At 47.9% G+C, this 55,092-nt stretch overlaps 1 protein-coding gene across 1 annotated transcript; it reads right to left on the bottom strand.

Moving 5' to 3' along the window:
- Window positions 1–13,259: 13,259 nt before the first annotated feature.
- YWHAG (tyrosine 3-monooxygenase/tryptophan 5-monooxygenase activation protein gamma) lies at window positions 13,260–39,979 on the bottom strand. The gene is made up of 2 exons (XM_045786242.2): window positions 39,690–39,979; window positions 13,260–16,688 (listed from the first exon to the last, which is right to left on the bottom strand). The coding sequence occupies exons 1-2, from the start codon at window positions 39,774–39,776 to the stop codon at window positions 16,032–16,034; spliced, it is 744 nt and encodes a 247-aa protein (XP_045642198.1). The 5' UTR covers window positions 39,777–39,979; the 3' UTR covers window positions 13,260–16,031.
- Between the last annotated feature and the right edge of the window lie 15,113 nt (window positions 39,980–55,092).

Raw genomic sequence — 55,092 nt, 5'->3', positions numbered from 1 at the left:
TGCGGCCCTTGGTGGAAGAGAAGCAAAGGTTTTGGTGGAAGAGAAGCAAAGACCCTGACAGGGAAGAGTAGCCCGGGTAGGAAGAGTCACACCTACCTGGTCCTCTCCTTAGCCTTCATCCTACCCACCACCCTCTCACCTGGCCCAAGAAGGGTTTGGAGGGACCTGGGGGAGGGACAGAGAAGTTGGCGTTTTGGAGCCCAGTCTCAGGTCCCCAGGAACTTGAGAGATCCCACGCCATCTCCACCTACAAAGGTCACAAAGCCTGAAGCTGTGGCAAGACACTGTGACATTCTTTTCTAAACCCACAGCCCTACTTTCCAGGGTCTTTGAGAGGAGCAGCACCCTGCAGGGAAGGGCCAGGAGCACGCACACGCACGCACACACACACTACCCTCGCCACTGCCCGGCTTCTTAATTTCCACTCCCTGGTGCGGGCTCTCTTTTGGGATACCACAATCTGGAGCAGGCACGAAGCCAAAGCAGGTCCCAGGCCTCAGAGACCTCGCTGGGCCCGGAGGGAGGCCAGCCAGGGAAATAAACACGTGAACAGCTGGCAGCACGGGTCTGGGCCTGTTGGCCAGGGCACTGCCCGGTCTGCGCCGCCCCTACCACCATTCATTGCCTGAGCTCCAATCTCTTAAATCTGCCATCCTCCTCCCTGACAACAGACATGCCACATCTCAGGTGTCTCCTGGACACGTCCACATTCCTGTGGTCACAACTGAATCAGCCTGTCCAGGGCTCACCCTTGCTCTGCGCGCCAGCTCCCTTCTGGCTGGCAACAGGATGGCCCCGGCCTGCAGGGGTGTGACTGCCTCCTCCCGTCTTGTCAGTCTTGACAGAGCAAGAGCAAGGCTGCCAGCCACTCTGCCAGCACCCTGGAAGGGTGGGAAAGCTGGTGCCAAGCCTTTGACAAGGTAATCCTCACATCAACTCTGCGAAGAGGTGGGGTTAGTCCTGCCGAACCCCTGGGTACATAGAGCTGCAAAGAGGCGAACAGACTTGCCCAGGTCCATACAGCTAGTTCTGGAGGGGTGGAGGGACATCAGTGTGGCCCCAGGCAGGGGAGGGCGGGTTAGCTCACATAGGAAGGCTGGAGAGGAGGAAGGGGTGCTGAAGTGTTCCACAAGGCAAGCCTGAAGTGCTCCTGAAAGAGGCTTGGAGGGGCCACAGGAGGAGGACAGGGATGCAGCTGAGTCTGGGGTCCAGGGCCGCTCAAGGGGGCCAGGCTGCAAAAGACCTGGATGGAGCCGCCAGGGGTCTCAGACCCAGAGTCCAGGGCCACGGCCTGGGGCAGGTAGGAGTCAGGCTCAGGGGGTGACTGTCACAGGAGTGAGTCCAAGGACAACAGCTTTGAGGTCTTGGGGCCTCCGGCCATTATTTGGGACACAGCTGGGCACAGGGTAGGTGGGAGGGGACGAATTCCATCCCTGCAAAGGAAACAGACCCCAGTTTCCACGGGAAACTAAAGTAGGAGACAAGGAACTGTAGCCTGCCTGGGCCACCGTGGGGGCAGAGACAGGAGAGGAGCCCGAGGCCGGGTTGGCCCTATGCCCAGAGCTCCACTCAGATGTGGGATCCGGGGCAGCGCCTCTGGGCAGGGTGAACAGGGCTGGCTGGCTCAGGTCTGTGGGTATCCCCTGGGACAGGCTGGCACTGGGCACGGGGACACCTGGTGAGTCCCTGCACTACTGCTGTGGGGCAGGAACAGTTCCAAGCTTCTCCAGGCCTTTCCCCGATTTTCAGTGGGTCCCTGTCTAAAGGCCTCTGATGTCCTTCAAGTCTGCAGACTCAAGACATTGGCCTTGATTCAGTGAATGCTAGCATCTGGGTCCCTCTGCTCAGCTGCAGGGTGTCTGAGGGGCAATGCTCTGTGCTCCAGGGTGATGTCTAAGGCTCCTTCGAGGACCTCAAGTCTCTGTGGCTGCCTGTCACCCCTTACCAGCTGCTGCTTCCCTAAGGATCTGTGGAGTGCACAAGCCATTTTCAGTTCCAGGCCCATCCCTGGGTCTCTCCTTTTTTCTCTCCCTCCTAGTTGTGAAATCTGCCCTCCCTGTTGGCACTTCCTCTGGGCCCAGCACCCAGCCAGTCAGTCCAAGTCCCTGCTCAAGGGCCAAATGGAGGAAATAGCTCAATGACAAGCAGCTTATGCCATTAGCAAAGGGGCGGGACATCCTGTGCGGTCTTAGTGGAGTAGGAAAAAGGGATTTCCAGAAGCCACTCTTGGATAGGCAAGTGGCAGTCATATGGGCCAGGGCTGGCAGGCTGGCACCATCAGGCTGGAGGAAGGAAAGCAAGAGGACCAGTGAGGGAGGTGGGTGGGACCCGTGGGGGGAGGGCACTGAATGCCACACTAAGTGCAGGCTACTGGAGAGGTTTAAGCATCCCTGCTTTAGAAACAAGGATCCAGATCTTAGAGGAGAGTGGTTAGAAGGAACCAGTCAAGAAGCAGGGGACAGTGTGCTGCCAGGGGGAGGGGGAAAGGGGGCCAGGTGCCAGGATGTAGCAGCAGCAGGCTCTGTGGTGTGGGGTGACAGACTGGGATGTGGGGGTGCAGGGGAAGCAAGGGATCTCCTGAGGCCCTGAGCCCTGGACTCTCATGGCTCCCTGCCCAGGGCTTGCTGACCTCAGTCTCTGCAAGTGGGGCAGACCCCAGGCCTCTGCTGCTGGGGGAGTGAATTGTTTCCTGTAGCATTGTCTTCCCTGCTACAGAATTGGCCCAGGGTTTGCCAGGCACAGACTGCTCCTTGGAGAGGGTGGGGTGGGAAGCAAAAGCTGCCTGGCCAGTGGCTGCAGAGGACCCTAGTGCTGGGTCCAAAGGGCATGGTCGGAGAACCTTTGTGATGGAGGCAGGGGCAACCAAGCGAAGAAAGGAGAGGAGGGTCAGGCAGGACTGGAGCCCTGCTCAGAGACTGGCCATGGGGTCAACAGACACCCCAGACCCTCTGGTCTGTTGGCAGCTACCCAAGCACTATTCAACCCCGTCAGAGCCTAAGACTGGGCAGGAATCAGGCTGCTGAGGGTCCTATCTGCTCTTTTTACCCCGGATTCCCCTACACCTCTCTCTCCACCAACCGCACCCCCCCCTCCCGCAATGCACACAGTGGGACGTGAGAATTTGGGACAGCCCTTGAGCTCAGGGCTTGGCCTCTGGCCCAGACTTACACAGCAGCAATGAGCTGCCAGCTCAGGACCAAAGTAGGGAGGAAGCTGCACAGGTGAGGGCAAGCCTAAGCTGGTCTTAGCCAGGATCTGGCACTGGTCCTGGCAGCTCAGACCCAGTGAAATTGGGGGCTAAGCCCCACCCTCATGCTGCCCTCCCAGGAACAGGAAAGTGGCCCCAGGAAATATGGAAGAAGCCAAGCGTGTGCCCCCCACCCCAAAATATGTACTGTCTGTCCACCAAACAACACCCCTGTGTGCCAGCCCTGAGGAGCAAAGGGTTCCGTGGGGGAAGACTCACACACCAGTGGAAAATATCTCCATCCCCGCCACAATCCTCGTAGCTAAGGGCTCTGGGTCCTACCCACCTCTTCCACCTGTCCAGGTGACTTTGGATCTCACTGTTGTGCACCTCGCTCTGTATCCCAAGGATGAGCCATAGGGGCAGACTGAGGGCAAGGGGAAGTCAAGTGCCCAGCCAGGGCTCCCCATATCCAGAGAGAAAAGGTCATGTCTGGGGACCCTGGGGAAAAGCCACCAGCTCCCTCCACCCTTCGTTTCAGCCTTGCACATGTACCAGTCTGGTACACCACCCTGTCCAGACTATGGGGGCAGTGGTTGGATCAAAATGTGGCACCAGTGATCCAGGGGCTGCCTCAGAGGAAGAAAGTCTACCCCTATTCCCTCCCCTGGGCTGAACATGGCAGAACCTTCCAGAAATACTTGGATTAAAGAAAGGACTGAGGTGGCAGAAGCAGCCCTGTGTTCAGGAAAAGGCACTGGGCTGAGGCCAGCTCCGTCCCTGTTGGAGGTATGGCCTGGGGTCCACCCTGCTCTGAGCTCAGTTTCCATTTTGGGGTCTTGATGACCTCTGAGGCCCATCTCCTACATTGGCAGTTCATGTTGTCAGCCCTCTGCAGGATGGGAATCAAGGGAGAATCATGAAGACTGGCAGCTACCCAGGGTCTCCTAACAATGGTAGGAAAGCCCAAGTCCCAAGGGTGTCCAAGGATATAAGGACAGCTCTCTGCAGGGCCAACAAGGGCCTGGAATGGGGAAGGCCTTCAGTCTTGGCCCTGACCCCAGGGCAGGTCTGGGTAACCCTTTACTTCTCACATCATTTCCCCCAGCGCCCCTGCCCCAAGATGGATTGTAGTTTCTCTGAAAGTCCCTCCAGGGTGGCTGCTGAGTCCGTGGGCTCAGGCTTGGGGGACAATGGGACATGGTAATTGAGGCTTATTTAGGTGAATGAATGCCCAGAGAGGTCACTGAGTCTTCATCCCTAAGCCCCCTCCCTCTCTGAGTTCTCCCACCCTCTCTCAGCCCTCTCCAACACCCTTCTGATCTCCCACCACCCTGGTTGGTCTTCCTTGTTCCTCTCTGATTGCACCCCCTTACTCAGACCCACCCCTCACTGCATCCCTCCCCAACCCCAAGCCTCTTCAATGAACCCCTCCCCTTTCTCAGAGTTCTCTCTCTTTTATTTTTTTTTTTTTAAGATTTTATTTATTTGAGAGACTGGAGGGTGGGGCAAAGGGAGAGAAACCCAAGCAGACTCTGTGCTTAGTGCAGAGCCCAACACAGGGCTCAATCTCACCACCCACGAGATCATGACCTAAGCCAAAACCAAGAGTCGGACACTCAACCGACTGAGCCACCCAGGCACCCCAGAGTTCTCCCATTTTCACTGAACCCCCACGCCCCATCACTGTACTTTCTCACTTCATCAAGCCCGCCCTCCCCCTCTGGAATCCATCCCCACCTCTCTCTGAGCCCTGGTTGGTGAGTGAGCTATCCTTTTATAATCCCCTCAGTGAGCCTGCTACAGATCCTGAAGACCCCCTTCTCTAGGTCTGACCAGCCTGAAAGCCTTGAACCTTGGGAGTGTCCCCACAGGCCAATCCTTCAGCAGGGGTCCTGGCACTCCAAGGCCCTCCTTCAGAGAGCTTCTGGAGGAGGAGAAACCAATCCCCACAAAGCAGGCTGCAGGCCCTTCCAGCTCAGGCCTCGGGCAGTGCTGGTCAAATTGAGAAAGGAAGCCGACCCTAGGCCCCACCTGCAAGGGGGATGGAGCGATGCCAAGGCATGCCTGACTGCTCCCCGCAGGACCCCCTGGGGCTGGGTGTCCCCCATCTTCCCTCCCCTCCCCACCCAGGCCCAGATAGGACAGTAAATGACTGCCCCCTGGTGCTCTCCCAGAGACACTCAGATACCTAACACTGCCTACCCCACAACCTTCAGGAATCTCTGCCCAGGTTCTAGGTCCTGCCAGGCCCAGAGCAGAAATGGGGCAGGAAACCCAGTCTTGGAAAACACTGACACCCCCAGCCCCGCACCTTCCATACCTCTGGCCCTGTTCTCTGCTCCGGGGCTCACTCTCTTGAGAACCCTCAAGCCTACCAAAAGATCCCATCTGGAGGACCCAGCTCACTCCCTCCGCTGCCACCGCTGCCACCCCTGCCTCTGCCCTTGCAGGGTGTGGCAGCCAAGGCCTGGAGCCAGGGCCCCTGCTCTGCCCTGCTGCATAGGTGTTCCCCACTGTTCCTGTTACTTATCACAACTGGCATGTACTGGGCACCTGCTACTGCCAATCACTCCTTAGCTTATGCAATCTTCACAGCAACCCTCGGCCGCTGAGGGGCAGCAGAGGCTCGTGGTTATGCTTTCTGCCACAGGTCAGAACTGCCTGGGTTCAAATCCTCATGGAGCCACTTAATCACTGCGGGACCTCGGGCAAGTTACTAAGTCTTGGTTTCTTCCTCTGCAAAGTGAAGCTTATTATATGAATTCATACAAGTGACCTCTCTGAAACAGAGCCCGAACCACACACCAAACACCCAGTCAACGCTAGGCATTCTTATGACGTAGAGTGCATTACTCCCATTTGACAGATAGGGAAACTGTCCATCTGAAAGGCTAAGGAACTTGAGAGGTTACACCACACAGCTAAGACGTGGTAGGGTGGGAATTCAAATCCTGAGCTTTCTGCCACCTGCAGCCCTTTCGTTTGGAACACGACAGACATTGCTGAGGGACAGAAATTCACCTTTGTAAACAGGAGCTAGCCACGCTGAAGCTGACCTACCCATCCCCCCCCCCCCGGGGCCCTCAGGTTGTCCAAGCTCTGTGTGGGGAACTGTTTAGGGCAGAGATTGGGGTGCTACGCGCTCCCTAACATTTCTGCCGTCTGATGATTCTGGGGCTGGCCCTGCGCCGCCACCATCAGCGACAAGTTGGGAGTGTCTCTCCAGGCGTGTGGGGGAAGAGAGGGCCTTCAGGGGTGGAACCAGCACTCGTCCTCCAGGAGGTCGAAGCCCTGAATGACACAGAGCGGCAGGGGTGGCTTCAGGGCGTCCCGACGCCACGTTATGGCGCCAGCGTGTGACAGACCCACGCCGCCACCCGCCCTGAGCCCTTTTGACTGCTGTGAGGGTCGGCAGGCTGTCCCGAGCCCCGGCTTCCTCCTCTGCAGTATCGGGAAACGTAGCCCCCTGGGGCTGGTGCCAGGGTGACGGCTGCGCAGGAAGAGAGCACGGCAAACCTGCTCAGGGCGTTTGCGGTTGTGCCGGCTGTTCAGAAACTGAGGGGCAGGCACGGGGTCAGCAGGAAAGCTGGCGGCTGAGGCCCTGTCCCGTCCCCACCCTCTTTCCCCTGCCGCGGAGATGGCCAGCGACTAGATGTGACTAACGGCCTAGACGGCGTTATAATACCCCGCAGAGGCCAGACGGAGTTACCCCGTGGGCTCACTGCGCACGAGGACAGCGGAGGCGGGTCGGGAAAGGGCGGAAAGGGAGGACCAAGCCCCGAGGTGGGAGCGAATGGGACCCGGGCAGCTGCTCAGGCAGATCCTGGCGCAGGGCTAGCAACAGGCCGACCATTGGAAGAGCGGGACAGACTGGTCTGTGATTGGTTCTCGCCACTGCCCGAGATTGGAAGGCGGGCTGTTGTCCCGCCCAGCTCACATCCGGGTGTCTGCCCGGTCCTGGAACCTTCGCGATCCAGGCCTGTAGGAGCCCCCAGTTCTTCAGAGCGCGCGCTCGTGCGTAAGCCCGTGGCGGGAGCGTGGGGGCGAGCACCTGTGGGGCGTGCGCGCGTGTAGGGCCGTGCGGCTGACTCAGAGCGCTCTCGCCCGTGTGCCCGCGCGGAACTGAGGCCTGCAGGGCCCAGGTGTTTGGGCTAGGAGGCGATCCGAGAGAAGCCCGCGGACGGGGCGCCCACGTGGGTTGACGCTGAGGCGGCCCAGAGGCTGGCAGGAAACGGAGCCTGGCGGAAACCCGGGGGCCGGGGCCGGGCGGGGCTCCGTGGATGCGGGCCAGCCGCAGAGCAGAGCCGGGCGGCGCCCTGTGGGGGACAGTGCCTAGGCGCCGGGCCGGCTCCAGGTGGATGCGGGGAAACCCCTCCGCTCCCAACTCCAGGGCCCAGCAGACCATTTGGTACCCCTGGAAATGGTACAGGAGCGGCCTGACCAGTCGTCGCTGGTGCATTTTGGGGGAAGTCGTGAGGGGTGGACCAAGGCTGTTTTTAGGTCCGCCATCCAGGTTCATTTTGGCCCTGTCACCACTAAGCTAAAGAAACCTTTAATCCTCCCTAATGTACTGCGGGGAGCAATTACTACCCCTTTTGATCAGCAGTGGGATGTAGTAGCTATTTGATCTTCGGACAGAATTTAGGGAGATTACATGGAAAGGGACTCCCCCCAAAATGCTTGGAGTCAGCCATAAACTGCTCATCCTTTATACTGGTTACCTAGCCATTCTTCCTTAAGTCTATCTTGTCTCTATTTCTAATGCAGTCTCCTAATTTAGGGCAAGAGAATAGGTTTCACTCTTAGTCTGCCCACCACCCAATCCTCTGCAACCTAGAATTCATCACCAAGAGACCACAACACTACCCAAAGAAAGGTTTTTTAAAACAGCAGGTTCCTAATGGAGAAGGCAAAAACACCTGTAAACCATAATGACATTATACCTCCATCTGAGGAGGCAAGGACTTTCAGAAGGCTTTGATAACAAATCCAATGGAACCCAAAATGAATTTTCCACCAGGCTTTAAGGAACCCACCAGCCATCAAAACCCCATCCCTGGGGCGCCTGGGTGGCACAGCGGTTAAGCGTCTGCCTTCGGCTCAGGGCGTGATCCCCCACATCAGGCTCCTCCGCTATGAGCCTACTTCTTCCTCTCCCACTGCCCCTGCTTGTGTTCCCTCTCTCGCTGGCTGTCTCTATCTCTGTCGAATAAATAAAAAATAAAATCTTAAAAAAAAAAAAATCCCTAAAATCTAGCTTCAGGCTAAGTGAAAAAGAGGTAGAAGGGTTTGATTACCCTTTTAGTCCCTAAGAGTCAGTAAATAGGGGGAACTTGTCCATCGTTGTGGGAAGAGCCAGTTAAACACCAAGATTACAACTCGAGATTCTTTCTTCTGATGTAGATTCAATACGAAGGCAGCCTCTGACATGCCTGAGAACTCCTGGGAACATGGAGGGCTACACTGTTTCACCACCTTCCCCAGGCATAGGGGCAGAACTGCTGCAGACCACCAGGACTCACCATATGGGGTGCATGTATTATTGGCTTGCTAAGTCAAAGCAAGTGAAAACCGGGCACCTATCTAACACTTTCTCCAACGGGGGGGGGGGGGGGGACGGACACAGGAGAGGGTTGTTAAGGAGGCAAAACATCTTAGCTGAGAAGACTCAAAACATTTGGTTCCCATGCGTGGCAGGCACTCCCTCTAGCCTGTCCTTCAGCTTAGTCCTCAAGGGCTCACGTAACAGGCCCTGGGCTGACTACTGCTTAAGATCACCTGATTCCCGGGAAAGCACCAGCAGAATCCCATTCAATTCACATTCAATTCCACATAAACCACTGAAAAGACTGGATGGAGGGGCAAAGTGTAAGCCTTACCCAAGACAAAAATGTGTCCCAACAGGGATGGGAACAAATTGACACAGGAGGAAACAACTGGACAAACCCAGAACGTGGGACATTCTCTTCAGGCTGTCTCTTGAGGGGCACCTGGCTGGCTCAGTTGGTAAAATGCACGACTCTTAGAGTTGTAAATTCAAGCCCCACATTGGCTGTAGAGATTACTTACAAATAAAATCTTAAAAAAAAAAAAAGACCATTTCTTGCAGATGGCTGGTTTCTTGAAAAAGTCATTATAAAGAAAAAAGGTGGAAAGAATAGAGGCTAAAGAAACCTAATAATGAAATTATTAGAATGAATTAATTAGAGCTGAGTTGGTGATGGGGAGGGGTAGTTAGAACTATCAAAGGCATTCTGGGGGCAACGTGGGGGAAATCTGAATATGGGCTGACATTAGGGGACTGTCGATTTCCTTAGGTGTGATGATAATGAGGTAATGTGAGAGAATATCCTTATTTTTAAGAGAAATATGAATATCGAGTAAATGTCATTACTTTCAAGGTTCCACAAGATAGAGAAATATAAAGTAAATACGACAAAATGTTAACAGCCGTACCCATAATATTTGGTTATCACCGTACCATTCTTTTCAGCTTTTGTGTCTGAAATTTCTCAAATAAAAATGTCGGGGGTAAAATGCCCCCCCCCCCCCAGCTACCCTTTAAAGAGGGTTAAATCTAATTCAAGAGGTATTTCCTGGGATCACCAAATTTCAATTAATCGTCTTTAGGATCACAAAGCAAAACCTTTTATGGACCAAAGGTCACTTACTGCTCAAAAGAAGCAGAAATCCTTCCATCTCAAAGCCAGAGTCTACTCTCTCAAACTGAGCCAGATAAAGAACAGAGAACAGTGGTTACCTCTGGGAAGATGAAATGGGCGGCTGGAAAACAGGCATGGGAGAATGAGTTACTGATAAACCAGGGGTCGCCAAACTACTGGCCAGATGAAGTTTCATGGGCAACATACTGTCCCTTTGCACTTTTTTTCCTTTACAACCCTTTCGAGATGTGAAATACATTCTTAGCTCGAAGGCAGTACAAAAACCTTAGACTGCACTTCTGTGGTTTTAATGTGCCTGCACTACCTAATGAAATATAACCCCCCCAAAAACCCACATCATGTTCCCCAAATTCCTAACTTTCCTCTCCCACAAGGGGGATAACTGAGCACCATCTCAGAGTATTACTTAAATTGGGAAATCCTGATCCATTTGTCTTGCCAGGTGTGGCTAGAGCATGAACAGGAGATACCAACAAAAGTGACCTGGTACTAAAGACTCTCGCCCCACCCCCTACCGACCACAGGTAACTGGTTCATTAGCGGTCGAGTCTGTGGCCAATCAGATTCAACCATTTACCCTGGTCCGTACCAGAACTGGAAAATTCAAACCCGCAGGCTAATTAAGCGAGATGGCAGACCACATTTCAATGTTCTGATTAGGCTGGGTTACCACTTAAATGTCACTCCTAGAATCAGAGAAGTGCTACCCAGCTAGTTTTCAGCAGGTTTTTTTCTCCAGGCTTGCTCTGACAACTGTACACCCAGGAGGAGTAGCTGCCATACTTAGCCACTCAGATCAGCCCGTGTGAGTCAACACGCAGTTTCAGCTGACCAGCACAGGGGCCAATGCATGTGGTAATTACACATAAATAGAGTGGAGGGAAACTACTGGCACCGAACGGCAACTTAATGTGCTACACTGAAAAGTCCCCTGCCGCTGAATCTCACTGGACAGCCATTCCACCCCATCCTCAAAGTTCTTGAAATGGAGAATTCTGCTCTAGGGATGGCCCACGCAGAGTGGATCCAGTCCTTTATAATTGCTCTCCTCCCCCATCACCCACTCTTTAATTGCTTCCCACTACCAGTTAGCTTTACGCCCTGGAGTGCACTGAGGAGGACCTCCATCACTAGTGCCTAACATGGGGTATTGTGTGGTTTCTGAATTAGAACTTTCTTAACTCTTGGGGCGCCTGGGTGGCACAGCGGTTAAGCGTCTGCCTTCGGCTCAGGGCGTGATCCCAGCGTTCTGGGATCGAGCCCCGCATCAGGCTCCTCTGCTGGGAGCCTGCTTCTTCCTCTCCCACTCCCCCTGCTTGTGTTCCCTCTCTCGCTGGCTGACTGTCAAATAAATAAATAAAATCTTTAAAAAAAAAAAAAAACTTTCTTAACTCTTTAGGGCCATCCATCTCCGCCTACTTATCCTTGCGATGCCAGGTTTTTTTCTTTCCAAATACTTCAATCAAAAAACATCGTAACAGGGGCGCCTGGGTGGCGCAGTCATTAAGCATTTGCCTTCGGCTCAGGGCGTGATCCTGGCGTTCTGGGATCGAGCCCCGCATCAGGCTCTTCTGCTATGAGCCTGCTTCTTCCTCTCCCACTCCCCCTGCTTGTGTTCCCTTTCTCGCTGGCTGTCTCTGTCAAATAAATAAATAAAATCTTAAAAAAAAAAAAAAAAACCATCGTAACAGATTGAGTGCAATAGCAGGTACCGCAAGTCCAGCTGACCTCTATCAAGAGATCAGCAAAACCATAAAACAATGCCCCTCTTCCCTTTTTGGGGGGGGGGGGGACAGAGGAAGAGAATCCTAAGCAGACCCCATGCCCAGCATGGAGCCCCCATCGGGCTCACAACCTTGAGATCGTGACCTGAGCTGAAATCAAGAGCTGGGACGTTTAACATACAAAGCCACCCAGGTGCCCCAAAACGTACTTATCTCAACATGTAATGGTTTCTAGTATTTTTAAACAAATGAGTATTTTTAATTTCTGGCTTTTGATACACCCCCCCCATAAACAAAAGCTCTTAAGACTTGTGTAAAGGGGTCCTGTAAAGTTTGAGAACAACTGCATTAAGGGGAGCTCTTCCAAACTGGATAGAAATGCAGAAACACAGCATTTTATCTTAAGACAAATTTAAGTGTACATGGAAGTACTCTGGGCAAATTCCAGTCAAATTCCAGGCACTCATAAATAATGGGAAGTTAACAGGGAAGAAACAGGAGTGTTACCAGCGGCAACTTCCAGGAGCCACCCTTCTTTCTACCTAGCTTTTGGTGAGCCTGTTACGTGACTGCTCGGATGTTGCCCGCGTGTGTACTGTCCTGTTCGTAAGATGTGGTCTGATGGCTCTCTACCCTCAGTGACTCCCACACTGAAAGAGCTGTCACCACGTGCTGAACGGGGGCTGCCGCTGTTTCTTAGTCTCCTAGCTGAGCAGAGGCAGCCAGGTGTTTGCAGGCAAGGCTCAGGAGGGCCCAGGACTGGGGCTCCGACATCGTGGCAACTTAGGCACATCCGCCGCTTCTAAATCCACAGCTGCGCCCGTGGCGGCGCACTCAGAGTGGTTCTGAGTGACAAATGAGCCAACGTAGGTGAATTCATCCTGTGGCAAAACCTGGTTCCCACAGATCACTATTCCTAAAATGTGAATTCTGATCACTCAAAAAATTAAAAAGCCACCGTCTTTCAACACCCCGCACCCCCCACCCCTTTGCTGGAGCCCACCCAATCTGATGGAGGAAAGCCTTTGCCTTGGCATTCTTCCTGCCTATAGACAAATATCCCTCCCCACAGTGATCAAGGCAGAACACCCCCACACCCAGGGACGCTGACTCATGTGGTGGGCGCGTTCTGACAGCTGCCACCAGCAACAGCACACTACTGAGAGCTCAGGCCACACCAACTGAGGCTGCCAACCATTTCAGAGGGACTAAAGACATAAGACAATTTATTTATGAACATTTTTCAGCGCAAAGAACCACCTCAACTAAGATTTAATGAGATCTCCAACAATCCTGGTGCTTCATTGGGAGACCAAACCAGGCACGTGACCCAGTTTCCATTTAGACCTACAACCCAAAGCTCAGAAGTTTCAGAATTTGCCCGAGGACCAAAAGGAGCCGTAATTCAAACTCACGTCTGTGCTTCTCACAAATCTTACCCCCCAAAAGGCCTTTAGAGATCTACCTGAACATGCGCATTCGGGAGGAGAAACAATGGAGGCCCAAAAAAGTGCAATGATTTTTCAAGGTCTGTAAACCCAGGTCTGATTCCCAGCTATGGGCACTTCCCAAGACAGTATTGTCCCTTGCCCCCAGTCCAATCAACCCTTGGAAAGCAAAGGGAAATTAAAGTCATTTAAATAAAACTAAGTAGCACTGACATCAGATCTGTAAGTTTATTTGCTCAATGTACGACAGCTACATAATGACTCACATTCATGATATTCCATCACTGAGGAAAACTGCTAAGAATGGTCCGTGTGTGAAATAATTCCTTAGAGAAACACGGAGTTGGAAAAATAATCACTGATTAGACCTTAAAAATAGTTCACTGCATAACATGACAAAAAGCACAAAGGCTCATTCAGAGAACATAGTCGTTGTTCTCCTACACTGTAATAGTTATAATTTCACCATGACAAACACCAGACATTAAGATTAAGCTAACACTGGTGTTTCTTTTGCTCCCCCCCCTTTAAAAACAAAATATATAACTGCATGTCACTATAGCAACATCCAAAACAGATCAATTTGTTACGATCACTATTTGGTAGAGCAAACTGTACCCCCAAAAGGAAAAATTAAATTAAAAAAACTTTAAAAAATTTGAAGACTTAATTTTTTTTTGTCATAGGAATACATAACACCTACAGTATAAGTTAATAAATTTCAAGCTACTGTATAGAAATACAACACTAGCATGCACAATATTGTATCAATAGAGTAATGGAGGAGTAATCATTTCACTGGAGAGACAGTATCAGAGGCAAGTGCATTTCTTTAAAAATAAAGAAAAGAAAAGAAACCATTCAAGCTGCTTAAATATCAAGTCTCCCGTTCCCTCTTCATTTTTAGCCCTCAGGTATAATTGTATCTTGCATTATTCTAAAAAGCAGCCAGAGCCAAAGCTGAAATTTAAAAGAAAAAATCGGTTTTGTAATTCCAGTAAATCATTTCCAAAGGCTACAAGGAAGGACACAACACTGCTCACTGGACATGAAGATAAGTTAAGGAAAGCCCCACCTACCCCCCTCCCCCCCCAATCATTTCCCATCCATGGCATTGACTTTAGGCCCCGGTGATGGCACAAAAGCTGTACAGAGCTCTCTTCTAGTTCTGCTAGGGTTCAGTTAATTGGGACTTTTGCTCTAGCGTATGGAGGGAACCTTCTAAGGAAAGTCACGCTGGGTAAACTGTGCCATGCTACAGGGCGTCATCGCTCTATTCCTCACTGTCACCTGGATCCTGTCAAACATATTCATTTCCCAACTGTAAGTTCAACTTTGGTGAACAGCAAAAGCAACTGTCAGTGTTTCCTCAATTATTACTCATACCTCTCCTTGACTAAATAAACCAAAGGAACAGACAAAACAAGTCTGGTGTCATTACCTAGATCTCGGGAGTTCACACCGTTTCTGATCTTGTAAAAAACGCTGAACACACACTCAACAGGTCATGTTTTCAGACAGATTTTTCCAAAATGAGAATGAAGGACCTAAGGCTAACTGAGAACAGATTTGTGGAAACAGCAATGTAGTTTCCTTCGATTCCAGAGCGTGCGTCGACTACGCAAGAGAGAAAGAACTCTCCCGCTTCGAAGCTTTCATTAAAAAGAAAAAAAATATATATGTAGAAAAAGTCTTGGTCAAATAGGAGTGATTTATTATCTGATAATGACTCTAGTTCATCTTCCTACAACAACTGCTTGGGGAAGGAGTGTTTTCGGGGAGGAAAAACGGACATGCTTACGAGGCTCCCGAAATTGGACAGGATGCTTATGAATAGAAGAGCTCTTCCTTTTGGATTTTTCTACCAGTAAGCTTCTAGCACCTGAATTTCCACACACTGCACCACAAACTTCCTCAAGATGACTGCCCAGCTTCTCCAGCTCAACAGTGTCTCCACCCTCCCGAGAGCCACTAGCAGAAGGTCCAGTGGGGAACACTCAAGTGAAGAGTGATGGCAGCGTGATCCCTGAGGAAGGAGCTGTGGCAGCTTAAAAATCAGGAGTTCTCTGAAAATATCAACACAATAAATGACATACAGACCTGAATTTTCTCTATTTTTGTGGTGTTTAACATTTCTATTAAAGTGATTATTTTTGTGGTGGATTTGAGTTAAGAGGAAAGAAGGGCAAAAATCCCACAGCCACCTGCCAAGCACCTATTAACCAAAACCTAAAGTAGCTGTGATTCTCCTCAGGCAAGCCTTTTGGCCTAGGAGACAGCGAACAGCAAAACCAACCTGGATAAGGCTGACTAAGGATGTAAAGCCAAAATAACTAGCAAAGAAAAATACACAATCAATGGCTTGATGTTACATATGGCTGTAATGTAGAAATACTGTAAACTGCAATTTAGTGTTAATACTGTCAGCTAATCCGAGACTTCGGGAAACTGGCAAGGCCTAAACCATAAGGATAAATACACCTTATGTTCCAAGTCTGTCAGTTTGGGATTTAAACTAGTCCATGGCTGGTCGAGTACACCCTGAAAAAAAATGCACAGCTAAAACAGATGAGATAGAAAGTACCCAAAACGTAAGACAAGAGCGTATGTACATACAAATCCTTACTGGAACCACAGAACTTACTGAATGAGGGCCATCCCGTTTCAGTTTTCTTTTCGTCTTAAAACCCTATTCTCTAGCAATAAGTTAGATTAAAGACAGACAGCTCCACCTGCACTCATCTACAGAACAGTCCATACGCCAGTGTGAGGCTGCTATTCCAATACCAGCACAGCTAGCCTGACTTTCCACTAGTGGTATTTTGGCAAAAATGTCAAAGAGGCGATCAAAGACAGGACAGGTCGTGGGCTTCTCCCTAGGAAGGTCGTCCCTCCCTTTCCCTCCCCCACCCGACCCCCAGCTCATGGGAAAAAATAAAGACTGCAGTAGTAGCATCAGCGGGCGCTGCCAGTCCACCTGGGGGCCTTAATTGTTGCCTTCGCCGCCGTCGTCGTCTTGCTGATCGCTTGTCCAGAGCGTTAGGTTGTCGCGGAGGAGCTGCATGATGAGAGTGGAGTCCTTGTAGGAGTCCTCATTCAGAGTGTCGAGCTCGGCGATGGCGTCATCGAAGGCGGTCTTGGCCAAGTGGCAGGCTTGCTCCGGGGCATTCTGGATCTCGTAGTAGAAAACGGAGTAGTTAAGAGCCAGGCCTAATCTAATGGGGTGAGTAGGCTGCATATGCTCCTTGCTGATCTCATGGGCTTCGCTATAGGCCTTCTCAGAGGACTCCACGACAGTCGCCCGCTTCTCTCCAGTGGCGACTTCAGCCAGGTAGCGATAATAGTCCCCTTTCATCTTCAGGTAAAACACTTTGCTCTCGTACTGGGTCTCACTGCAATTCTTGATCAGGTAGTTATCCAGCAGGCTCAGCACATCCTGACATACCGCTTCCAGCTCCTTCTCAATTTTTTCACGGTAAGCACGAACCATCTCAATCTTCTTCTCGTTGCCATCTGCAGATGTCTTCTGCTCAATGCTACTAATGACCCTCCAGGAGGAACGGCGTGCCCCAACCACATTCTTGTAGGCCACAGACAGGAGGTTTCTCTCTTCATTGGACAGTGGCTCATTCAGCTCTGTCACCTATGAGGAGAGAAGGAATAGTAGTTATGGTCCGGATGATGTCGCTTGGGTTGATCACATCTTTATGCCACTACAACACTAACAGATTCACAGCTGACTAAAGCAAGGGACAGAAAGAGCGGCGAGACTGTGTAGGTGTGCGGAAGGGGGACAGAGGCGGAACGAACGACAAAGAAGGAAAACACTGCAGCGGGATAGGTGGTGCCTGAGCCCCTGCTTCCTCCCTAGAAGAGGACACATGCTTTCCATACAGCTGTTCCACTGAGGATCTATCAAGTTGAGTTCTTGGATGACAAACCAAATTCTGATCTAAATTGCAACAGGTCAATAGTTCTCTCCTGTAACCTTATGTACATACCAATCCTGGGGATTTTAGGCCCAGATGGCTGTTATATACCTCAACAGTATTTCTGGCAATCAGACTGACGCTTTCCTTCTAACCTTGTCCTGTCTACTCAGTTCCATCGCTCTTCAGTGAGAATGTTCTGAAGTCATAGTCAAGTTGCCTTCTGAGAAAGGAGGTGGCACTTCTGCTCTTGGGTTAAGACTATATGAATTCCAAACCTCAGGAAGGGAAATCAAAACGAGGGGCACAGAACTGAGTCTGAACGCTGAGATAAGTTATCAACTGTGAGAACGCATTTGTTGCGGGCTGAACACGATCCGCAATACAAAAGAATGGAAAGCCGAGCAAGGTACTTCTAAGCTGAAGTGGCCAACAGCAATTAATGCTTCTTACAATATGGGCATTTCTTTTCTTTTTTTTTTTTTTTTTTTTAAAGATTATTTATTTATTTATTTGACAGAGATAGAGACAGCCAGCGAGAGAGGGAACACAAGCAGGGGGAGTGGGAGAGGAAGAAGCAGGCTCACAGAGGAGGAGCCTGACGTGGGGCTCGAACCCGGAACGCCGGGATCACGCCCTGAGCCGAAGGCAGACGCTTTAACCGCTGTGCCACCCAGGCGCCCCAATATGGGCATTTCTAAGTTTCGTTCTTCATCATCCTAACGATTAATCACCCCGAGGAAACGAAAGCAATGTCACACCAATGATCTATATTTTTAGGACTACCAAACAACTGCTTATAACAAAAAAAAATTAAATTGAGTCAATAACACTACATTCACTTAATATTTCAGAGCCATATACCACTGTCTGACTACCACAGAAAACAGAAACTTTTACAAGGAGGATAGAGCTCGTATTTTTTATTCCTAATTGGAGAGCACATTTTTTGTCTGGCTACTGTATCTAAACTGGTGTACCCTAAGTCAGTGGCTAAGCCACAACATCAAAAACCCCACTATTTCAGAAGGACTACATACTTCTCTCGCCTTGCCCTCTCCTACCCGTGGCTCCAGTCATAACATGTTAAGTGCAACAAAAACTTCATACTTCATACTTCTGCCCTTTGTTCTTCTCTCCCTGTCTGGAACACTTACACAACTGTCAAGAACCAACTTAACAGGTAATATTCACGTCCTCTATGAAATCTTCCCCATCTCTCCTTCCACCCCATGAAAACCGGCCACTCTCTTGAATCCCCACTGATCCCTGTGTGGATCAACCATACCACCTATGTAACATCTGTATTACTTACAGATGTGAAGGGCGGACGGGGAGACATGATTCAAAGTGAAAAACCAAAACTATTTGGGGGGGTTGGGATACCAAGAGATTTTTTTCTACATGTGAATCATTCACATTTAGTATGTATCGCACTTTCATAAACCAGGAGGTGGGGAGGGTTATGCTTAGTGCAACTGGTTGTGTAAATTAAACGGTATCTCTCAGGAGATAATTAAATCAGAACGTAAACCAAATCATACTTATTAGTTCACTGCAAGCAATTCATTCTTTGGAAGAATTAATCATGCTTTGCTCACTAATTCCCACGGTATCTAACAAATGATATATACTCAAATATTTCTTTTTTTAAAAGATTTTATTTATTTGAGAGAGCAGAGAGAGAACAAAAGCATGGACAAGTGGGAGGAGGGGCAGAGGGAAAAGCAGAGGCCCCGCTGAGCAGGGAGCCTGGATGTGGGGTGGGGATCAATCCCAGGATCATGATGACCTGAGCCAAAGGCAGACGCTTAACCAACTGAGCCACCCAGGTGCCCTATACTCAAAATATTTTATACTGCTTAGCAGCTTTTCTTATGTTACCTTTTTACTATGCATTTTTGATTCTCCCATTACACTAAAGGACAAGACCTCTACCAGACATGGCCTTCTTGTGAAACAGACGGTAGAGCTGGGAAGACAAGGTTTCTTTAATACTGGACTTCAGGGCAGAAGGAAACCAGGACAGAGGTGCTTTCTGTTCTATGACCCCAGACCCCCATTCCTCTGTGGAAACACCACTTCTCCGGAATAAGGCAGCTCATATCATCTCACATCCAATTCTTTTTTTTCTCCTCACATTCAATTCTTTACATATTCTAGGCTTTGGAGACCCTCTGCTCAACCCACAGACCACGCCTGTCACTCCTGCTGATTTCTGATGTGTATTCAGCTAATCCAGAAGACCGGTTTTTGCAGTCCCACCATTTACTAAGAGACCTTGGGAGCAAACATTTCATCTCTCTGGACCTCGATTTTCTTCTTTGTTAAGCTTAGATTCCCTCCTCTTTCATAAAATTATTAAAGAGTGTATCAAAGATAAAAGTGCTCATGACCCAGTAAAGTGACAGAGAGACGTGAGCAATTAATTTTGAGAATACCTTGAATAATTTTCCATTTTATTCTCAGCCTAAGAAGCCTCTAAATTTCTTACATAACCATCTGCTAGCTTATATCCCTGTATCAAGTATCGCATCTCCATTTCATCCTGGTTTCTCTTCTAAGTTGAAATTTCCTTAGCTACCTTATGTCACTTCCTTTCCATAAACTTTAGCATCACATAGCCTGAAAAAACTCCCCAGACTGGCTTTCAAACAAGCTGAGGCCTTTATAAGCCTCAGGCACGCATACCATAGGGCTCCAGCCTATATTCACTGAATACCAAAGGCTGGCTGCAACCTGATCACTGTCTCCAACGCAAAGAGAAGCCAGAGTGCCTGAGGCCATTGAGATCGTGTTCTGGCCTTTCCCCTAAATCATGCTGTCCTTATTTCCAGAGCCAGCAACTATTTAAAGCTCAAATGACCTCACCAGTACCCTATACTGCTGGGTCTCCTCCTGCTGCTGCAAATCAAGTATGGCTGCAGAGCCCAAAGGTAGCATTGTGTGCTTATGTCAAGTCTGCATAGTTGCCTCAAACAGAAAACATGGAGATTATGAAGTGGCCTATCACCTTTAGATACAGTAAACTCGACCACATTTGGAACATGCCCAGATGTTCTCTGCCACTGAAAAACTAAGTTAGAGGGCAAAACCTTTAACTCTTGAGAAGTCTGCTCAAAGGAAAGTTTCTCCAAAAACCTTCAACCAGAATTTCAAAAACTCCTTAAGATCAAAAGGACTTGTGTGAGAATGAATCTGTGATTTTTACATTAAAACACAGATCCCAACCCCACTAGTTTTAAAAGTCAAAAGATGGGGCACCGGGGAGGCTCAGGTCATGATCTCCCCAGGTCCTGGGATGGAACCCCATATCAGACTCCCAGCTCAGTGGATTCTCCCTCCCCACCCTGCTTGTGCTGTCTCTCTCTCTCAAATGAATAAATAAAATTAAAAAAATATATATATGTAAAGTCAAGAGATAACTTTTTATAAGGAAAAAAATTATGCTCATAGTGTCCAAAAAAAGGTTTAACCAAGATAGAATGAGAATTCAATGTGGGAAGATGAGATATATGTATCATCTGGGAAGGGAGGTAATTATTTTTCCAAACAGTCACTGAATTGTTTCTAAGAATGCAACACTTGTAAATACGGTCCCCAAAATATACTGTCACGGCTGTTGTAAAGTGCAGAAAGTCTGTATCCTCTGGCACGTCACATGTTCTGCTTAAGAACAAAATTAAGGTTTCTCTCTTCTCAACGACTAGGATACTAGCCCAAGTTCAAATTTCTTTTAGTGAGTTAAAGATAAACAGATGAGTAAAAAGACCCCAAGAATCTGTTATTCTCAGATAGTTAAAAGACAGTTTAAGAACTGGAACTCCCCAAATCCCAGTCGCTAAGGAATCAGATTATTAATTAGCGTCAACTGTTCTCCCCTAAGAGTTGATGCAGAGATTTTCAATGGAAGATTAGCAACCCTGGAGAATCTTGGAAAGCTATTTAGACGACTTTCTGACCCCAACACTTAGAGCACCCAGTCTTTTACAATTTCCTCAACTTAACTATCAAGAACCTTAAATTGTAATGAATGCAACTTCATATAAGAAAAAACTCGCATCAGGCTTATTTTATTTAAAATCTATTTCTATCTTGCTGGGGCGCCTGGGTAGTGCAGTCGTTAAGCGTCTGCCTTCGGCTCAGGGCGTGATACCGGCGTTCCGGGATCGAGTCCCACATTGGGCTCCTCCGCTGGGGGCCTGCTTCTTCCTCTCCCACTCCCCTGCTGTGTTCCCTCTCTCGCTGGCTGTCTCTCTGTCACATAAATAAATAAAATCTTTAAAAAAAAAATCTATTTCTATCTTGCAAAAGCTTGTGTAGAAATTACAAAATAATGGGCGCCTGGGTGGCTCAGTTGGTTAAGTGTCTGCCTTTGGCTCAGCGCATGGTCTGGGGGTCCTGGGATCCAGCCCAGCTTCCCCCCTCCCCCGCCAACCTGTGCGGGCGCACACGCGCTTCTCTCTGCACGCTACTAAATAAAATCTTTTTTTAAAAAATTACGAAATAAGAGTTACAGTGTTGAACATAAGACACACCGATTTAAGGAAGCTGAAAGTCTCCACAAAGAACTGGGTTCACGTCCAAAAAATAAGAAGGGATGAACAGGCAATTTTGAAAGGATTTTTAGGGTGGTGAAACTATTCCATATGATACTCTTAATGATGCATATGTGTCATTACACACTTGTCAAAATCCACAGAATGTACACCACAAGTGAACCCTAATGTAAACCATGGACTTTGGCTGATAATGATGTGTCACTGTAGGTCTCAGGCCACTATTATAACAAACCACTGAGATGCTGATAGTGGGGGATGCTGTGCATGGGGGTGGTGGTGGCTGTGGGCAGGGGGTATACGGGAACTCTGGCTTTCCACTCAATTTCACTGTGAACCTAAAACTGCTCTAAAAAAATAGTATCTTAAAAGATGAAAAAAGGGGGCTAGTGGACACCAGGTAGAACATTTGGCCCCATCTTGCATTTTTTTGTGCGCCTAGGTTTGGAGTGCTAATCATCCGAAGTGCCAGGAGGACATGAAAAAGACAAATGCAGTGATTGCTATATGTGAACACCCTATACCAAAAACAGAAAAAGATGACAAGGTGCAGGATGGGCATCAGTGCCCACGTAATGGACACAGGCTCTATATACTGTACAGGCAGAGGAATAAACCACCAGAAATAAATGTGACGTTGTGCTTGAATATATAAATTACATATTCTAGAGATGACCGACCTATGAAACAACTACAAAAATTTTACAAAATAATCTGAAGCTATGTCTTGCCTATCTGAGTAAAATGGCTTAAACCTGAATTATGGTCTGTGCAGAAGAGTTAATACAACAGGCTTGAGGATACTAACTTTAGAAAAGTCTGCTTGCAAAGTTGACCCTTGGCTGGCCTCTGGAAACTTGAATTTTGGAAGGGTTCCCACCATTCCCAGATAAGAATGACTCCCTGCCCCTAAACTGTTTGTGCAAACAATGTGGTTACGGTAAACACCTGTTTTCCTTCCAGGAGTCTTAAATTTTGGTATGTGCCAAGCAGAAAGTACCAATGTGACCAGCCTCAGTAAAACCCTCAGGCACCAAATCTCTTACGAAACTCCCTGGCAGACACCATTTCACACACACAGCCTACGTGGGAGCCCCCAAGAGAGGATTCTTGAAAGCCTGCACCTGGTTTCCTCCCATCTTTGCCCAAGCACCTTTTTCCTTTGTTGATTTAGCTCTGTACCCCTTCACTGTAATCACAGCCCTGAGTACTATATGCTGAGTCCTAGCACATCATCGACCCTGGGGGTAGTCTTGAGGACCCCGCCCATACATTCATTCTAGAAAACTTGATATAACATGTCCCGTAAGGTCTGATGACAAGGAAAATATACTGAGAAGCACTCATCAGATAATTCACCAGCCATTTGCTGAGCATCTAGCATGTGTCATATACCACCTCTCTCTGAAAGTGAGACATCCTCAAGGTGCTGCTCCCTTAGGAGGAAGCACAAACTTATTCACTTTATTCTTAGGGTAGCACTCTGCAAAGTTTAGAGGAAATTTTAATGAGAAAATGACAACATTAGGGGCACCTGGTGGCTCAATCGGTTAAGCGTCTGCTTTCAGCTCAGGTCATGATCCTGGAGTCCTGGGATCAAGCCCGGCGTTGGGCTCCCTGCTCAGTGGGGAGTCTGCTTCTCCCTCTCCCTCTGCTTGTGCTCTCTCTGGCTGGCTATCTCTCTCTCAAATAAATAAATAAAATCTTAAAAAAAAAAAAACACATTAGCTGAGTTTTTTAAAAACCCAGCAGCAGGGGCACTTGCGTTGCTCAGTCGGTTAGGTGTCTGCCTTCAGCTCAGGTCATGATGCCAGAGTCCTACATGATCCCAGGGTCCTCCTGGGATGGAGCCCCACACGAGGCTCCCCGCTCAGCGGGAAGTCTGCTTCTGTCCCTCTCCCCACCTCCCTGCTTGTGCTCTTTGCTCTCTCTCGCGCTTGCTCTCTTCCTCTCAAATAAATACATAAAATATTAAAAAACAAAAAACCCAGCAGCAATCACCTTGGATAAAAACTGTGCAGAAGGGAACCTTTCAGGAAGAGGAGCATCCTAGGAGTCCTGTAACTTCCATATTCATCAGGGCCAAGTTCAAGGTCTCACAGGTGACAGAGGAGCTGGTCAAGTACCAGGGCTTTTCGAACACGCACAAAGTCCTGTGTTTGTTTCACAACTTCTCTACGAGGTGGACATCACACTTACTTACAAGTGTGATGCAGACAAATGAAAGGACTTTTCCCCCCAAATCACACCACGGACGACACACTGCAGAGATGGGACACAAACGTGGGCCCTCTGGCTTCAAAGCCTGTGTTCTTTGTCCCATCCTGAGTCTCTCACGATAGGAACATGACCAACACATCACAGATAAAGGGCTAACTTCTCTAATACACAGGCCTCCTAAAAAGAATTTCGGACCAACCGGTAACAGAAAAAGGAATAAAAGGAATGGACAGTTGAAAGAAAAGGGAAAAACACAGGTAGAGCACCCAATCTCATCCACTATGAATGTTCGTTCTTCTCCAATCTGACTGGCAATACCTAAAGTCTACGACTCGCTGTGAAGGTGATGGTGTGTGTCAACAGCGCTCTCATCCACAGTGGAAACTATAAACTGGTACAAACTTTGTGAAGGGCAAACTGGAAAGGACTAACAAAATTACAAATATTCAACAACCTTTTGACTCTGCAATGTCCACCCCTCCCCCTGTTTTTAAAAGTAAGCCCTAAACCCAACATGGGGCTTGAACTCACAACCCTAAGATCAAGAGTCACACGCTGCTCGGACTGAGCCAGTCCAGCGCCCCTCCGCGATTCCCTTTCTAGAAACTGATTCACTGCATTATTGCTAACACCTCAAGTCTGGAATCACCTAAATGGTTTTCAGTAAGAAACATGTTAGGGCACCTGGGTGGCTTAGTCAGTTAAGCGTCTGCCTTTGGCTCAGGCCATGATCCCAGGGTCCTGGGAGCAAACCCCACGGCAGGCTCCCTGCTCAGTCGGGAGCCTGCTTCTCCTTCTCCCGCTCCCTCTGCTTGTGCTCTCTCTCTATCAAATAAATAAATACATACAATCTTTTATTTAAAAAAAAAAGAAACTAATTAAGATTAGGACACATCCACACTGTGGAATAGATAGCCATTCAAAAAGTATCTGTGTCTTCTCAGTGTTATTTCTAGAAAAGTCTGAAAACAGAGTAACTGGGAAGCAGTCAAGATCGAGACGAATGAATTTTGACCTGTTACAGTACCAATTCAAACAAGCCCACTCCATAATTCACCCTGATAATTGTACCTACAATTAAAATTTAAAACCAATTCTGAGAACCAAGTTTTCAAAAAAAGAAAAAAAAAAGCCCAAAGGCAGTAATTTTATATAAACAAGTTTACTGATGTAAATAATTAACTCAAACCCACATCTGTTGCTTGTGCTCACTACCCCACCCCAAGAATGTCTCTTTTTCACTTATTTTAATTGTATAAAAATCTTTCACGGATCAGGGCCAGTGTACAGAATATATACTAAAGATTTCAGCCCTGTCCTATTAAACCAATTACTAATTCATATATTTTCCCAGTTGCTTCCCTACACACATACTCTTATGGTTCCCAAGCATCACCTTCTTTCCTGTGGTTATCGTCCCTATACCTGTAATCACATCTTAACGCACGCACATGGGCAATGTTACTAATGCTCATCACGAGCACCTTTATTTTGTTTTGAATTTAGGGGAGTACTTTCAGCATTTCCTTCTTAAATATGGACTCTTGGTTTAAAAGATTTCTCTAGGGGCACCTGGATGGCTCAGTCAGTTGAGTGTCTGTCTTGGGCTCGGGTCACGGTCCCAGGATCCTGGGACTGAGCCCTGATTTTGGCTCCCTGCACAGCGGGGAGACTGCTTCTCTCCCCCCCCCCACCCCCGGCCTGTGCTCTCTCTCAAATAAATAAATAAAATCTTTTAAAAAATAATGAAAGATTTCTCTTTCATGCTAAGAAAGAATCCATCTATTCCATATTTTTCTAAGTCACTTTTGTCATATCAGAAATGGGTCCTTTACCAAACTGTAATTCCTCTTTTAGCCCTCCATAACCCTTTATGATTTAGAATTGTTACTTCCATTTTAAAGTTAAGAAAATTAAGGCTCAGGGGCGCCTGGGTGGCTCAGTCGCTGGGCGTCTCCCTTCAGCTCAGGACATGATCCCAGGGTCCTGGGATTGAGCCCTGATTTTGGCTCCCTGCTCTGCTGGGAGCCTGCTTCTTCCTCTCCCACTCCTCCTGCTTGTGTTCCCTCTCTCGCTGTCAAATAAATAAATAAAATCTTAAAAAAAAAAAAAGAAAGGAAGGAAGGAAGGAAGGAAGGAAGGAAGGAAGGAAGGAAGGAAGGAAGGAAGGAAATTAAGGCTCAGAGTCTAGGAATAGAACCCAAATCTAATGGCTCAAAATCCTCTATGCCTTCCATGATAGGACTTGTTCTTAACCAAGGAGAGGAAGCTTTTTATAAAATATCCCCGTGGGCTGCCTGGGTGGCTCAGTCAGTTAAACATCCAATTCTTGACTTCGGCTCAGGTCGTGATCTTAGGGTCATGGGATCAAGCCCCAGGTCGGGCTCCACGCTCGGCATGGTGTCTGCTTGGGATTCTTTCTCCCTCTCCCTCTGCCCCTCCCCCAGCTTACACGCATGTGTGCACATGCGCTTTTTCTCCAAATACATAAATAAAATCTTTAAAAATAAATTAATTAAAATAAACTAAATATCCCCCTATGCAGCCCTACGCCTTGAAGATTCAGTCCTGTGTGGAATCCATACTTAACTATTTCTCCAAGTTAAGAAGGCAGCACAGGGGCACCTGGGTGGCTCAGTCGGTTAAGTGCCTGCCTTCAGCTCAGGTCATGATCTTAGGGTCCTGGGATGGAGCCCAGCATGGGGCTCCCTGCTCACTGGGGAACTTGCTTCTCCCTCTACCTCTGCCTCTCCTACCCACTGTTCTCTCTTTCTCTCAAATAAATAAAAATCTTAAAAAAAGAAAAGAAAAAAAGGCAGCACCATGTTCATCAAAATGGCGAGCTACCACATGACTCAGCAAATCCACCCTTAGGTGAGTATATACAAGAGAAATGAAAACACAACGTCCACACAAAAACTTGTCACAGATGTTCTTAGCAGCATTAGTCAAAACAGCCAAAAGCAAAAACAATCTAAATGTCAACTGGTGAACAGACTAAATTAAATGCAGTATGATCCAAACAATGGAGTATTACTCAAGCATAAAAAGGAATGGACTAGGGACACAGGCTCCAAAATGGATGGTAGTGAAGACGCCATGCCAAATGAAAGATGCCTGTCAGAAGTGACAGGAAATGTCCCGAACATCTACAGAAACACAAAACAGACTGGTGGTTGCTTAGGGCTGGCAGGTTTTGAGGGTAGGGGAGTAGGCAGTGACTCCCCATGGGTATAGGGTTTCTTTTTGGGGAATGACAATATTTATTCTAGGATTTACATACTGGTGTCAGCTAATGCAACCCTGAAATGCTCAAAACCACTGAACTGTACACTTTCCATGGGTGAACCGTATGGTATGTGGATCAATCAAGCTGTAAAAAGAAAACTGCTGCACTATACCATAGTCTACACAGCACTTTCACGCACACCAGCAATTAAACATTAACTCGTGTGTTCCAGGAGTTCCGAATTCCAAATACTTCACCCTTCATAATGCGTGGGCTTATACAAAGAAAAGTCACTGTCACAGAGCACAAACCTCTAATAATTAATTCTCCTCTTGTGATTTCAAATAAACTCCTATGTAGTCTGACGTATGTTAGTATTTCCCATCCCCCCCCAATATGAGAACTAGAGTATTGTGTAGGTTTATTGCTCAGGGATACTTGAAAAGGGTGAACTGACGTTCCCTACCACAGGTATTTTTCATTATAAAGCATTTAATCCTGCCACTATGGTGGGGGGGCGGCACACGGGACAACAAGGGGAAAAACACACTGAGATTACGTACGTAACTTCCCAAAGTACAGACAATCCACACAAATACCAAACCAGAGCTCCTTCCCCTCTTACAGGCCCTTAGTGAAGGTCTTCCACCATCACCTGCACACCTTCTTTGAGAACTCAGCCTGAATCCACCTTCAGAAATTAACTTCATGGTAAACCAAGTTTATCTCCCTCCAACTGCCATGTGCTAGCCTTAAGAATTTTCTCTCTCAGGGCCACAATCAATTCCTCAAAACAAGTGAAGACAGCCCTCCTAAGTCTTGGTCTTGTCTACTTACTGCTTCTATGATCTGAATACAACTGCCCTCACCATCCTGACTCTCTTCCCGCGAACAGGCTCCTCTGTCACTATTCTTTAGCCTGTTACTGAGAATACAAGACTTCAAAGTTCAGCCGGGCTACCTTCTGAATGCAAGCAAACAAATGAGCTAATATTTATAATTGCTGCTTTTATCATAGATCTGTTTTGGTGGGGAAGGGGGAACTCTCCCAGCAGAAAATTAAACAAGCTGGTGTGTATACAAGTGCTGTATGAACTATGGTGCCCTGCAGCAGTTTCTTAAAAACATCTCTGCAGAGATCATCTATTGAGCAGAGGCCAGGGATGCTCCCGAACCCCACAGTGCACAGGACAGCCCTCCTGCAAGAGGGAAGAAAACAGTCCAAACATCAATGGTACCGAGGTAAAAACACTGCGCCAAGTTATCAATACTCAGGTCAAGATACTCACACTCTTCCTCATACTGCACACTTCTGTGCTCTCATACTTTCCCAACCACCTAAACACACTTCCAGGACCTAAAGAAAAATTCTCTGTATATCCTTCAAGTCCTCAAATACTAATACACTTCCTTCCTGAAGCCTTCTGAAAAATTCTCAGGCAGCTGTAATCACTGCTCTGTGTATTAGTAACTTTTACCTTGCGTCTTTTCTACTGCTTACTTCTAATGCCTTGTACTGTTAAATGTATACCTCTCCTTTCCCCACAAAGACTGAAGTCCTTCGGGGCACGTACCACACTGCACTGACCAATGAATCACCACGGTACCCAACAGTCATTTCTGAATGTAGGTGACCTGAAGCTACTCATGATGTACCAAGCCCAGACTGTTTGCATAAGTGGCACTAACAATTCCTCCCAACGCTGTATAGATCGCCTTCCTTTGCAATGATTTTGTAGCTCCTCCCATGAAGAAATGGAATCCAGCTCTCCACCCCTCTAATCTGCACTCGGTCATGTGACTTCCTTTAGCCAGTGGAGCAGTAGCAAGTATGAGGCAAGCAGAGGCCTGAAAAGTGCTGGGGAATCAGGAAGGGCCTGCTGCTGGGAACTCCCATGGCCGCTATAGTTTCAACAAGCCACACTGAGGCTGGCCTAAACCAGAACTACTTGGCCAACCAAAAGAACTGTGAGAAGTAAGAAATCTTTGTTCTGAGTAATCTGACATAAACAAAAACTAACTTAACTTCTATGCTCCTTTTAAAACTATTATCCTGCAATGTTAAATTCTGCTTAACTTCTGAAATCAATCAGCCTCAATTCATTCTGATCTCAATTAACACCCTATGTCTCTTTCCCCCAAGTACTACGGTTAAGTGCCATCTGCACCAATGTAATCATGAAAAGCTGAATTTGGGGCCAAAGTACAAGACTTTAAGCAAAAATAAGGCTACTTCAACAGCCTAGATTCCACCCACAGCTCCAGTCTGATCCCACTTTCTTTTCTTTTTTTTTTTAAAAGATTTTATTTATTTATTTGACAGAGAGAGAGAGACAGCCAGCGAGAGAGGGAACACAAGCAAGGAGAGTGGGAGAGGAAGAAGCAGGCTCCCAGCGGAGGAGCCTGACGTGGGGCTCGATCCCAGAACGCTGGGATCACGCCCTGAGCCGAAGGCAGACGCTCAAATACTGCGCCACCCAGGCGCCCCTGATCCCACTTTCTAACAATTAGGACACTTGTCAAAACTTTGCTGCTTGCTGTTTAACCCCCCATACCAGGAAAACACCTGATCAAATGTCTTGAAAAAAATTCAGATATACTAATTCTAGCACTCCCATGGCTAGTAGTCACATAACTCTGTTCTAAAAAGCAATTAAATCAAAATTAGTTAAAAATTAAACAGCTTCTCAGGATGCCTGGGTGGCTCAGTTGGTTGAAGATCAGCCTTCAGCTCCGATCATGATCCCCAGGTCCTGGGATCAAGCCCCATGCCGGCCTCCCTGCTCACCTGCTTCTCTCTTCCCCCTGCTTGTGCTTACTCTTTCGTTCTGTCTCTCTCTCTCTCAAATAAATAAAATCTTTAAAAAAAAATTAAACTGCTTCTTATACAAACCCATACTGATTCCCCTTCATAATAATTTCCTTTTAGGCCTTTTCTTTGCTTCTACAACTTCCCCTGGAGTCGAAGTCCTGTTCACTTTCACTGGGATTGTTCACCTGTGTCCAAATTTGTGTCCGGATCTCTGGTTCCACTTCCATTATCCAAGGCTATTCCCCCAAATTAATTATAAACAAGAGTTCGGTTATCTCTCCAAATTTGACAACTTAACCTCCAAGCCACACCCCAGACCTCCTTGTTCAAAAGCACTCACCTTTAAAATCAAACTCTTACAACCTCCATCCAATAATACCAGTCCTCACTCCCGTCTACTAGCTTGTGCTCCTGAACCGCATCCTTTCCCTCTTCCGTTTAGACTTTATCCTTTCTTCTAAGATCCATCAATTATTTTTGTATGAATATAAATTTTCCTATTGAGGTGAGAGGAGACAGGGAGGGAGACAGACACCAACCTAAGACTAGTCCCTGCACATTAAGGTTTTCCTAACCTCAGCGGAGCCCTCTGTATTTAACTGTCTCTCCATCCCTGCTTCCTACAGCCTCTTCACAGAGGAGAGTGACCATGAGGGAAGCTGAGCCTTTTCCCATCGAACAAGTGGCACCATCGTTGCCTCCTCTGTGTGCCATCCCACTGTTTCCTCCCCCTCACTATATGCCCAGCAGTCATTCTCCCCCCTGGACCTTCCCTCCTCCTCTCTTGCTCTTTCCCATTAACCCATCACCCAAGTTCAGGACGAAAATGAGTGAGTGATGCCTTTGAATCCCATTTCTTATTTCCTGCAAAATCAAGCTCCTGCAAGTAAGTCTACACTTCTCAGCACTTCCTCACCTTTCCTTCACCCCTCACCCTACCACCCCTGCACCCACGTGAAAAAGCCATCAACTGTCCTCCCCATTTCCAGTCCCCAACCAAAGTTCCCTTATGTCTTCAACTTAAATCTCTGCTGACCACTCCCCCCTTCCTGACCTGCTCTTGCCTTCGTTAGCATTTTCTCCTGGTTTCCTGCCTTTATCACTACCAACTCATAGGCTCGGCTTCCTTATTCTGAGTCCAACTCTCCGCTTTCCCCAGGTGACCTTAACATGGTTTTAACCACCATGGACAGACAGTGACCCCCCACTAGAATGTCCATTCCATGAAGGCCATGAGGTGGGCCATGTATTCCCCACCTCTCGGACCAGAGCCCGGTCATTAACTGGTCCTACTAAAATATCTGCTTATTCAATGAACGAATAACATGTAACACAGCGCTTGCCCTGTGCAGGGCGCTGTTCTACGCGCTCCGCACGTGTTAACCTGCAGCTACCTCCACTTACATGGCTCCCCAAACTCGGCTCGACCACAGTGGAATTCATCTCATTCATCATTTTTCCTCCCTCCTCTTTCTTCTGTCTCCAGCTATCAAATTCCCTCTCAGACCTGCCCTCACTGTCCTTGTCCAGGTTCTCATCTCTTCAGACTCGACCCCTCTAACACTCTAATCTGTCTCCCTCCCTCTGCCTCACTGTCCGTTTTCTATTTCCAAATCTTTTCAGACCAAAAACTGGATTATGATCCTCTTCTGCCTACAATCCTTCCAGGACTCTCCAGAGCTTAAGGAAGAACTCAGACTTCACGAGGCCCTCTGTGAACCAGCCCTACTCACCACTGTGGACTCTTGCTAACAGTCCCTCAAACGCACACCACTGCAGCACATTCTGCTCCTGGACACTCTGGAACTTCAAAGGATAGTCCCTCTGTCATGACATCCCTTCCTCCATGCTCTCCCCCCTTCCCTTCTAGGCCCCCCAAGACCCTACTCCAGCATCACTTCTGTACCAAATATCCCCTGAAGTCCAGTGTGACTTCGATGTCCTGTTCCTCTATTACTGTTGTTATAGCTATTTGAAATTTACCGTATTATTTCCCTTCCTCAATAAATGGATCCCCTTCCAAAAATCTCAAGTTTTCCTGCAGGACCTTCAAATGGCAAAAAATAAATAAAATGGCAACATACCCACCTTAACTACTGCTAACATCATTAAATTGGTCAGCTCCATACCTGTGAGCATGGATTCAAAGCCAGGCTGTCTAGGCCCAGGCAGCTAGGATATATGCTTACTACCTACCCAACACCCACTCATTCATCCCTCCGAACACCCAGCAGTATACTGACCTTAAGGCAAAAATGGTCTTAAAACAAATGTTTGGCAATCAACAAAGCCAAACAAAAGCAAAGTTGTTTACTCACATCATCCCCAACAAACAATTGGGTTTTAGCTCTTCTATCAGATTAGGGATAAAAGCCAGAACTGACAGAAGAATCTACCCTTCCAAGAACAAAACAAAAACTAAGGCAGTAAAAGAGGAATCACAGTCCTGTAATGATCAAACTCTTATCATCATCCATCCTCTGCCCCCTCATGACCCATCCAGGCTGCCATCTCCCTCATGAGAAAGGCTGATGGCAGGCAGCACTTGTGTTTCAATGGAAGAGAAGCACCTCTCTTAAAATCAAGGAAAAAATGAAAACCATCTGCCATCTAGATTAAATGCTTTAAGCAAGAAACTACATTTGAGGTTGCCAAATTTGAATATAAAGAGATCTTGCTGGTAACTTCTGCATTTACGGCAAATAAGGGGTAATTTTAGGTCAGTAAGAAGCCATCTTCCAAGATGGTAAATCCCAAGGGGGCTGACCAGTAGGAAGGTACACAGATACAAGACTGACCGCTATGCTGACAAATGCCAAAGCTGGTTGTATGGAGACATATTCCACTATTCATCTCTGTAAGTGTTTGAAAATTTCCATATTAGTGTTTTTTTCATTTTTTTTTTTTTAAGTTTAACTAATCTCTACACCCAATGTGAGGCTTGAACTCACAACCCAGAGATCAAGAGTCACACACTCTTCTGATTGAGCCAGCCAGGCGCCCCAGTGTTTTCTTTTCAAAGGCAATCATTCCAACCACAAGAAAGCAACAAAAGGGAGATTTGCTGCTAGCAGTCAAGCTTTCCTCACTGGACTTCATTTTATTTTTCTCCATATACTAAAAGTGCAACAGGGTATCCTTGAATTTTCAACCAGTGTATGTAGTATCTATTCAATTACATTTTTCACGCTTTTAAGAAAACTCAGTACCTACTGATGATTTCAAGTACCTTAAAAGTTATGCTTAGCTAGTCTTTCAAGCAATTCCACTTTTGGGTCTCGGTCCTAATATATAAACTATATTGGAAGCTTTACCCACAAAGGTATTCATGGCAATATTACTTGTAAATTTGGAAAGAGTATGTTAAATATACAATTAAATTATGACACATCCATGGAATTATTCAGCCATTGAACATATTAATAACAGGGGAAAAAAGATCCTTGAAATAATGCCAAGGGAGAAGGCAAGGTACAAAAGCAACCCTACATAAAAAGACATGATGGAAATATCCCTGCATAGGGAATTATTATGGTGATACTGGTCATTTTTTCCCCAAATTTCCTAACATCCTTAAGGCCAGACATTTTTGTCATTAGTAATCAGTCCCACTGATGACTGCCTTCCAAAAACCAGACTCCCTTAGAAAATAACAGCATCCCAAAAATCCAAAATATTCTAGAAAATTCCTTCTCAAATCAAAAAATTAGGGGTGTCTGGCTGCTCAGTCAGTAGAGCACACAACTCTTGACCTTGGCCTTTTAAGTTCGAGCTCCACATTGGGTGCAGAGATGACTTAAAAATAAAATCTTTAAAAAAAATTTTTTTAAAAGAATACTCCTTCTCTACTACCCGCTTGTTCCCACTAGATTTTCCTTGCCTCGGGATGTTCTTTCCTGCTGTTCTTAGCCTATCTTTTTCTCTCCTTGCCCCTCTGGACTGAGTCATTTTCAACTTAATAGAAACAATTTAGTGCCTAAAGTCTATTTCTATACACACATGTAGTTTAGAAAGACTAGATACAGGTCATACGTGAAGTGTGGAATATCACTTGAAAACAGCATCTATCCACCCGTCTACCCAGGTCAGGCAGGCCCTCCTCTAAGACTGTGCTGGCAGGAGGCCGGGTGATCTGAACGGCTACTATATCCACGCCGGGCCACCAGGGCAGAGGCCTACTTGTCCACTTTTTCATATTAGACTGCTACAAAAAGAACACTGTACTGAACTGAATGGTACTGAATTGAAACAATTCAGAAAAAAAAAAAAAAGCTTAAGCTTTTTTCCACATCCTTGAAGTACTGGCACCAGAGACCACTCTGTTGCCTGGATCAAGGTTATTTAAATATCATAGGCTCAAGTGTCGCATTAATTTCTTTCCGAAAGCTCAAGAAATTTAAATTTAAATGATCTATCTCCTCAAAACAAACCTGCATCTTTAAAAGCCTTCCTCTTGTTACCTCTCACCCTTCCCTCTGCCGCCACAGCTGCTCTGCACCCTCGCCTGTGGGGGAGGGAGGCTAAGGGATTCCTCTTGAGCTCCTGTCATTATTTGTGCAGCTGCCCACTTCTGTCACTGTCCTATTCCCAGCTCTGACACCGCTGTTCTAGTAACAGAATTAAGAAGAGAAAGCTGATCCTACACCTGAGTCCTTCTCAATTTGGCTTTCGATCTCTCCAAAAATAAGATCTTGCTCCAAAGATTAAGAGGATGAGACCGATGAGTTTACTTGGAAATTTACTTTCTAAATCTCATTGTTAAAAAACCTACATACGTGACAACACTCTCATTCCCATTTACCTACTCACAACCCAACTAACACTACGCAGCACATGAATAAGATTCAACTCAGGTTAAAACAAAAACAAAACAAAAACAAACAAATAAAAACCCTCCCTCTGTGGGACACACCCTTACAGGTGAAAAGCTGATGATAACTTGGCTTAGATGTCAGTAGTTCTTCAGAAAGGAAGGGGGAAAAAAAAGACCCATGCAAAGTCCTTTAAGATTTATTTTTTATTGTTGCTGCAAAATCACGGGACCAAACCAATTCTTTAACTATTTATCTTAAAATTAAAGCTCTCTTTTGGCAACTTCCATTGATCACTTTTCGTGGAACTGTTTTTTTACTCAAATTAATAAACGAGTAAAATCAAAATTCAAGGATCTCTATAAGTGTCGATTTAAAGTTAAGATGATACGGTGGTAGTGAACTAAAATCATATTTGACACCTAAAACAGAATTTGGGGAAGACAACAGGAAAATGATTATGAAAGACTATAAGGCAGCTGATACTGGTAGCCTTTTCAACCTACAAAATCAAGCAGAGCTTCCCATGATTAGTCTTAAATATCAGCTCAAGCACTAAGAAACAGAACTTAGAAATTAAGACAAAAGAGGGGCGTCTGGCTGACTCAGTCAATAGGGCATACTGATCCTGGGGTCTTGAGTTCAAGCCCCATATTGTGCAGAGTTTACTTAAGCAAAAATGACAAAAGACAGAGGTTTATGTGTGATTCCCCCCCCTTTGATTATTAAACCTATAAAATGGTCTGTGCTTTTTTTCCACATCCCATGGAATCTGATAGCAACACAAATAATCAGATCCCTTGCCAGATAAAAGGGTTAAGGCTGGTGATAATGGGAGCGCGAGGCTCTTGGCAACCTCAGAAGCCCCCAAACGATGTATATAACATCATACGGAAGGGATTCCCATCAGTTTAGCATCCTGTGTTTGAATAGCTCACCTCCTCGCTGTACAGTGTTCATTAGGGGACCGCTGCCACACAGCAGGGAAAGCATTTATAACAAAGTCAGCATTGGGGTGGAAAATGAGTCATAGTAAGAACCCGGCAAAATTTCCATAATCTCCAAATAGTTAATAGTTTATTCTGATTTCAGATAAAGTGTTCTTATTAATTTGGGGGAACATCATATGGTTTTAAAGCTCTGTAAGCTCTGTATCTTCTTAAATGGAATATAAGCCTAGCTAAGATAAGTTGCTTTTTTCAATTTATGCTGAAAAGGTTCAGATGTCAGAAAACAAAGACAAAAGGATGCTGATTACCATTGGCTGTGAGCTGCTGTGGTTACTTCATTATTGACACATTCCTGAATCAGTAATGTTTTGAAATCCAGCCAGCTACAGCCAAACCGGCATCCCTTTTTAGAAATATCATTTTCTCATTTTTTCAACTAGAGATGATGGTTGCACAACATAGTGAACGTGCTAAATGTTACTGAATTGTACACTTGAAAACGGTTAGTTTAATTATTATGTGACTTTTAGCTCGATAAAAACAAAATCATTTTCTCTACTTTTTAATAATTTAGAATTTGGCTTAATAAATAAATAAGGCTTCCCACAGGTACCAGGGGATGAAATTGTCCCCACGGTCTGCTATTAACCCAAAGCTCTGTAACAAGGCTATACATTTAGCAACACCTTTTATCTTGATGTAATTCAAAAGATACACAGGAGGGCTTTTTTTAATAATTAGAAAAAGCACTTAATATGTCATTTCAGTTATTGAAAAGAATAGTACATAAAAAGCCAACTGTTATCTGTATTCTCTCCACCCCAAAGAAGAGAACAATTGAAACCACATGACTTAGAATAATGGCTGGCAGAACTCCACCTCTGAAGTCTGCAGAGGTGTCATTACTCCATTAGTGATAATGGCTATTGATCTAGCCTCCCGGAAGAGCTAGTAGGAAAAAGAGAATATTTAAGATAATAAGAATTTTAAACTACATTGATTCCAAGACTTTTTTATATATAATAAAGATAGCCTTTTGCAGCCAGTACCCCCCAATCCTCCAGTCACTTCAACAAGATGAGTAGCCCAAAACCTTTTCTCCCTCCTGAGGCAAGTACCAGTAGCCTACTTAGAGTATTAACTCCTCGAGAAGCTATGAGAATCCAAAGGACAAGACAGAATTGTCTAACAAGAAACATCTAGGTGTTCACTCCCCCCTTAAATGGAAGACCTCAGGTTTCTCTTAAAAAACTAGATTTCTGGGGTGCGTGACTGGCTCACCCGGAAGAGCATGTGACTTGATCTCCAGGGTCGTTACTTCAAGCCCCACACTGGGTGTAAAGATTACTAAGAAAAAAATTAACTTAAAAAAAAAAAAAACAACCACAACAACAACCCTAACTTCCCCCTTTCTTCAAAACACTGCATGCTATTCCCATCCTGGTCACCCACACACGACCACTCTGCACACATCCCAACAGTATTATTACTAGGATAATTTCATTAAATACAAATAAATATAATCCCCTTTATCATCAGGATGACTTCAGCCTTAGATGAGCGTTCATTTGAGTGACAGGACTGAGTATTTTCTTTGTATCTTTCTGTACTTTCCAAATTCTCCATGATGAGAGGACTTTTATAAACATGGGAAGAAACAAAGTTTTATAAACAGTTACTATTTTTGAACACCTACTACATTCCTTATTTAATCCTCACAAGTTTTTTAAGTAGATATTGACCTATTTTACAGATGAGGAAAATGAAGGTCAGAGGTAAGTATATTTCCTCAGCCACAGTAAACAGGTTTGAAAAAAGGTCTGCTTTATTTTACAAGCTGTTCTTTCCTCCATACTCTGACAAGAAGCAGAGGTACAAATATGGCAAAAGAGAACTTTTCCATATCTCAATGTAAAGTGTTTTGTAACGAATTCTCACTAACATTACTAAAAATGACCCAGGAAGTCGTAATTTCTTAAGTTTTTTATTAAAACCTGCCAAGATAATAATCTGCAATAAACCCAAGCATACAGCCCACCCCAGCACTATGATCAGAAGACATATTCTTGTTTAAAATTGCTATTTTTATTCCATTATTGTCCAGTTTTAACAATGAGACGAATGTTTTTAAATACAAACGTATGCGAGCAAACTATAAATTGGAAAATGAATAGGTATGTCTAGAGGTCACTGATTTGCATGCCTAAAGGTAAATGAAATCCTTATTTTTTGGACCAACTCCTATCTGGTGAATAAGGTGAAGTGCTCAATTCCACCTGCTTATCTGCTAATTTCTGCATTACCTTGGACAAATGCCATTTGCATACTCCCTACCAGCCCTTAGGTGCATTGCAGCCTCTGTGTCATTGTGTGTGACATCACTGGGTTGCTATGGATATAGGTGCGAGGTCACTCACTTCCCTGTGAAACTAGAAATATGGAAAAATTAGAAGAGTCTAAACAGCATGAACTAAACGTATTTCCAATACTGATATCTATTAAAAGCACAAGTTACCATTTGAGCTTTAAAATGTTTTAAGACAGCATCTGTGACAATACATTAATAATGCAATACTCCCAATTTCAGAACCCGGGGTCTTTCTTAATGATATAAAAATTGTTTTCGTTAAGGTAGCTGGCTTAAAAAAGCATCAGCACTGTTATCTTTTATGAAATAGCCAAGTTATTCAAGAATTAATCTGTGATACCTACATTGCTTCATTAAAAAAATTTAACGTGCAAGATACACTCCTGAATCCACTTCACACCGGAGATGCATTTTCAAAACCTTTGTTACATAAGGCAGGAAGTTAAATGTTAAGAAAGTGGGAGAACTGAATCATTCATTAGATAATTCTCCATGTTTCATTTAATAATGCTCAATACTTGCCCCCTCCTCTAATATCAAACTCCTTGATAGCCCATTAGATAAATGTAGTGTTACTAACAAAATGGTGCAATACAGGCAGGAATCTGCATCCCAGACAAAATGCGACAACTGGTGTTCAGCATTCTCTTTTCATCAGCATGAGGATGCGCTAGCTTTTTAAAAAAAACAAAAAGCCTCGGATATATCTAAAACAAATTATTAAAAAAAAATAAAAAAGACCTTTTCTCTTTTAAAATAACTCCTCCCAGCCTCCACCCAGTCTAGGCTCTCTGCAGTATGACAAATGCAGAATCTTCTAGAATGACTTGATACTGCCTCCCACCACTGCTTTGTTTGCAATATCAGATCAGAGAGAATATTTTTTCAACTTATAGGAATTTCAACAGATGTGTGCCTATATTTAAAGAAGAAACAGCATGTGTCACAAATTGAACCAGTCAGCTAAATGCATAACCTTTATTTTAAAGACAATACCTACCCTTTTCAATACAAAAAACATTAGGAAAAAATGGAGAAGACATGTTGAGAACGATCAATGAAAAAGCTAGCGAGACATACGTCCCCCTTGCCTAAAAGCAAGAGGACTTGCTTTGCGGTATAGAGAAAGAGCAGCCTTTGTTAAGAAAAACGTGAGAGCAGCAAGGAGGTTTCGGTTTTGCACCACTGAGCCCAGGGTTTCAGGAGAGCCTACATTTTTCCTGGGTAGGTTCTAAAGGATCCATCAGGAGAGACAGTGGGGAAGACTTGGGGGCCGGGGCGGGGGGGGGGGGCTACGTATTAGAAAACCAGGAGACCTGATGACTGAATGGGAAAGGCGCCGCCCAGACACCAGGGAGAGAAAGAGGAACCGCATCCATGCGGTCCCCCGCCCCCACGCCCAGGCTGGGAGGAGGGGAAGTGGGGCACAAAGGATGTTCACGGCCTCCGCTCAGGTCCCCAGCGGACCCGGAGACACAGGGCCAGAGACTCCGCTCCCGAGACCAGCCTTGCAAGATCCCGCCCCAGCCCGAGCCCGGGGAGGCCCGAGGAGACAGGGCCGCCGGCCCTGGGGGACGCTCGAGCAGAGTCCGCGTCACAGCCCCGGTCCCTATCGCTGTCGGGGCCCTCCCCAGCGCCCCGAGTGGGTGGGGAGGGGCGGCCGACGCTGCAGTCGCGACTGGCGACTAGTCCCTGAGCCGTCCACGCGAAGACCCGCATCTGCGAAGGGGCTGGGGCGAGGCGGGGGGAGGGGAGGAGAAACTCACGTTCTTCATGGCCGCGGCCATGTCGTCGTAGCGCTCCGCCTGCTCGGCCAGCCGGGCTTTCTGCACCAGTTGCTCGCGGTCCACCATCTTCGCGGGCTGGGTCGGGCCGGGTGAGGAAACCGGGGCGGCCTGAAGGGCTCGGAGGGCGGCTGCGGCGCGGCTGGAGCCCGTGTGCCGGAGGGACCGACCCACGAAGCGAGCAGCTGAGGCGACGGCGGCGGCGCGGAGGCTGCGGCTCGAGCTGCGACCGCGGGACCGGGCGCGAGGCGGCTGCGGCTGCTGTGCGTGCCGCGGGCGGACAACCCCCTGCGGCCCCGCCCACGCCGCGTGACGCAACCGGCCCCGCCCACCCACCCGCGCACCCCACCCCGGCCCCGCCCCGACCCTTCCGCTTCTCGAGCTTCCCCTCCCCAACTCAGCTCTCGGCCGCTTTCTGGGCGTCTTCCTCTTCCCTGTTGCCCCCCGCCAGTGCTCCCCGTTCTTCACTTCGCCCCCGTTCCTGCGCCCCAGTTTCTCCAGACTATCCCCTAAACTCCCCCCTCACACCTCCGCCCTGTCAGGCCCCAGCGCGTGGGTCCCTGGGAGTTGTAGTTCACCCGGCTGTGGGGTGATACGTTGGGGAGAGCAAGGACAAAGGGGCGGTCAGGACTACATCTCCCAATGGTCATAGCGCGTGAGCCGTGGAGAAGTAGGGGGGGTTCTAATTCCGCGGCCACTAGGGACCCCTGGCGGGGACTGAGGCTGCATCAGCCCGAGCGAGTGCTGATTCACGGCCCCGCCCCAAATTCTCCGGGAAATTGCGAGGGGAGGGGGCCAGGACCTCAGCCCTGGCCCCCGTCTCGGAGATAAAGTAGAAGCAGGCCAGGAAGGGACAGAGGAGAGGACCCGCGTCCACCGTACATCCAAACTTGCCCCCCCGCAGGATGGGTTGAATTAAGGAGCTTAATACTGGGGGCTAAACTGTCACCCTCCCCCACAAGGTTCTATGTCCCCATACCCACTTTGAGGTTCGTGGACCTGAAGAGGTGAAAACATGCAAGGACAAATACTGGCCAGGCATACTGTTTAATTTACAGAAAGGATGCAGCTGTGTGCAGGCTTACCCCTGGGGAGCTCCTTCTTCCACTCCAGGGTGGAGTGTCAAAGATTCAATTCTGTTGCTAAGAGCCTACTGTATGCTTAGCGTGAGGTTGTATCTGAGGGCTAACCAACCCTTCTCTCCCCACCTAGGACTTACACACGGAGGTCAGGCTGACAAATTCTTGCTCATATGCTTCCCTTTTCCACATCCCATGTAGCTCACACACCCGTAGTTTTGACTGCACATTTTATTTGCTTAATTTTTTTCAGCAATTATCTATTGAGCACCTACTGTGCTCCAAGCACTGTTCTAAGCAATGGGGGGGAGAGCAAGGAACAAAACAAAAAATCCCTACCCAAAAAAATAGGTAAGATAAAGATAAATATGTAGAGTACGTTAGGCAGTGATAAGGAGTTAAAAAAAAATACAGGATAGGAAGTGTTGTGTATGAGAATCTAGAACGAAGGAATAGTTTTCTGATGAAATATTCCAGGCTCTATGCTACATGGTAGAGGAACAGGTCACGGAACCCTACCTTCAAGGAATTTAGAATATTTTAACTGTTGTTAAGTTTTGTTTGTTTCTTGATTCTTTTAGGATGGATAGGAAGAGGTTCTGAAAAGCTTCTCCACAGAGACTGGTAACATCTCCAACCCAGCTCTTAAAAGATGTGTAGCATTTGAAAGCATGAAGGGGGCACAGGAGGCAGGACTCAGAGGCAGGCATTTATCGCGAGGTAAAGAATCCAATGTGTTTGTTGCCTTAAGTGATGGGTAGTGGGACTGGGGATGGAGTCAGGAGCCAGAACAGGAGGAGGCCTGAATGGCAGGCAAGGGAGTGAAGTCTGTATCCTGAAATAAATAGGAAACTTGTGGAGAGATTTTAACGAGGGCAGAAAATGATGAGATTTGCATTTTGTGTTCATCATCATCCGCCCCCCGCCCCCCACCGGAGCTTAGCACAGTGCCTGGCACACAGTAAATATGTAGACGTTATGAAATAAATGAATTATTGAATGCCTGCTGCACTTCAGAGAGACCGCTCTGGCAGAAGTGGAAGAGATGCACTTAGCGGAGAAGAGGGTCTGGTGAGGAAATAGCTCTCCCCACCACCAAGATGGGATCTAGCCCCTCTTCTCTTACTATGACACCCAGCGAAATGCTGTCCTGCTGGTGAATAAACCCTCCCACTTCCTTCTGTCTCTTACATGAGTGTTTGCCAAGTCATTCCTCTTCCTCTCTCTTCCTCCCCGCAAGCCAGGCCTGAGCCATTCCAGCCTGGGCATCACAGGTCCATGGCAATGAGCCCTGATAGCCAACCCACTCGTCCTCATGTGAATTGTATGTGTCAATGATTCGGACCCCAGACGCAAAATCTTGGGAACTTCCTGGCACATCTCAGGCTGCCTCTCTGACCTCTCCACCTCATTTCCTTCCTCCACCAGTCCAATGTGCATTAAAAAAAAAATATATATAATAATAATAATAATAATAATCGTTTTAAAAATCCAGGCCAAATCTGTTTGGGGAAAGTAAAGCAGACGCAAAGAAAAGGTTATTCCAAAGCCAAAGAGGAATGACATCTGCAGTCTCCACATCAAAGCTTCCCTCCACTGGTTCAGGGGAGAGCTGGCCCTGCCCTCCTTTCCTTTTTGATTTTTTTTTTAAGGCTCTAAGCTTAAAGCTGCAGCAGCCCAGCAGCCCCTGGCTGTCTAGAGGGCGGCTTCAGAGGCACGGTGGCATTACACAGAGCAAATGGCTTAATATTCTGGCTTCTTTCTCCACTGCCTGGTACTGCTGAAAAAAACCTGGAGCACAGAGGTGGAAAACTAGCCTTCTGGCTTCTGCCTGGGCCCCAGCTCTGTGTGCAAAGCCTGTCCCTTCTCAGGGTTTTAATTTCCCCAACTTGAAAGTGAGAAATCAAAGAAAATGAGCACCAAGTGCCCCACCCGGCTGTGACAAGTCATAATTCTAGATTCGGCCTGTGCCTCCTCTTTAGCTGTGGAAACAAGGAATCGGTACCTGCACGACTGGGAGATGATTCAGTCCCAAGGGCTGAGCGGCTCAGAATCATCCCCGTTCTTGAGACCAGGAAGCCGAGACACAGAGAGGCTGTGTGACCAGCCAAATTTCACACACCAGTGACTGAGAGCCTGAATTCAAACCCAGGCAGATCTTGCAGACTCCCAACAGCAAGGGCACCCTCGCCTGCACAGACTACGGGGATCTACCCTTTGGCATCTGCTCAGGAAAGGGGTCCCTTGCCCTCTGGTAATGGGCCTGATTCAAGGGCAGGCACCCTGTATGGCTGACCCTCCGCCCCATCTCCAGGACTGGAGGACATGACCTTTAGATGCATGCTCTCTGGCTGAGCTGGCGGAGAAGCAGCACGGCCAGAGACATTAGTGTCCCGCTGTTTCTGTGCAGTCGTAAATCACCGCAGCCCCATCCCCTAGCTCCTGGCTTCCTCCTGCGGCTAGAAAGCTCCCTGATTGGAGGGGAGGCCACAGCAGCAGCAACAGCAGCAACATTTTCTGAAGCAGGCAGTTCTCCCCGCCCTGTCCTCTGGGAACACTTCCCCGTCACTCTCCTAGCCGACTGGACTGTGGTAGGGGCAGAGCACATAACAGATTCAGAGGCAAAGGACAACAGGGAAATCTTAGTGGGTTGCTCACCTTCCTGAGGAGAGTGGGGCAGCAAAGGAAGGAGGGAGGCAGCTAAGGAAGGAAGGAGGCTGGACCCACAGGTTGAAGCCTTGACTTTGCAATTGATCTTGCTAGGTGACCTTGAGCAAGTCACTTTACCTCTCTGGGCCTCAGACTGTGCACCTATAAAGTAAAAGAATTGGATGGATCCTTCTTAAGATCTTCCTCTGTGGCAGCAGCCTTTCAACTGGCCTGCCTCAGTGCCTGCCCAGCCTCCCCAGTAAAAGATGTGAAAGATCTTTCCAGATACACATCCCATCTTCTCCTCCCTTGGCCTTGGCTCCGACATCCATGCCACTACCATTGCATATGGGCCTAAGTCCCTGCTCCTTAGCCTGGAGTTAAAGGGCTTTCCTAAAGGCCCCTGCCTGCCTCTCTAGCTGCCATCTCTCACAAGGCACTTGACTGGCATTTCCCAGCCATGCAGCACCCTCTTCTAACTCTGGGCCTTCTTTTTTTTTTTTTTTAAGATTTTATTTATTTATTTATTTATTTATTTATTTATTTATTTATTTATTTATAGCGCAAGCTGGGGGGGGGCAGAAGAAGAGGGAAAGAATCTCAAGCGGGCTCCCTGCTGAGCCTGGAGCCCAACGTGGGGCTTGATTCCATGACCCCAAGATCATGACCTGAGGCTGAAATCAAGAGGTGGACACCCAACCCACTGAGCTACCCAGGCACCCTAACTCTGGGCCTTTTCTTTTTTTTTTTCCATTGTTTAAAATTTGAATTCAAATAACTAACATATAATGCATTATTGGTTTCAGAGGTAGAGGTCAGTAATTCATCAGTTTTATATAACACCCAGTGCTCGTTAAATCATATGCCCTCCTTAATGTCTATCACCCAGTTACCCCATCCCTCCACCTCCCACCCCTCCAGCAACCCTCAGTTTGTTTCCTATGATTAAGAGTCTCTTATGGTTTGTCTCCCTCTCTGGTTTCATCTTGTTTTATTTTTTTCCTCTCTTCCCCTATGATCCTCTATTTTGTTTATTAAATTCCACATATCAGTGATATCATATGACATTTGTCTTTCTCTGATTGACTTATTTCGCTTAGCATAATACCCTCTAGTTCCATCCACGTCGTTGCAAATGGCAAGATTTCATTTTCCCCCCCTTCTGTTGGGAACTCCTACCCCCACCCCCGTTCAATTGTTACCTACTATCTTTCTGAATCAGCTACCTGATTCAGAAGTTGAACGCACTGCTCCCCCTTGGGGCCCCAACCTATGCTACACACTTCCAGCAAGGGGTCTGAATCTCCTTATGACACTTCCATTTATATGAGTCTCTCTTTCCCTGAGGTCTTACAAAACAGATTCCTCAAAGACAGAGACCCATCTGAGTCACTTCTGAGCTCCAAGCCTAGCACGGGGCAGGTGTTCAGAGAAGTTTGCTTCAATGAAAGAGACTCTCCACTTCAAGAAAGGAGAGACCTGGTGATGGTCTTATGTCTCGAGGAGGATTTGAAAAGTTTTACCCTAAAATAAAAGGTCACAACCGAGTTGTGGCAAAAACTCAGGAAAGCAGAACTGTGAACAGTCCTGGGAGCATATAGGGTCACAGCCAGGAAGGATCGTTTTTGAAGAGCATCCACATGGAATTTCAAAGAAGGGCCTGTTGACATGGAGCTCACCACCAGCAGAAATGCTCTATTCTGACTCTCTGGGGCTGACCACTCCTTACCCAAGCAGCTTCCCTAATCTAGGGGCGTAACTCTCAAATCCCCTAACACTGATTGAGCTGGAAAGAGGAAGAGGTTGAAAAGTCTAATATCTCTTTACATTTTAAGTTTTGCATTCCACTAAAAAGAGCCAACTTCCAAATGTACCACACCAAGGGACTGCCTATGGTAAAAATGGTTTAAAAAAAAAAAAAAGTGCCATTATCCCAAACAAAGAGAGAAACTGTGCCATTCTCAAGAAATGAGCATTCCAGAGCAGAGGAGCCTGAGCTAGAATCTTCTCCCAAAACTCTGCTGAGTGAACTTGGACCTAATGCTGCACCAATCAAGACCTTGGGTTCCCCACTGAATCTTGAAGAGGAACGTCCACCCTGCTCTGCATTGGGCAGTGACACAAATGAATTCTTTGACTTGATAGAGGGCTCTGAAGCAATGTTTTGATGCTTGGAGCTCTGACAAAGGGCACATGATCATGGGGAGACCGACAGGGATGGGTTTGGCAGCAGCCAGTCAATTGATCACATGGAGTGAGATGGACCCTTCCATCGTTGGAAGACTGCAAGCTTCAGAGAGCCACCAGTTTCTGCTCATTTCAAAGAAGCAATTTCTCCATCAGCTGGAGTGGTGTGGTGATGACATGAGCAGTGTCTGGAGCCATTGGGACAGGAACCAGGGGTCAAGGACTAGCAGATAAGCAGGGTTAGGGGACCAGCCACTCCCAGGTGATGCTGAGCAGTGATTCTCAACCTGGCTGGGCCTCACTCCTTCCCAATACCTGGGGGGAATGTGTCTAGAATACAGAGTCCCAGGGGCAGCCTAGACATACTGGGTCAGGCTCCCCAGTGGTGGGGTCTGGGAAGCAGTATGCTTCTGGGGGATTCTTCCCACCACTGGTGGTCTGCTGGGGTGACCTCAAAAGGCCCCAGCGACTTGGAAGGAGGCCAGGCTGGGTTCCCTGAAGAGGAAGTGGAGTGGCCATGAGGCCTTCTGAGAGCTGCCTGGAAGGGGTGCAAGAACTGGAATCTTCTCGTGTTGGCCATTCTGCCGAGTCAGCCCAGCACTAATGCTTCCAGAGTGCAAATCCCACTTGGTCATGTAATAGGAACGCTGGTGCTGACACAGCAGGCAGACGGGAGCCCAGGCTGCACCAGGGGACAGATACTCTGCACCAACTCCTTGCTCTGAGCCTGGGGACAGGCGAGGGGCAGAGGCACTCCCTCCACGCCAAGCCTTGAGCGAGCCAAGACGACTCAGGAGCATGGGGCCTGTTCTAGGTTTCAGAGCCAGCCAGACTTCCTCCTTGTGTTCCTGCAGTTTGGGGTTTGTAATTGGAAGGGACAGCAGAAGGACTCCTGTTCATCCAGGAGGGGAATCCCTTCTGCAGCAGCCCGTCTCCTGGGTGCCAGCCCCTGCTAGCGCACCACCAGCCACAGACCATTCATTGTTTCCCCGAGGTCCCCCTCCCTCAGTGGGAGAGCACCCCTGTTCCCAGAGCATCTGCCCATCGTTCCTCATTCTGCCTCCTAGTGTTACAAGGAAAAGGAGGACCATTCTCCCCAAAAGCCTGTTATGTCGAAGGCAAGAACATGTGAAGCCCTATTGTTTCCACACTGGACAGTTTCCCCAGGAGCGAAGAGTAGGTTTGAGCACATGCTTTTCTGTAGCCATAGTGCCTGGTACATGATGGAAATGGAGAGATGGCCAAGGAGATAGACAGCCAGGACAGGCCATACTGACCCCCCCGCTCGAGAAGCACGTGCCAGAGCGTTAAACAAGGCCTAAGAGCACTGCATCACAAGCAGAGGTTTGGTCTCCGAGCCCAGGGCAGCCGCCCCCCAACATCAGCTGTGTCAGGGGCCTGGCTACATCAAAGGCTGCCTGGGGGTCTGGGGGTCTGTAATCGGGGCTCCCGCCACCAAGTCTTCGCCTTAGTTTCCAATACTCAGATAGCAAGGAAAGGCCAGTAAGGGAGAAAAAGCCAGGAGAGCAAATGCACTTATGGCATATAGATAGGAGAGAAGCCACAGTACAGATTAGGAATCCAAGAGACACAGGAGGTAAGTAACCTGTCCAGGTGAGACAGCTAGTACGTGGCGGGGGTGGGGCATGAGGGAGGCTCACGTGTCTCCTAGTCTTCCTCTACCATCCAGAAGCAACACCTCAGCAGAGGGGATTTCTTTCTCTTTTTCTTTTTTTTCTTTTTCTTTCTTTCTTTTTTTGCCTCTCTTCGGAGCCGGTGAAGGCAGTCTGACTCCCTACACACAGCTAGGTTTATTTCTAACAGAGGAAGGAAGTTGGAGCGACCTGCTCGCTCATGAGAGTGAGGAGTGTGGTCTCTAGGAGGGCGAATCAGAGCAGAGGCCCTTCTGGAGAAGGAGGGACAGCAGTTTCCAGGTGTACTGCCCAAGGCTGTGGCCATCCAGGCTGGAGACAGCGAACAGACCCCTGGAGACCCGGCTCCACAAATGACTTGCTGAATAATCTTAAACAAATTACTTCTCTTCTCTGGAACTCTGTCCCTCCTTTGCAAAATGAGGAACCAATGACGCACCGGGTCCGCACAAGCCACTTGGGCTAATACTAAAACCTTTACATTTCGTTACCTTCTCTAAAATGATCTGAATTCAGGTGATCCTGTGCAAATCGGAAGCACCCAATGATATCATGGGGCTTTCCTGGCTATTTATGATATCATGGGGCTTTCCGGGGTTCCGGGGAGGGGAGGATAAAGAAAAAGGTGCCAAGAGGAACCAACGTTGGAAATCTCAGAATGGACCAGCTGCTGTCCTTCAGATTCTTCAGCCAGGAGGGGTTTTAAGTGAGGCAGAGAAGGGGTCATATTTGCATTTTAGAAGGCAGGAACTCTGACAGCTGGGTAGGGGATGGGGTGGACAGGAAAAAGGCCAAAGGAAGGGAGACCACCTGGGGGGTTCCTGCAATAGCCCCGGTGGGGGGGGGGGTAGGGCAGTAGTAGTGGCTGTGGGAGGAGATGCCCAGCATGACTTCTAGGAAAGTGGATGGAGAGGGCAGGTCCCCTTCTTCTAGATAGAGCAGGTTTAAGGGATAGATGATGGGTTCCGTCGGGAAGTGACAAGTACAAAAGGATATTCAAGTATAGGATTGTTGAACGACTGTATTGTACACCTGCAATTAACATAGCACTGTATGTTAACTATACTGGAATTCAGATATAAAAAATTAATAAAATTTAATTTAATAAAAAGAAAGAAAAAAAGAAAGGATATCCAAATGAGGTGCCCAGGTTGAGGCTGGAAATAGAAAGTTGAAGGGGTGGGCCTGTGCAGATGGGCTCAGGAGGAGACCTGGAGGGAGCACCAGGAAAGCCAGAGTCCCTGTGTCTCAGGGATCACGGAAAGATGTAACCATCCAATCCTGGATGCCCATGGTGCTCAATTCCTGGTGCTCCAATGTGCCAGAAGCCTGCAGAAAACTCGTGTGAGGACAAGAAAAGAAGACCTTTTCTTGAGTTGGGGCATCCTTGTTGACCTAGGCAAGAGCCGTTTTGGATAGCAAGGGGTGGAGGGCTGAAGAATTAAAATCTGGAGCTGACTGCTTTCATCAGTAATTTAATGGTTAGATGAAGGAGAGAGAAGCTGCTTGCTGGTGGCTCAGGCAGAGGGAGGGTTTTACTTGTCAGGAGGAGGCTGAGGGTTGTTTAAATGCTCAGAGGAGAGGCTGGAGAGAGTGGCTGGAAGAGGAAGGGACTGGAAGGGACGGGTGGATGAGTTGAGGTGGGGGAGGGAAGGCAGGAGCCCTTAAGGAGGGGTCAGCTGGGATGGCAGGTGGGTGGCTGGGCAGGGAGGTTCCTGGGAACCTCTTTCTCCAAGAAGGAGAAGCTGAAGTCATTTGCTGAGTCACGAGAGGAGGAGGGGAGGAAGCTAGAGAACAGGCTGAAGGTTTGAGGAAGTCTCTGGGGAGGATGGGGGAGTGAGCTGGAGAAAGGCCAGCCATGTGAGGACCAGCTGGACCTAGAGGCCACCATACAAGGGCCCCCGTCTGCACAGCCCTGTGGTTTTCTCCTGCAGCCCTCGCAATGTGAGTCTGAGCTAAGAAGGTGAAGGTCAGATCACCCAAAGCAGGCCGTGGTCAGCTGTGGCCAAGGGTGTGGGGGACAGGAAGCCCAATATATCAAAGGAGTGAGTGCCCAGATGGGCCAAGGACCAGCTTAGGTAAGAGAAATAGAGGCCAGAAGGGGACATGGCAGGAAGCACGGGTCAAGGGGAGCAGGGAAGCAGAGGTGCCAAAGGATCAGGAGAGTGGACTGTTGTCATTCTCAGAGGTCCCCCAAGGCCTGCAGAAAATTCTGGGGAGTAGTAGCTAGGGTTGAGGCTCAGGAGGTTAAGGAGGTTCCTCTAGGAGGCTCTGGTGCAAGATGCTGTGTCCTGTGGATGCTGGAATCTTCCAGAAGGAGGCAGGGCCTGGGGAAAAAGGCAAACTGCAACCAGGCTCCAGGCCTCAGGAATGCCACCCAGGAACTGGCTGTTTGAGCAAAGGGATGAGTCACAGAGCTGCAAGGCCCCAGCCCCAAGGAAGGGGACTTGCCCAAGGCGTTTGTTAGGAGCAGAGCTGGCAGGGTTGCTCATGGCTTGGACCTTCGTACCTCTCAGTTCTGCCTGCACAGAGGCCTGCACCCGCACGTCTTGCGCCCCTCACTGATCTCTGGGCCAGCACTTCTGCCTCCGAGACGGTTCCACTGGGGACTCTTGATCTTCATAACAAGGGAAGAGGAAGCCAAGGGCTTGAACAAACAGGAGCCTGACCACGGTGTACCCTGCTTGGTAGGGTGTTTTGTTTTGTTTTGTAGTTTTTTAATCCACTGGGTTATGCACGTGGCTGAGGAGAAGCACCAGGCAGAGTAGAACACTCCTGAGGAGCTGGACGTCCTGGGCATGCTCCCGAGGCAGGGGAAAGGCCAGGGAAGAGGTCCTGAGGCTGACCAAAAAAACAAAAACAAAAACAAAAAAAACTCCCTAAAAACTAGAGATGAGAATATGATATTGACAGACAGACACACAGCAGCAGGGACACAGCCCCCGAGAGACAGAGAGAAGGAGAGAGACAAGGATTCAACAGAGGGACAGACAAGAAGACAAACGGCCTGAGACAGAGACAGAGAAGGTGCTGAGCAGGCTGGCCAGGCGCCCACGGCTCATCCAGGAAGCTTGCTGGGCTGGACCCAATCAGTGCAAGATGGATGGGCGCTTTGGGAAGGCAGAGGCCGCCAGGCCCGGCAGCCGGGCAGCTGGGCTTGTCTCTTCCATCTGCACAGCAGGCTGCAGAAAGCCCAGCCAGCTGACCCTGTTTCCCCACAGACGGAGGAGTGCACCCCCAGGGCTTCCTCAAGGGCAGCAGGAGGTTGGGGAAAGGCGCTGCTTTGGAGACAAGGACCACCCCCCTACCCCACCCCCACCTGGCTCTGCCTCTCACTAGCTGTGCAGTTTCGAGGCCACTGGGTCCCCTGCAGTCTTCACTCCCATTTCTAGGATGAGAACCACCACCCCAGCCCTCACTGATTCTGATGTTTTCACCTGCTCCACAGAGACAGGGACCTGGGGTGTCACAGGTGTCTTTCAGGTCCAACAAAAACTTGGGGGTGATAGATCCCTTCTCTCCTGGCACACTTTGGGGATAGTTTCAAAAATCTGGCCCAGGGGTTTGGGCTGAGGGTGGTTGTGACCCTAGGTCCCAGAGTTGCACGATTGATCAAGATCCCACCAATTAAGGGCTCCTATCCAGCTCCCCTTACCTCCAAACCCCTGCACTTAGGAGGAGTGCCAAACCCCACTGCAACAGGGAGGTAAGGGCAAGTTTCATTGTTCTGTCCTAACCATCCAAGGGATGTGCTCCAGATAATAGGCCTCAGCAGCAGGGCTGGAAGAGACGCCCTGATCACCAAGGCCACCTGCAAGCTAGCCTCATCCAGCCTCTCCGCCATACACTTGCTCCCTCATTCACTCAAATGTCGAATGTCTAAATCTGGTAGGTGTGATGAGCCAGGATGCGGGAAGAGGACATAGAGGGGACCCATCGCCCTCTCCCCACCTATTCAAACCCCGGCTTAAATGTTCCCTCTTCCAAAAGTCTTCCCAAAACTTCTGCTAGAATCGATGCCTTTCTCCTCCTCTGAGCCCACAACACTTCTCTGAAGACCCACACACTGGGGTCTTATACAAGGTCTGGGAATGTTATGCTTTATATCCCTATAGATGGTCTCCTCTCTGGGGGCAGAGCCCAAATCCCATTCATCTTTGCTTCCTACGGAGCCCAGCCGCAGTAGCAAGGGGTCAGGGTTCAATGTATCCAAATTCACTTGTCTTTGAACCTCAGTGGAGTTCAGTGATGCATAATAATTACGGTTTTTAAACCTCAATCTTTTCACTTGTAAAGTGGGGATAATAATCTTCGCTTCCCAGTGTGGCCAGATGGATCAAATGAGATATTGCTTATGAAGTCCCCTGGCAAGCTGGAGGCTCTACAGCTCTGTGCAGCGTGGGCTGTAGCTAATAATAGAGCAATCGTGGGGCCAGAGCTGGGCTCAGAGAGGCAGGGAGCAGGCGCCCCTCTGCCTGACAGTGTGAAGGGAATCTCTGAGCCGGAAACACCCCAAATGTGGGCAGCCAGACTGCAGTAGGGAGAGAAGCCACGGGAACCCGGATATCCAGTTTCCAAGTCTGCCCCCAGCTCAAGGTGAGTGACCTTGGTCAGGGCAGTCCCTTTGCTGAGCCTGTTTCTCCATCTGCCAGGTAGGAGTAATAATTCCCAGCTGGCGGCAGAGGTGAATCGAGGCCTGGTGAGGGTTAGAACGCATAGGAACCCCCACACCAACGTCCAAATACTGTGCAGTTGTGGGGTCACAGAGAGGTCTGCACCAACCCCTCTGCAGACATCCTTGCCTTCTACCCCGACTGGGTAGACAGCAGCCCTTTTCCCTGGGAGACTGGGCATCATTTCTGGCCCAGAGTGGTTCAGAATATTTTCTGAATGAGATAATGAATGAATGAATGAATGAATGATGAATGAGGCCCCAGGAAGCATCAGAGCCCCCTCTGGACAGGTCAGCAGCTCATCCTGTGTTCCCCGTTTACCACTTTCACCAGAGTCCGAACACCCTCACTTCCCCTGCATTAATGCATCAATCTCCAACTGGTCTCGCTGCTTCTGTCTTATTATCTTACCAGCTCTTTCTTCTCCACAGGATGCCCAGAGTGATCTCTGTAAAACTCAGGTCTTATTAGGTCTCTCCTCTGCTTATAACTCGTTGGTTAGCTTCCCAGTACTCTCAGGATAATCTCCATAATCGTTAATGACCTACAAGGCTCTCCTCCCTTCTAAGCCCACCATCTGGGATGAACCTATGTTCTAACCATCTGATTTTCCTCCCATTCCAATAAGGCCAGGTTCCTTTCCCTCTCCTTAAGTTCCTTTCCTCTCAAAGCTTTCCCTGGACTCTCGCCCCAGTATAGATTAGGGGACCCTGCAGTCTGCCTCTAACTTAACATTGTTCTGTCCCATTGCAATGCTCATGAGGCTTTGATGTAACCTTTGCTCTGTTTCCCGCCTGGAGTATAAACTCGACCAGAGCGTGGACGTGGCAGCCCAGCAATGGGCCTTTTCATCCCTGAATGCACAAGGAAGGGTCTCAGAATATTTGATGAGTAGCTGAGTAAGCTGGAAAGGAAGAAAGACTGCACGGAGTCTTTGAGAGTAAGGTCAAGCAAACCAAGTAAGGAGCAGAGGACAGATGGAGAGAGGGGCAGGGCCAGCGTCAGAGACAGAGCATCAGGTCATGACTATGAGTTTGAGAAACCACTAACAGCCAGAGACCACCTTCCCAGCCTTGCCTACATCTCAAAAGCCCTGAGGACCGACACCAGAGACCACAAGGACCACACTCTCAGTGAGAGCCTGCAACCCCATGCCTTTGCTGGGGTGTCTCTACGCGAGCGCCTGGTTGCTAGACTCAGTCTAGTTGTGCCTATCTGGGAGTGTCCCAGGCTGCCCTTCTCGAATCTGTTCACTGAAAAACTGGCTTTACAATTTTAACGGGCCTCTGTAGGTCAATCCTCCCCTCTGAAAACAAGAGTAGGAACCCCAGCCCACCCAATCGGTGGGCCACTCTTTTAAGCTGCGATGGGCTGCACAGACTAGAAAAGGTCGCCTTCACCCCAAGCTCTTGGAGGCCATTTCCGAGCGTTCCTTTCCGTCCGGGTGTTGGCGGCTCCGGGGCTCCCCGCCCGGGTTCCGGCCAGCCCCACCCCTTCAGCGGCCAGGCCCAGGACACTCCCAAAAGCCCCGAGGCGCGCGCCCGGGAGAGGCTAATTCCTGGGGAGGACGGGGCGTTTCCTTCGCCTGAGGCTGCGTCCCACCGGCACTCCGCAGCTGGCTGTGATTGGCTGCGCTTTTCCCAGGCTCTCCAATCAGGAGGCAACGGCGGGGTCAGGGGTGGGGCTTCGGGTCCCACGCGGGGCGGGATCCTACTCGCCTCCTCTCCGCGCCCCGCCCCCCCCCCCCCCCCCGCGGTGGCCGTGACTCAGCAGGAAGGCGCGACCCGACTGGGCCGGAAGGGCCGAGCCTCGCCACTCCCTCAGGGTCCAAACACCGGGAGGATTTGTCGTCTGAGGTGGGAGTCTTTAGATCTGCTTGCCGGATCTTTCTCTGTGGCCCAGAGAAACTCCAGATCCTAGTCTGTCGGTAGTTTCTCTTCTCTGCACGAAAGATAAGGCTACTGGACGGTCATGAGATAAGACAGGACTAGCTAGTTAGTAGGAGCGGCGTGGGGCTTTTGGGAGTTTGCAAATCCCTTCCCCTAGGTAACTAGGTATGTGATCTTGGCCAATCCCTAAATACAACGGTAAAATCAGGGAAGGATTTTACTTTAATCTCAGGTTGTGATGGTGAAATGAGGCAAAATGACATAGATTCGTGGGAGGCAGCAAAATTCCAATTAGGAGAGCCAGCTTTGATTAGGAAAACGAAAAAGGGCTATTTTGGAAAGCTAGTCTTGAAGACTAGGCAGTACACAGGATAGCTAGACAGTTCTGCCTAAGAAATGAGCAAGAACCCAATTGAAAAATGGGCAAAGGCCTGGAATAGACATTTCTCCAAAGAAGATACATAAATAGCCAATGAATAGGCAATACGAACAAGGAAAGATACTCAACATAATCAGTCTTTAAGAAGATGCAAATTAGGTGGGGGATGGGCTGGATGGGGAATGGGTATTAAGGAGGGCACTTGGTATGATGAGCCCTGGGTGTTGTATGTAAATGAAGAACCACTGAACTCCGTTCCTGGAACCAATAGTGTGCTGTATGTTAACTAACTAGAATTTAAATAAAAATTTGAAGAAGAAAAAAGATGCAAATCAAAACCAGAAGATACCACTTCACAACCACTGGGATGGCTAAAAAAAATTTTTGGTTTGTTTTCGTTTTTGTTTCTTCTTCTTTCTTCTTTTTTTTTTTTAATAGGGAGGGAACAATAAGAGTTAGCAAGGATGTGGAGAGTTGGAACCCAGGTGCACTGCAGGTGGGAATGTGAAATGGTGCAGCCCCTGCGGATAATTACCCGGTGGTTCCTCAAAATGTCAAAGGTGGAATTACCACATGACTCAGGAATTCTCTTCCTAGGTACATACCCAAGAGAATTAAAAAATTCTCAGATACTCGTATGCCAGTGTTCATAGCAGCATTAGACATAATTGCCAGAAGGTACAAACAGCCCAAGTGTCCATCAACAGATGAATGGATAAACACAATTGATCGCATCCATACAAAGGAATATTATTTCACCAGAAAAAGGAATGACGTCCTGATGTATGTTATAACGCAGATGAACGTTGAAAACATTATTCTAAGTGATAGAAGCCAGACACGAAAGGCCACATATTGCATGACTCCTTGTCTATGA

This window comes from Ursus americanus, chromosome 2 (assembly GCF_024610735.1).
Source record: "Ursus americanus isolate L20-20 chromosome 2, mUrsAme1.1.p, whole genome shotgun sequence".
Lineage (NCBI taxonomy): Eukaryota > Metazoa > Chordata > Mammalia > Carnivora > Ursidae > Ursus > Ursus americanus.
The sequence above is the reverse complement of the archived record's forward strand: the minus strand, read 5'-3'. Positions and strand labels throughout refer to the sequence as shown.

Coding starts and splice junctions, on each gene's coding strand:
- YWHAG (XM_045786242.2), bottom strand. CDS start 39,776: ATGGTGGACCGCGAGCAACTGGTGCAGAAAGCCCGGCTGGCCGAGCAG. Junction 16,689..39,689: donor TGGCCGCGGCCATGAAGAAC/GTGAGTTTCTCC, acceptor CTCTCCTCATAG/GTGACAGAGCTGAATGAGCC.